The 63,718-nt window shown below is 45.3% G+C and overlaps 2 protein-coding genes across 2 annotated transcripts; one reads left to right on the forward strand and one right to left on the reverse strand.

The window, feature by feature from the left end:
• Positions 1-39,899: 39,899 nt before the first annotated feature.
• LOC119273544 (protein STRICTOSIDINE SYNTHASE-LIKE 10-like) lies at positions 39,900-40,838 on the forward strand. Its single transcript, XM_037554672.1, has one exon. It carries the CDS (start codon positions 39,900-39,902, stop codon positions 40,836-40,838), a length of 939 nt encoding a protein of 312 aa, XP_037410569.1.
• A 466-nt stretch (positions 40,839-41,304) lies between these two features.
• LOC119273159 (phospholipase D alpha 1-like) lies at positions 41,305-42,291 on the reverse strand. The gene is given in 4 exon segments (XM_037554426.1): positions 41,305-41,657; positions 41,660-41,692; positions 41,762-41,820; positions 41,822-42,291. Coding segments are annotated over 4 exon segments (915 nt in total).
• Positions 42,292-63,718: the final 21,427 nt, after the last annotated feature.

The following is a 63,718-nucleotide window of genomic DNA, read 5'->3' on the forward strand; positions in this document are numbered from 1 at the left end:
GCGCTACAACACCTCGTCATCTTGGATGCGTGTCGGAGCCAGGCGAGGCGACGACAGCTGGGACGAGCTTCTTTGCCATCCCCAATAAAGGAAGAGGGGCACCTCGGCAGCGCATTAAATGCGTTTGTCTGACGATGCTAGGGGATAGACTCAGCCCCTGTACACCTTTCCACCTCCTGTGTGCCACTGTGGCGACCCCTTTTTGTCTCGAAAAAGAGGCCCGAGGTGTACTGGAGGGGGATTCAGATCTTTTGGACTAGAGAGCCACCGCTGCTAGTTCAAGAACACAAGAACACATAAATATACATCAAAGCAGGACTAGGGTTTTACGCGTCTCCGCGGCCCGAACCTGGGTAAACGATCTGTGTGCTGACCGCCAGACCCGCTCTTTGCACAACCCCGCACCCGCCAACCGTAGAAGGGATCCCAGTGACCCCATAGGTGTCATTTCCCACCGACATAATCTGGCGCGCCAGGTAGGGGGTGCGCAGTTGTGAGAATCCAGTCTAGCAGTTAGTTTAGCATTTCTTCATCGCCATGGCTTCCAAGAAGAAGACGATCACAGCGATCGGTTCGTCGGGGGCCGAACGGCCCGTACCAGTACGGGCGAGTGTTGGGCGGTCACAGACGGAAGCCGAGGCGTGGCTCGCGAACACCCGCATCGCTCTGGCAGTCAAAGCCTGGCGAGCGGCGTCGTTCATGCGCGAGACGACGGAACATACGCCACCAAATCCAAAGACGGAGCCAGGCCCTCCGCAGGCGGCGCGGGGCCCTCCAGGGGCGGCGTCGTGCCACCCACGGGCGGCGCGGCGACTTCTGACGAGCCTACGCCGGCGCCCTCGACGTGCTCTTCCCAGGTTGTCGACGATGAGCAGCGTCACCACGCTGGTGACCCTGGGCACCGTCGTGGGAAGAGTCCCGTGCATCATTCGCGGGACGTAGAAGGCCAGCACGCACGCCGAGGCGCTGGCAAAAATGGCGTACAACCACCAGGCCGTGATAGAGCTCCTTCTAACGTGGTTAGAAGTCGGAGCGCGCCACGGTCCATGAAGCTTTCGCCACCACCCACGCCAGCAGAAGCCTTGGCACGCGCGTAGTTGCTCCTCGACTTTCCTCCCGCTGCGGAAAAACTCGATGAGTGGAGAGTGATACGTCTCCGTCGTATCTACTTTTCCAAACACTTTTGCCCTCGTTTTGGACTCTAACTTGCATGAATTGAATGGAACTAACTCGGACTAACGCTGTTTTCAGCAGAATTGCCATGGTGTTATTTTTGTGCAGAAATAAAAGTTCTCGTAATGACCTGAAAATCAATGGAGAATTATTTTGAAATATATAAAAAATACTGGAAGGAAGATCCACGTCCAGGGGGCCTCCACTGTCCACAAGGGTGGGGGCGCGCCCTACCCCCCAGGGCACGCCCCCTGCCTCGTGGGCCCCCTGACGCTCCACCGACCTCAACCTGGACTCCATATATTCACTTTCGGGGAGAAAAAAACTAAGGAAGAAGGATTCATCGCATTTTATGATACGAAGCCGCCGCCAAGCCTCGAACTCTCTCGGGAGGGCTGATCTTGAGTCTGTTTGGGGCTTCAGAGAGGGGAATCCGTCGCCATCGTCATCATCAACCATACTCCATCGCAAATTTCATGATGCTCACCGCCGTGCGTGAGTAATTCCATCGTAGGCTTGCTGGACGGTGATGGGTTGGATGAGATTTATCATGTAATCGAGTTAGTTTTGTTAGGGTTTGATCCCTAGTATCCACTATGTTCTGAAATTGATGTTGCTATGACTTTGCTATGCTTAATGCTTGTCACTAGGGCCCGAGTGCCATGATTTAATATCTGAACCTATTATGTTTTCATCAATATATGAGAGTTCTTGATCCTATCTTGCAAGTCTATAGTCACCTACTATGTGTTATGATCCGGCAACCCCGAAGTGACAATAATCAGGACCACTCCCGGTGATGACCGTAGTTTGAGGAGTTCATGTATTCACCATGTGTTAATGCTTTGGTCCGATACTCTATTAAAAGGAGGCCTTAATATCCCTTAGTTTCCAATAGGACCCCGCTGCCACGGGAGGATAGGACAAAATATGTCATGCAAGTTCTTTTCCATAAGCACGTATGACTATATTCGGAATACATGCCTACATTACATTCATGAACTGGATCTAGTTCTGTGTCACCCTATGTTATGACTGTTACATGATGAACCGCATCTGGCATAATTCTCCATCACCGATCCATTGCCTACGAGCTTTCCATATATTGTTCTTCACTTATTTACTTTTCCATTGCTATTGTTATCATCACTACAAAACACCAAAAATATTACTTTTGCTACCGTTACCACCACTATCATATTACTTTGCTACTAAATACCTTGCTGCACATACTAAGTTTCCAGGTGTGGTTGAATTGACAACTCAGCTGGTAATACTTGAGAATATTCTTTGGCTCCCCTTGTGTCGAATCAATAAATTTGGGTTGAGTACTCTACCCTCGAAAACTGTTGCGGTCCCCTATACTTGTGGGTTATCAAGACTATTTTCTGGCGCTATTGCCGGGGAGCATAGCTCTATTATTTGAGTCACTTGGGATTTATATCTGCTTATCATTATGAAGAACTTGAAAGATCCAAGAACCAAGATTTATCCCTCAACTACGAGGGGAGGTAAGGAATTGCCATCTAGCTCTGCACTTGATTCACCTTCTGTTTTGAGTAAGCTTGCGACACCTAAACCTTCTTCGGCTATTAATTCTGATATGTTGCATGTTATTGATGACGCCACTTCTGCTATGCATGATACTTATGATGAAACTACTTCTATGCTTGATACTACTGTGCCACTTGGTGAATTTCTTGATGAACAACTTGCTAGGGCTAGAGAGAATGAAATTATTGAAACTGATAATATTGATGAAAGTGATGATGAAGACTCTCCCCCTAGATATGAATTACCTGTTGTGCCTGAGGGCTATGTTATGGATGAAGAAACTGCTAGAGATTTTCTTGCTTGCAATGATAGGAGTGATCTTAAGAAATTATTAGCTAAGCTGAAACAAAAAACTCTGAATGCTAGAATGAAATATGATCCTGCTTATGCTACTTCACCTATCTTTGTTACTGATAAGGATTATGATTTCTCTGTTGATCCTGAGATAATTACTTTAGTTGAATCTGATCCTTTCTATGGCTATGAATCTGAAACTGTTGTGGCACATCTTAGTAAATTAAATGATATAGCTACCCTGTTCACTAATGATGAGAAAACTTGCTACTATTACATCCTTAAACTATTTCCGTTCTCATTGAAGGGTGATCCTAAGATATGGTTTAATTCTCTTGATCCTAGTTGTGTGCGTAGTCCCCAGGATATGATTTATTACTTCTCTGCTAAATATTTCCCTGCTCATAAGAAACAAGCTGCTTTAAGGGAAATATATAATTTTGTGCAAAATGAAGAAGAGAGTCTCCCACAAGCTTGGGGAGGCTTCTCCAATTACTTAATGCTTTGCCTAATCATCCTCTTACGAAAAATGAAATACTTGATATCTTTTATAATGGACTAACCGATACTTCCAGAGACCACCTGGATAGTTGTGCTGGTTGTGTTTTCAGGGAAAGAACACCAGATGAAGCTGAAATTCTATTGAATAATATGTTGACTAATGAAAATAATTGGACACTTCCTGATCCAATTCCTGAACCAACTCCGAAGAAAAGGGGTATTCTATTTCTCAGTCCTGAAGATATGCAAGAGGCAAAGAAATCTATGAAAGAAAAAGGTATTAAGGCTGAAGGTGTTAAGAATTTACCTCCTATTGAAGAAATACATGGTCTTAATTTACCTCCTGTTGAAGAAATACATGCTCTTAATAAGCCGATACAGGTAGTAAAGGTAAATTCTCTCTATAGATATGATAAAGTTGAAATCCCATTTACTAAGTTTGCTAGCCCATGCTTGGATGAGTTTGATAACTTTATGGTTAAGCAAGAAAACATCAATGCTTTATTTTGGTATGGAATTAAAATGCAATGCTGATATGCTTGAACACTTGGGTGATTATATGGCTAATATTAAAGGTGAACTAAAACTTATTATTAAACATGCTTCTATGGTTAGCACTCAAGTAGAACAAGTACTTAAAGCTCAGAATGATTTGTTCAATGAATTAAATACTAAGAAAAATGATAATCCTGTTAGAGTTATGACTAGAGGTGGTAAAATGACTCAGGAACCTTTGTATCCCGAGGGCCATCCTGAGAGAATTGAGCAAGATTCTCAGAGAACTAATATTGATGCACCTAGTCCTTCTAAAAGGAAGAAAAAGAAAAATGATAGGACTTTGCATGCTTCTAGTGAATCTGTTGACGACACACCGGAGAATCCCAATGATATTTCTATTTCTTTTGCTGAAACACAATCTGGTAATGAGCATGAACCTAGTGATAATGTTAATAATGATGTTCATGTTGATGCTCAACCTAGTAATGACAGTGAAGTAGAGACTGAACCTACTGTTGATCTTGATAACCGACAATCAAAGAATCAATGTTATGATAAGAGAGACTTTGTTGCTAGGAAGCACCGTAAAGAAAGAGAACCATGGGTTCAAAAACCCCTGCATTTTCCTCCTAAACCATCCAAGAAAAAGGATGATGAGGATTTTGAGTGCTTTGCTGAAATGATTAGACCTATCTTTTTGCGTATGCGTTTGACTGATATGCTCAAAATGAACCCTTATGCTAAGTACATGAAATAAATTGTTACTAATAAAAGAAAGATACTGGAAGCTGAAATTTCCACCATGCTTGCTAATTATACTTTTAAGGGTGGAATACCTAAGAAACTAGGAGATCCTGGAGTACCAACTATACCATGCTCCATTAAAAGAAACTATGTTAAAACTGCTTTATGTGATCTTGGAGCCGGTGTTAGTGTTATGCATCTCTCTTTATATCATAGACTTGATTTGAATAAGTTGACACCTACTGAAATATCTTTGCAAATGGCTGATAAATCAACTGCTATACCTGTCGGTATTTGTGAGGATGTGCCTGTTGTGGTTGCAAACGTTACTATTTTAACGGGCTTTGTTATTCTTGATATTCCCGAGGACGATAGTACGTCTATTATTCTTGGAAGACCCTTTTTGAATACTGCAGGGGCTGTTATTGATTGCACCAAAGGCAATGTCACTTTTCATGTTAATGATAATGAGCATACGGTACACTTTTCGAGGAAACAGCCTCAAGTCCACAGTATCAACTCTATTGGAAAAATTCCATCGATTATTTTTGGAGGTTTTGAATTTCCTCTTCCTACTGTCAAGAATAAATATGATATACTTATTGTTGGGGATGTGCACATCCCCGTTGAGGTAACCTAGTGTTATTCGAAAATTCTCCGGTTCCATGTTATTCGAAATGAGTTTGTTAACAAGACCTGATCAACCTTGTTAGTGGATTCCTTTTGATGAGCATGAGATGGATGAATTTAGAAAACACAATTCTCTGTACCCTCTTTTTACTTTCTGTTATTTATATTAAATAAAGCAAAAATAGTATATTCTGTCTGTTTTCTGAATTATCCGTGCAATAAAAATACCTCGAAAATAGAAGTTCTCCAAATGCCCTAAAAATTAAATATGATTTTTTTTCTAGAATATTTGAGAATATCTGGCACTGAGAACACAACAGGGGGAGCAAGCACCTGGCCACGAGGGTGGAGGGCGCGCCCTACCCCCCTAGGCGCGCCCCCTGCCTCGTGGGCCCACGGTGGCTCCCCTCCACTTATTGCAGCTACCACACACTCCTTCTTTCTCCCACAAAATCACCAACCAGCTCAAACCCGAGTCCAAGCTCATTTTGCTGCCATTTTCGATCTCCTTGCTCAAAGCTCCATTCAAAAAAACTGCTTTGGGGGATTGTTCCTTGGTATGTGACTCCTCCAATGGTCGAATTAGTTTTTGTACTAGTGCTTTATTCATTGCATATTTTTGCTGCTTAGGTGACCCTGTTCTTGAGCTTGCATGTCAAATTTATGTGGTCAAAAGTAGTTTTGATGCATGATATTGCCTCTAGGCACTTGTAGGAGTAGTTGCTATCAATTTTGTTGAGTTTGGTTCACTTTTATTTTGAAGTTACTAAAAATTTCAGAAATTTTCTAGAGGAAGAAATATGTTTAGGAAAATGTACCAAGGTGGTCCTTCAAGGAAGCAAGGACCCAGGCTCGCAATACGCGATGCCGATGAGGAACCACCGAGGGAAGCTCAGGTGCGGGCTTGTGAATGGCCGTCAGAGGACTTTATAGATCGAGAAGGAATCAAGGAAGAATTTAACGCGTATGTGCGTAATGCTGATCTGGAGAGCTTCAAGGCAGATAAGTGCCGCCAATACCATTATCTCACTGATTCATTTGTGAAGAGGTTTGAATTTTCATCATCACGCAATTCTCAAACTGTCCTATTTGATCTTTATGAAAATTCTTATACTATGGACTTCGAGAATTTTAATACTTCTTGCAAACTTCCACAATGAGGTAGTCCTAATGAACCTCGCAAATTTGAATTTAGAGATTTTCTTGCTAGTATAACTGTGGGGGAATCAAGAGACATAACACAAGCTACCATAGGGAGCATTCATTTTTCGCTATACATTATTTTGCTCTCTTCATAGGTAGGTGCATAAATGGTAAGGATGAAGCATGTCATATGTGTGTCCCTGACCTCAGTGTTCTCAGGATTGCAGTATTAGGAGATAAACATTATAATTTGGGCGCCATTGTTGCACGTAAGTTGCATAATAATAGATTTAATGGAGATTTCTTTGGTGGAATTTATGCAACCCGTCTAGCTAATTTTCTTGATATACCCATACATGGTATGATATTGAGTTGCCTCCTGTTTATTTAGATTATGAGGCCATGGTTCGCCATCAGTTTGTTGAGAGGAATGGTCAAGTCCTCCAGTGCCGACTAATCTTTGGCAGACGACGCACCTGCCATGTCGCTCTCCCTGCTCCTGCTTTCTTTGACTCTCAGGCAAAAGGGAGATATGTTATAACCAGGGAGGAGGCGGACGAGTATAAGAGGAGGACGGAGATGGCCCTTCTCCAAGTGGCAGCTCATGAGGCAATAGCTGCTGCATTTCAGTACGACCCCAGCTACAACTTTGGAAATCCGCCAGGCCAGTCGTGGCCATAGACCAACTTAGGACAAAAGCCTAAGCTTGAGGGAGTACGTATTTCTCACCGACATTACATTCATGTTCACACACTCATTGCTAGTTGTCAGTGCTCATACTTTTTCATTATATCATCCATGCTAGTTTATTTTCCTTTTTATGATTTCTTCTTGTGTGTTTGATAAACCTTAGGAAAAACAAAAAAAATAGTTGTAGATTTTAATTAGTTTACTTTCCATGCTTGTAGTAGTAATTAGAAAGAATACCCAGAAAGATTTCTCGTTCTTCTTTTTGCTTGTTGGGAGCTTTCCCGTGTAAATAGTTTTATTTCTTTTCTTGTTTTTTTGGGATCGAGAGGAGAAGACCATAATTAAAATGTTAAAGTGGCTCATATATGAATTATTGTTGATCTGACAAAACAGCCCATATTACCTTGTCTTCTCTCTTGAATTGAATGCTTGCAGATTCCAGCTTAGTCCAATGCACGTGCACTATTATTATTATCCACACTATTTAGTCGTGCAAGTGAAAGGCAATTATGATGATATATGATGGACCGATTGAGATGAGAGAAGCTGGTATGAACTCGACCTCTCTTGTTTTTGTAATATGATTAGTTCATCGTTCCTGATTCAGCCTATTATGAATAAACATGTTTGCAATGACAATTAGAGATTATAGTTGCTTATGCCATGATTAATTGGCTAGGAGCTTATAATGGTTTACCTTGCATGCCAACATGCTATTAAAATGGTTGTGATGTGGTATGATAGGGTGGTATCCTCTTTTGAACGATTCGAGTGGCTTGACTTGGCACATGTTCACGCATGTAGTTGAAACAAAATCAACATAGCCTCTACGATATTTATGTTCATGGTGCATTATATCCTACTCATGCTTGCATTCGGTGTTGATTAATTTTAATGCATGTTCATGATTGTTGTCGCTCTCTAGCTGGTCACTTCCCAGTCTTTGCTAGCCTTCACATGTACTAAGCGGGAATACTGCTTGTGCATCCAATTTCATAAACCCCAAAGTTATTCCATATGAGTCCACCATACCTACCTATATACGGTATCTACCTGCTGTTCCAAGTAAATTTGTATGTGCCAAACTATAAACCTTCAAATAAACATTCTGTTTTGTATGCTCGAAAGCTCATGTATCAACTAGGGATGTCCGTATCTTCCATCTTAGGCGGGTTATTCTCAAGAGGAGTGGACTCCGCTCCTCACTCACGAGAAAAAGACTGCTCACCGGGATGCCCAGTGCCATGCTTTATGCAAATCAAATGAAAATAACATCAAACAAAACTCCCCTGGGACTCTTGTTAGTTGGAGGCACTTGTTGTTTCGAGCAAGCCATGGATTGATGCTTGTTGGTGGAGGGGGAGTATAAACTTTACCATTCTGTTTGGGAACCGCCTATAATGTGTGTAGCATGGAATATATCGCCATCTCTTGGTTGTTATGTTGACAATGAAAGTATACCGCTCAAAATATTATTCATATCTATTTCAAAACCGAGCTCTGGCACCTCTACCAATCCCTGCTTCCCTCTACAAAGGGCCTATCTATTTACTTTTATGTTGAGTCATCATCCTCTTATTAAAAAGCACCAGTTGGAGAGCACTGCTGTCATTTGCATTCATTACTATTAGTTTACATTGAGTATGACTTGACTGGATCTCTTTTACCATGAATTACAATGTCCAGTCAATCCTTGATCTTTAAAGGTGTTCTGCATTTATGTTTTGCGGTCTCAGAAAGGGCTAGCGAGATACCATCCTGTTATATCATATTATGATTGTTTTGAGAAAGTGTTGTCATCCGAGATTTATTATTATTGCTCGCTAGTTGATTATGCCATTGATATGAGTAAACATGAGACCTAAATGTTATTGCGAATATGGTTAGTTCATAATCTTTGCTGAAAACTTGAATGCTGGATTTACATATTTACAACAACAAGAGCAAACAGAGTTTGTAAAAGTTTTTCCTTATCACTTTCAGTTTATCAACTGAATTGCTTGAGGACAAACAAAGGTTTAAGCTTGGGGGAGTTGATACGTCTCCGTCGTATCTACTTTTCCAAACACTTTTGCCCTTGTTTTGGACTCTAACTTGCATGAATTGAATGGAACTAACCCGGACTGACGATGTTTTCAGCAGAATTGCCATGGTGTTATTTTGTTGCAGAAATAAATGTTCTCGGAATGACCTGAAAATCAACAAAGAATTATTTTGGAATATATAAAAAATACTGGAAGGAAGATCCACGTCAGGGCGGGCCTCCACCTGTCCACGAGGGTGGGGGCGCGCCCTACCCCCTGGGTGCGCCCCCTGCCTCGTGGGCCCCCTGATGCTCCACCGACCTCAACCTTGACTCCATATATTCACTTCCGGGGAGAAAAAACCAGAGAGAAGGATTCATCGTGTTTTACGATATGGAGCCGCCGCCAAGCCCTAAACTCTCTCGGGAGGGCTGATCTGGAGTCCGTTCGGGGCTCCGGAGAGGGGAATCCGTCGCCATCGTCATCATCAACCATCCTCCATCACCAATTTCATGATGCTCACCGCCATGCGTGAGTAATTTCATCGTAGGCTTGCTGGACGGTGATGGGTTGGATGAGATTTATCATGTAATCGAGTTAGTTTTGTTAGGGTTTGATCCCTAGTATCCACTATGTTCTGAAATTGATGTTGCTATGACTTTGCTATGCTTAATGCTTGTCACTAGGGCCCGAGTGCCATGATTTCAGATCTGAACCTATTATGTTTTCATCAATATATGAGAGTTCTTGATCCTATATTGCAAGTCTATAGTCACCTACTATGTGTTATGATCCGGCAACCCCGAAGTGACAATAATCGGGACCACTCCCGGTGATGACCGTAGTTTGAGAAGCTCATGTATTCACTATGTGTTAATGCTTTGGTCCGGTACTCTATTAAAAGGATGCCTTTAATATACCTTAGTTTCCAATAGGACTCCGCTGCCACGGGAGGGTAGGACAAAAGATGTCATGCAAGTTATTTTCCATAAGCACGTATGACTATATTCGGAATACATGCCTACATTACATTGATGAACTGGAGCTAGTTCTATGTCACCCTAGATTATGACGGTTACATGATGAACCACATCCGGCATAATTCTCCGTCACCGATCCATTGCCTACAAGCTTTCCATATATTGTTCTTCACTTATTTACTTTTCCGTTGCTATTGTTATCATCACTACAAAACACCAAAAATATTACTTTTGCTACCGTTACCACCACTATCATATTACTTTGCTACTAAATACCTTGCTGCGCATACTAAGTTTCCAGGTGTGGTTGAATTGACAACTCAGCTGCTAATACTTGAGAATATTCTTTGGCTCCCCTTGTGTCAAATCCATAAATTTGGGTTGAATACTCTACCCTCGAAAATTGTTGCGATCCCCTATACTTGTCGGTTATCAGAGAGCCACCATCCAAGGCCTCATCGGCGTTGCCAACAAAGATGAGCCACGACTGGCGGGGCCCTCTGGCCGGCGCTCCGTCGGGCCGCCGCATGCCAGTGGTGGAAGGATCGGGGGCGCTGCGGCCACGGTGCACTCTCCTCCTTCACACCAGCCACGGCGGGTGTCGATCCATCGTGACGACGCTTGTGATAACATTTCCATAGCATTGTCCGACCCACGGACCCACCGCGATCAGTGCCAAGTTCTTCGGGAGCGAGCCCGTGAAGACGCTCGAACCACCATCGAGCGCCGACACGATGCACGCCACCAGTCAGATAGGCGGGCAGGGCCCACTATGGACCACCCAGCACCGGGGGGCTCTAGCGACCTTCCCTACGAGGTGGGTGGCCCGGCCTTTACCCGCTAGCTATGGAAGTTCCAGTGGCCCTCCCACCGCATGTTCAAGCCAGACGTTGGCGAGAAGTACAACGGCAAGAACCACCCGTCAGAGTTCCTCAGCATCTACACCATCGCGATGCAATCTGCTGGAGCTCGCGACAACAAGGTGCTTGCCAATTACTTCCCGCTGGCACTCGAACCCAATGTCATGTCATGGCTGATGCACTTGCCGGCGGACTCCATTTCTTCTTGGTCGGACTTGTGCCATGAGTTCGTGGCGCCTTTACCGGAGGCCACCAAGCTCATGGCCAGGCGAGCGATTTGCATATCATCCCCCAAAAGGAAGGTGAAACCCTGCACAAGTACATATAGTGGTTTAGCCGGGTGCAACACAACATCCCAGATGTTCATCCCGCCGCCCTGATCAGCGCATTCCATCAGAATGTGCGCAACCGCAAGACGCGTGAAGAGCTGGTGATGAATAAGGTCAAAGATGTGGCCGAACTTTATGTTCTGGCCGATAGGTGCGCTCGGGCTGAAGAGAGGAGGAAGTACCTCGGCGAGGATGCCGGCGTGGAAACCGACTCCACTGACGAAGACACAGCCAGCTCGACAAAGAAGGGCCGGCGCCGCAATAGGAAGCGCAAGGGCAAGACCGTGCTTGCTGTTGAGGGATCCGAGGACACCGACACTTCCAAGAAGGCCAAGGCAGACGACCCCAGCAAAGAAATTGCCGGGTGCGCCGCTTGCCGGGCCTTGGCGGCTGCCGACAAGCCAGGAGGCTCCGACAAGCAATATTGCAAGATCCACCGCACCAAGGGCCACGACCTCTAGAACTGTCGGCAAGTCGAGCTGCTTGCTGAGAAGCAAAAACTGAGTATGAGAGGCGGGACAAATAGAAGGGCTAGGATGGTGCCCAGGGGTCTGGCAAGAAGCGTGGCAGCCAAGGAGGCCGCCGCAGAAAGGATAATCAGCAAGAGAGGCCCGCTTGGGTCCGCGACAAGAAGCAAGGACATGATGACCATGACGAAGATGACGAGTTCCAGAAGGCTACGGAGGCCATGTGCGTCGACGGTGGTGCCTCACTGCACACTTCTCACCGCCAGCTCAAGTAGTGGGCGCGTGAGATCACAGCAACGGAACCATCACTCGATGCTCAGAGGCCAGTGAAATGGTCCAGCAGGCCTATCATTTTCAACGTCGAGGACCACCCTGATCGCACGACTGTGGTCGGGTGTTTTCCATGGTTGGTCTCCCCAACAATACGCAACCTCAAGGTGACGAAGATGTTAGTTGACGGCAGGGCCGGTCTGAACTTGATCTCGCCCGTCGTGATCAAAAGGTTGCAGATTCCTGATGGAGACCTCGAAAAGACGGGCACGTTTCAAGGGGTCAACCCGGGGAGGAGTCAGCCGAAGGGTAAGGTCACGCTGCCTGTGACGTTTGGAGGCGAGTTAAACTACAGGACGAAGAGGATTGTTTTCGATGTAGCCGAGATCCCCTTGCCCTACAACGGGATTCTCCGCCGCCCGGCACTAGCCAAGTTCATGGCGGCGTCGCATTACGCCTACAACACGCTAAAGATGCCGGGGCCATTGACCATCATCACCGTCCCCTCCGACAAGAAGGATGCACTGATTTGCGCCGACCAACTCTACCAGGAAGCAGTTACGGCGACTGCCGCCAAGGCACTCGCTCCTGCCGCTAGAGCCCCAGCAGGGAAGAAGACCGACACAACCTCTCACACCCACTCCGGCAAGCGCACCTCTTCGGAGTGTTGTTCTCCCATCGAGGAGGTGCCAGAGATCTCCACCGGCAAGAGCAAGAAATCCAGAGCTGCGCAACCAGAGACCAAGAGGGTGTCCGTTGAGGAGGATGGCACGGGAGGGGCTTTCACCATAAGCTCCACCCTAGACAGCAAATAGGAAAGCACGCTCATCACCTTCCTGCGGGCGAATGTCGACGTGTTTGCATGGCAAGCATCCGACATCCCCGGTGTTCCTAGGGAGGTGATTGAGGACCATCTTGTTGTCTGTCCTCATGCGCGACCTGTCAAGCAGAAGGTCAGGAAGCAAGCTTTGGAACGACAGGAGTTCATTGCGGAGGAGATCAGGAAGTTGGAAGCAGCAGGCTTGGTGAGAGGAGTACTCCATCCGACGTGGTTGGCCAATCCGGTGGTGGTGCGCAAGGCGAATGGGAAGTGGAGGCTGTGTATTAACTACACAGATATCAATAAGGCTTGTCCCAAGGACCCTTTCCCGTTGCCGCGCATTGACCAGATTGTTGACTCCACGGCCGGATGTGACTTGTTATCATTCCTTGACGCCTACTCAAGGTACCACCAAAACTTCATGGTGAGAGAAGATGAAGAGAAGACATCGTTCATCACCCCATGTGGCACGTATTGCTTTTTACGGATGCCTTTCGGGTTGAAGAGTGTTGGCTCGACGTTTGCGAGGGCAGTCCAGATTGGTTTTGAGCCCCAACTACATAGAAATATGGAAGCTTATATGGATGACATAGTGGTCAAAACCAAAGACAGGGCGACACTTGTACAAGATTTGGAAGAGACGTTTGCGAATCTGCACAAGATCAACCTTAAGTTAAACCCCGAGAAGTGTGTCTTCGGCGTTCCGTCCGGCAAACTTCTCGGGTTCTTTGTGTCACAGCGTGGGATCGAGGCGAATCCAGACAAGATCAAGGCTATTGAGCAGATTAGGGCACCCAAGTGGATCAAGGACGTGCGTCGGCTCATCGGTTGCGTTGCCGCCATGAGCAGATTCATCTCCAGGTCCGCTGAGTGTGCCCTTCCCTTTTTCAAAATCTTGAAAAAGGGAGGCCCAATGGAATGGACCCCAGAAGCCGAAGCAGTGCTGCAGGATTTGAAGAAATACCTCTCCTCTACATCAATACTGGTTGCGCCCAAACCACAAGAACCGTTGCTGCTATACCTGGCGGCAACGAATCAAGTGGTCAGTGCCGCACTAGTGGCGCAGAGGGAGGTCGGCGAAGAGGCAAGGCCCCCGGCAGGGTCTGAAGCCGGCGGGGCAGGGCCTGCGCAACCAGACGAAGTGCTGCAAAAGAAGAAAATGATGTAGCACCCGGTTTACTTTGTGAGCTCCCTCTTGCAAGGGGCTAGGTCAAGGTACTCCGGTGTGTAGAAATTGCTCTTCGGCATCCTTATGGCCTCGAGGAAGCTGCATCATTACTTCCACACGAGATCACCGTCGTCACCCGCCTCCCATTGCAACGGATATTGCATAACCCAGACGCAACCGGGAGGATTGTGGAGTGGGTCGTGGAGCTGTTGAGCTTTGGTTTGAAGTTTGAAAGTACTTCGACAATCCAGAGCAGAGTATTGGCAGAGTTCATTGCCGAGTGGACCTCAACGCCAGACGAAGAGATCCAGGAGACCACCCTCCGTAGCAAGGAGGCAAATCACAACTGGATTATCTACTTTGATGGGGCTTTCTCGCTGCAAGGCGCTGGTGCTGGTGTGTTGCTCGTCGCTCCCACCGGACAACACCTCAAGTATGTAATCCAGATGCACTTTCCCAGGGAGATGTCCACAAACAACACTGCTGAATACGAGGGGTTGCTCGCCGGTCCCAGGATCGCGGCAGACCTCGGGATCAAGAAGCTCATCGTCAGGGGTGATTCGGAGCTTGTTGTCAGGCAAGTCAATAAAGATTATCAAAGCCCGTTGATAGAGGCCTACGTAGATGAGGTGAGGAAGCTGGAGGAGCGCTTTGACGGTATACAGGCGGAGCATGTTCCCCGAGTGGAGAACGACATCGCGGACTACCTGTCGAAGCGCGCCACCTTCAAACTACCTATGAAACCAGGTAATTTTGTGCTTCAGCTGACTCAACCATCCGTTGAACCATCAACAGAGCAGAACAAGCGAAGGAAATCAGGCCCCGGCAAGTACTTTCCCGCCGAGCTCCCAGGAGCCGCCGGCAAGGATGTTGCCGTGGACACTGAGCCAGCCATGGGGCAACCGACTCCGGCGGGACGTCAAGTCCTAGCTGTAGAGACAGCTGCTCCCACGGCAGAGGAAGTGCCTTTAGTCTTTGCCATCGAGCCTCAGGCTCCGGCATGGGCACAACATACCGTCCGATTCCTCCAAACAGGGGAACTCCCTGAGGAGCAGGAAGAAGCGAAGAAAGTAGCCCGTCGGTCTGCCATGTATCAGTTCGTCGACGACGTCCTGTACAGAAAAAGACCAAACGGTGTGAAATTGAAGTGCTTTCCCCGGGAGGAAGGACTGGAGTTGTTGGCAGAGATACATGGAGGCATATGTGGCTCCCACATAGGGTCAAGGGCCCTTGACGGCAAGGCATTCCGGCAAGGTTTCTTCTGGCCCACTGCCCTCTAGGATTCAACGGCACTAGTAACCAAGTGAGAAGCGTGTCAGTTCCATTCGAAGAAGCTTCATCAACCAGCTCAAGTGCTCCAAACAATCCTGCTCTCCTGGCCATTCTCGGCCTGAGGGCTCGACAAACTGGGCCCCTTTCCCCATGCTTTCGGGGGCTTTGAGTACTTGTACGTTGCAATCGACAAGTTCACAAAGTGGTCGGAGGTGGAGACAGTGAGAAAGGTGACATCACAATTAGCCGTCAAATTCTTCAAGGGGCTAGTCTGCCGTTTCGGTGTGCCAAATAGAGTCATCACCGACAACGGCACACCGTTCACAAGCCACGCCTTCATGCAGTACATCAAGGACCTCGGCAGCAACGTCTGTTTTGCTTCTGTTGCACGTCCATGGAGCAACGGCCAGGCTGAGAGGGCAAATGCTAAAGTGTTGTGAGGCCTCCGGACAAGGACTTTTGACAGGCTACGCAGGTGCGGACGACGCTGGATTGATGAATTACCAGCGGTTCTTTGGTCAATCAGAACGACGCCAAATCGAGCCACCGGTCAGACACCCTTCTCCCTCGTTTACGGGGCAGAAGCGGTTCTCACGGAACTCACATACGGGTCACCTCAAGTGCTCGCTTATGATGTGCTTGAGCAAGAGCAGTTGCGGCAAGATGACGCAATGCTCCTTGAGGAAGATCGTCTTCAGGCGGCTGTACGAGCAGCGCGCTACCAGCAAGCCTTGCGCCGCTACCATAGCCGCAAGGTTCATGCGCGAAGCTTTGAGGAAGGCGACCTTGTTCTTCGGCACATTCAGTCAGCCAAGAATTCCGAAAAGTTGACGCCGAAGTGGGAAGGCCCTTATCGGGTAATACGAGTCACCAGGCCTGGCGTAGTCCACCTGGAGACCGAACATAGCGTTCTAGTGAGCAACTCCTGGAACATCGAACATCTTCGCAAGTTTTACCCATAAGGCGCGGTTGCCGCCCCCCCCCCCGGCAAACCACCTGTTGTACAAAGCCAGGCGCAGACCCTAAGCATAAATAAATGAAGCGCTGGCGCCCTAAGTTTTAGCATACATGCTAGGTTAAGTCTCTCCCTCGGTTACGGTTGATACTGCTTAGCGGCGGCTAACACCTAGCATAGAGGTCGAGTGTGCGTCACTCTGTTCCTTTCCACCTTCTTTGGTTCACAAGGTACATGGACATTTCTGCTGAGCTATTGGGAGGAAAAAGAACGGGCCGGCGCTCCGGCCCCGGCAAACCAAGGTTGCCGGGGGCTGCAAACACAAGGATCTAACCGCGGCAGGCCAAGGTTGCCGGGGGATGCAACGTCAGATAAGTTTTTCTCCCCCCACTCCGTGCGCCCGTATGAACCTTGAACGTATAAGGCTTTGCTCACTCTCATACCATCTTGCCCCCTCCGTCCCATGTCCTAAAACTCTAGTTTGGACCGGAACTTGGTTGTAGTGCGATGGGAAGAGGGCAAGCGAAAGGCCTAATCCAGCTCGGCCCCTACATCCACCAAGAGCGTGAGCGTAGTCGGGCCATAGAGCAGGAGGACGGCAAGGCCTGTTGCCGGGGTACCATGTTTATCTTAAGATAACGAAGATGTGTTCCTCGGTGTGGTGCTCGCCCACGCACAAACGAAGCCCGGCAAACACCCTTCCTTTCATTAATACGTTGCAAACAAGTACAATTCATACAGAATGGGTACACGAGCAAGGGGATTATAAATTTTAAAATCTAACGAATGCCCGCAGGCTTACAAACTAGAAAAGATAAGCGCCCCATGATTCCCGTTCTTGCCCTTTTCCTCCCAGATGCGGAAGGTGAAGGCAAAAAGTAGGAGACGGGGAACGCGCCGATGGAGAGCTTGACGAGGAAGGCCCTCGGCAGAGCGCGCGGCTGGAGGGAGGGGCGACGCGGTCTGTCGGAGACAAGGTCGACGTGGTCGCTGTCGCTGTCCTCCTCATCACTCCCGCTTGAGGAGGAGTCTTCATTGTCCGAGGAGCTCTCCACGCAGCACTTCAGGCGAGTTCCAGAGTCTCCAAAGACCTTGACGGAGAGCAGGACGTTCTCCATTAATTTGAAATAGAGAACGAGTCCCGCCGTCAGGCTATGGATACGAGCGAAGGTCTTCCACCCGCGGCGAAGATACATGACCTGAGGGGCGGGAAAGTCAACATCGACCCGCGTGCCGCCGTTCCCACAGCCCCTCATATGCAACCTCAGGGTCTGGGGCGGATCGAGCTCCATCTCCTGAGCGAATGGCACAGGGAGACAAAGGCGACAGCGCGGTGGCCAGCGCAGCCTGATGAAGAACTGACGAGGCTGGTCCCCGATGTGGCCCTCCATTGGAGGAGGCATCACTGGCGGACGCAAGGCCGGTGCGCCGCCCCATCACCCTCTTCCCCGAACGCGGCCTTGGCCTCGCCCCTCCCCTTCCTCTCATGGCCGGCTCCGCCGCCGCGGGCTCTTGGGAAGGAGGGATGTGCTGTCGAGCAGAGACCCTCGCCGCCACCGTCGAAGGACCGGCGCCCCCTCTCGCCATGGCAGATGAAAGAGTGGGGCCGAGGTGGAAGGAGAGGGATTATGAAAGATTGTGGGGTGCCATCCCCTCCCCCTTTTTATAAAGGGGCGGGGTCGGGACTCGGTCGCCCCACTCAGCCAATCTGACCATCGGGGGCGCAGAGAATCGATGCCGACCCGCTGCCCCAATAAGTAGCGAACCGTTTCCCCGCCTCGCCATTCAAGGCCCGCACCCACCACCTACCATCTTCGGAGCACGGGGGACACGTGGCGGGCGAGCAGAAATCGAGGGGACGGACGAGATGGCCGTTCACTGCCCCGCGGTCGTGGGGTGCAGGCGCCTTGAAGACCACGACCCGAGCCCACTCAGTAAATGAGCCGTACCTTTGCGTTTTCCTCTTTTTATGGGGAAGGCGTGAGCCGCCTCTTTACCACGATGTGACACATGCGTGCGGAAACCACCCCACGCATGACCCCCCACGTCGCGCGTTCAACGCGGGTCATGGGGAAGCGCAGCGAACGGAGAGTTACTGCGGTAAAAATCCGCCCACCTGCCCGCGCACCGTTCTGGGTCTAGCCCAACAATGCGTCGCGCTGATGTGTGGCCCAGGCCCCCGGGCTCCTGTCGGTGTACAAAAGTAGGGGCTCTCCTTTTGCACCCCTTTACTTGTGCACGGGCAGTCAGAGTTGTGCCCACGGCCACACTAAGCAGGGTAGAGGAGGGAAGCGGAGCACAAGACGGCCAAAGCAACGCCAAGGCCAGAGGCGCAAAGAGAGCAAGAGGGCGAGGTGGACTCCCCCCGGCAAGACCCTTGTCGGGGTGGCTTCCGCAGCCTCGGCAAGATCCTTGCCGGGGCAACTTGCCTGATGCCAGCAGAGCGCGCCACGCCCTTGAGCCCAAGGGGTTCCAACACCATCAACCATACTGGAACCAAGGCTCGGGAGGCACCTCCATGGTGGCATGCAGATCTTTGTAGAGATCATAGATACACAAGGAAAGATGGGAACCAGAAGAAGACGATCCTTGGGAAGACCCTTGCCAAGGAAATCCATGAGACCCTCGGCAAGATCCTTGCCGGGAACGACCGTATGCCGCAGCGAGACCCTTGCCGGGCCCTCGGTAAGATCCTTGTCGAGGACACCTGCGGGGCCGCAGCCAGCCGCGTCTGCCAAAGACTCCACTGCCACTCCCATACAGCTGCCAGCTTGACCAGCTGGGCAGGCATCTGCGTGGCAGCGCGCGGCCTCTACACCAACTCAGCAAGCATTTGTGTGGTGGCATGCAGATCTTCGTGAAGGCTCCACCACCGCGCCAACCCAGCAGCCAGCCAACGTGGTGCTACAACGCCTCGTCAGCTTGGACGCGCGTCGGAGCCAGGCGAGGCGACGACAGCTGGGACGAGCTTCTTTGCCGTCCCCAATAAAGCAAGAGGGGTACGGCGGCAGCGCATTAAATGCGTTTGTTCGACGATGCCAGGGGATAGACTCAGCCCCCGTACATCTTTCCACCTCCTGTGTGCCACTGTGAAGATCCCTTTTGTCTATAAAAAGATGCCCGAGGTGTACTGGAAGGGGATTCGGATCTTTTGGACTAGAGAGCCACCGCTGCTAGTTCAAGAACACAAGAACACCTAAATATACATCAAAGCAGGACTAGGGTTTTACGCGTCTCCGCGGCCCGAACCTGGGTAAACGATCTGTGTGCTGACCGCCAGACCCGCTCTTTGCACAACCCGGCACCTGCCAACCGTAGAAGGGATCCCAGTGACCCCATAGGTGTCGTTTCCCACCGACAATGTTCTTTATAGTTCTTTGTTTTTCATTTATACAAATCACCTCAGGTTATGTTTATTCAGGTTATCTTTACAAATCACTTAGATCACATTGATACAACATCTAGGAAATCAGTACCGTGAACTTTGCACATTAAGGAGCAATCTATAGTCAGGTTACTATAACAAATACTACACATACTATACGTTTTCCAATAAATATGCTTGAGCTAACTTGCTGTTTGGTTTTGTATATTGGGCTTGAAATGCTTGCTTGCAGTTTTGATCTGGCACTGATCTTACTATCAGGGCCTTCATGATTTCCTTCTTGGAATTGCTTGCTTCTAATTTCTTTGAAAGATATCATGATGCAATTTTGTTTTTCTATCTTGTGTATTCTGCTGCTGATTCTTTCTTGTAGTATGGGTTATTGTTTGACCGGTTACAGTGTGATAACAAATTTTGCATTTGTGATTTGTCCCCTTCCCAAGGAACCTTCTATATAAAAGATCTCAAAATGCAGGAGCTTAAGAAAATGCTATATAAAAGATGTCAACTACTATATCAGCTATCTAAAAGATATCACCTGTGCCTGAAAGTATTATCAGCTTCTTCATCAAGTATCAATTAACTGCAGCTAGGCTTAACCATTGTTTTTTATTTTCTCTGTCGACAGAGAGGCAAGTTCGAGATTCAATTGGATGGACCTTCATGTTGTTTACTGAGTTTCTCATCAGCCATGGTCTTTCTTAAGTGGTTATAATGTCAAAGTAGTACATTGCAAACATGTGTATAAACTGTATAATAACTGGACGCGAACCTAGACGTGTTCGGTTGCTGATCCTGGAAGCGGTGGCGGCGGAACCTTGAAGTGATCGGCGGCGGATCCTGAAAGTGATTGAGGGCGGATCCGGGAAGGGATCGTCGTGCGACTCCACAAGTAGGGTGGCGGCTTTGAACTGGGAGGGCACCGGCGAAGGGATGCAGCGGCGGGGGCGAAGTGCTTGAGCAGCGACGACGCAGGGACGGATGACAGTGGCGAACTTCTCGTGCGTGCGAGTGATTCAAGGGCTTATATATGATCAGAACAATACCTGCTTTCAGGTTTGCGCTGACTCTGCAAATTCAAAATATGCCAAAAGACATTTTAGATAGATATTGTTCTTTGCATGCCAACATATTCAGGAAAGAACAGTTCTAGTTCCATCAGCCTGCCTTATGCGATCAACATTTAATTACTGGATTTGAACTTTTAAAAAATCCTCTGGAGATCATTTGCTAGCTATAAAGGGAATGGAAATTGAAAATGTAAACTTAGTCAATCGAACAAAGTTGGTGTATTACATATTTACATGCAGGCGTTGGGCACAAACTGAAAAATGACTCGATGATAAGATAACATAAACCTGTTGTCTGAGGATGAAGCTATCTTACTTGGATTGCCCTAGCTTCAAGTATCCCTGCAATGCAAGCTCCCATAAACCACTCGAAATCTTTTGGTCAAAATCCTAGTTCACAAGTGCTCTGCATATAAAATAAGTGCTGCAAACTTTATACAGTGATGTGAGGTTGGGTTGGATGAAGTCAACTGTTTTGGGTAACTAAACAGATTCGGTCTTTCCAAATCCTCTATAAAAAACTGCATAATTTTGACTTGGACTCCAAACATAATGTGGAGATCAATCGCAAAAAAAAGGAGAGATACGTCCATGCTTTCTATAGACTATCTATTTGCAGTATTTTGATGTACGGTTTAAAAATAGCAGTCCAATTTAGTTTCACAGTCCAAAAATTAATCTTTCTGTGATTCTGTGTACAGTAACCTTGTATGCGGACTTAGACCATGTTACTCTTCGAATTAAACTAGGCGTTCAACATGAAAGTTGTAGATATCTTTAGTGGTATCTTTTGATATGTTTAGGTGAGTAGAACTAAATAAACAAAATTAACAGTGATGAAAGTAGAAGTTGAGCAACTAAAAGTGCATGGACAGACTCACTAAATATTAAAGAGACCAGTCAGGCTAGTTTTCCCTAGGTTCTGAAACTGCCGCACGCACTCTAACCGTCTGCAGGTTTGGCTCTTGTGCAGATTACAGTTAGCTTCTATACTGAAAAAAATTAACAAATCAATACGTTTCCTAAATAGGACATAGAGCTAACCAATATCACCGTCAAATCATCAGTGCCCTGCCTAAAGCTCCTATTTGCTGAAGGTGTAACACCAGAGTTGTCTGACCTTCCACTGGGCAATGTGTAGACAACCCTAAGCTTCATTACCTCAATCACCTTATCAGCATCCTTATTGAACTGAACAATACACAAAGATGGAATATAGTTGGTGGAATGCTAATCATTTTATTGTGATGACAACACAACATTAAATCATAGAAACCAACATGGACATAAATATTTTAAAGAAAGATTCATAAATGATTCACCATATATATGTATGATCCTCCTAGATTGTAAGAACAAACACACTGGAGCGGATCCAGACCCCCGCATCAATTCATGTGGATGTCTGATAAACATTTTGTACAACATCTAGTAAACAAAGAAAAACAAATACACAGAATGTTTACTTGTATGGATTGAAAAGGGAAATATTGCAGTGGAAAAAGGTCTACTGGAAACTGCTCCTATCTTTGCTGATTTGAGGACACAACAAGTTCTATAGGACCCTGAAAAATTACAACATGATGATTATCAACAGGACTTCGTGATCATCATCTCGCTTATCAGACCAATACTATGCTAATGCTCTACTAAATTAACCACTGGCTAAAAGGAGAAAATACAGTTTCTTTTAATCAAACAAAAATGAAAATTCTCATAAGCATATACGTGTAATCTATTTTTTGTGGCAAAACTGGACCACCGGCTAAAAGGAGAAAATACAGTCTTATAGCACACGAAATTAACACTACAAAGCATACAACAAGAAAGCATTATTTTTTGTGGCAAAACTGGACCAGGTAGTACCTTCAATCGGCCAGAAGAGGAACATTTGAATCTCCTTGAAAATTTACAGTCGACCAGAGGACAACCTGCAGCAAACTGACGGGGTGAGGGTAATTGGGAGAGAGATGCAGAGTTGGGGCTCAGGCAGAGGAGGTTGGCCTCCATTGGAATGGCAAGAGGGATATATGCGGGAGACGTGGAGGTGTCAGGTGGGCGGCGCCGAGCAGCCCACCATGGACGCCAATTTGCGGGGCGGCGATGTAGAGCCGTGCATGCTCGGGCGGACAGGGAGGGGAAGGGGTAAGTGGAGGATGCAGAAGGAGAGGAGGAGAGGAGGCAGCGGGGAGGGAGGAAGAGGAGCGTACCAATGGCTCTGTACGTCGGATAAGAGGCCTGTGAAGTGGATCGGCGTCGGATCCTGGACGTGATCGGCGGCGGCTCCTCAACGGGATCGGCGGCGTCTTGTAAAGTGGATCGTCCAGGTAGCGAGACGATCAATTGCTCCCGTCAAGGTAGCACAGGGATCGGCGGCGGCTTGATGTGAGAGGGCGGCGGCGAAGGGATTTGGAGTGCGAGTCTGCGTGCGAGTGGTTCTCGCTCGAGGGCATGAGGCCTCGCTCGGTCGTGCGTGCGATTTGTTTGGCGTTTTTTTTTCATTGGTTAGTTTTCGTAGGAACATAAAATAGCAAGTAAAAGGAATCTAAAAGAAGTATATGTTTTCACATTAGACAAGAATGTGAATATCATGGCCTATTGGCTCGACTATACATATTGTTGGAATACTTTATCTCAATATAACAACTTTCAAAACATCTTTACCAATGGAAGGATGCATTGATCAAATGCTGATGAACATATAACTTTTTCACTAACCTTTCCTATAATTGGTTCATCTGAAGAATCTTGAGAATGAAACGTTTTTGGGCGAGCCCATCATCCTCGATATGCATGACCGGGGCACCGAAAATGGGTGTGTTTACAATGCATAAGAACGATAGGATCCAACAACCTTCGGATGTCCACCCTCTCTAGATGAAGTGATGTGTTGTTTCCTTGAGGAGAAAGGAGGAACAACTTGTGGGGCGGGAAGCCATTTATAGAGCAGAGCCTGCAACAACTATTGAGCAAGAAATGCATGGAGGTTTCGGATGTGAGGCCAATCAGTGTGAGGCGCATGAGAGAAGGTGTTATCCAAATGATCAAAGCGGGTTGGGTCACACGCGGAACCTGCGACACCAAGGTGGAATGGAGTAATAGAGGAGGAGGTGGTGTGCGTAAGGGGCAGAGCGATGGTAGTAATGTTGCATTGCTTTTGGGGAGAATTGATGGTTTGGAGGAGAAAGACGATGGAGTCAAAGGAACGAGATTGATTCAGTCGGCTGGAATTGGACTAGAATTCGTACGAAGTTTGGAGGATAGAGATGTCATGTAGACATCGCATCCATCCAAAGGGTATCTTGAGGCTGACTAGGTTTACTCCAATTTCTTTGATCGTGTTAGCTACTTAAAAGCAAGAAGATTTTGACATATCTGACTACAATTCGTATGACATTACAACACGGTTCCACCTGATTTTCTGATATTTCACAAGATTTTACTAGATTATGCAAGGTGTGGTAATTGTTTGACAAGTTTGCACTAGATTTTGCACCACTTTACAGTGTGAGATGAAACAAGCATCCGCTATTAATGTAGTTATGTATCAGATGGACATTTTTTTTGTAAGGCATATGAACATTTTCTTTCTTTTCTGCAAGGTAGATGAACAGATTGTTAGTGAGAACGGTTTATGAGATATAGCATCTTCACCTTCGCTACTCCCTCCACTCCAATGTTCCACATTCAACAACCTAACGAAGCCGAGATGAGGAAGGGGACGAAGAATAAAAAACAACGATCTAAGTGGGACTTCAGAGAGAGAGAGAGAGAGAGAGACTGAGAGAGAGAGAGATAATAAGGGAGAGAGAGAGAGAGAGAGAGATGATGCATGCACATGCACATGTTGAATCCTTCATTCCACGAGGGTTGTGTCAAAAAGCCGCCTCAAACAGCATAACTATATGTAGAATCAATCTAGAGATATGATCGCCTTCATGATTACAACTTCAGTGTGATTATATAAGTAAGGAACAATAGGCATCTAGAGAAAATATATGGCCCAGTTTGACATGGAAGAGAAAAGAGTTTTGCTTCCGTACCCCATCCCCTAATTTTGAGGGCATTCTCATACATTCACGACCAACTTTCTAGTACCAATTCTCCCAATCAAAAAAGAGGTCAGAACAATCTAATATTTTAATTGAAGGGCTATATTCTAATCTACACCTTTAAAACTGCATCAATGTCTGTAAACTTGTCTAAGCGGGGTTGTACCGAAGCAAAACTCATTAAGAAAAAAATATAACGTCTGTAGCAATTGTTATGTTATTTTGTTTTCTCTCTTAAACTCGAAAATCCTTGTGGAATATAAGAAGTGAATCGCATGCATACCTAGTATGCCAATATGATGGACACCAAAGGGATCACATTTTTCTTATTAGCACCTACAACTTGTTGAAAAATGGATGCTGAATCTACTTACTACATTAATTTATAAATATTATATCTAGGTACAAAATAAGTAAATAGAACAAAAAATATAGAAGAATTTACAATATTATTTTCAGATAGAACATATATGCATGCACACTACTAGGTAATTAAAAATAGAACATGTGACTAAGGAAAACATCATCAAGGAGATTGACCACGAGAAGATCTTATATGCATATACAATACATGCAGTAATATATCGCCAGATGGATCCATGAGATGAAATTTGAGCATTAGAAATTGAAAATTTTAAAACGGTGAAACTGCTGAGGCACTACACTACTCTGCATTCTTTCAGAAGTACTTATACATCATAGATGAGAGGTTAATGTCTCTTAGTAAAGCTAGCTATCGTGTACTCCACCTGACCATTTTTTGTAACACTAGGTTGAGGTTATAAGCTGATGCTTTGACCTGCTCTGCGGTAATTTACTGTTTTGTTTCAATTTTTGGGTCACTGCCCTTGATTTTTCAAAGTTTAAAATAAGAAAACATTGCAGAATGGGTACTGGAGGGAGTGCATTGGACACTTTTGTGGCCTCTTTGATTAGTTTTATTTTGAAAACACAATATCTTGTAGGACATAATAAACTATTGAACGGACAAAACATCAAGTTTCTAGAATTGGAAAATATGTCAATAATAAAAATGTTCAAGGCAAAATTACAAAAGTAAAGTTTTACAGGAATTGAAATAACTGACAGCAAATTGTTCAAAAGCAAACTGATATAAGGAAACAGCTATGTCTTGACACTTGGCGTCTTGGAACATATTGCTGGAACATTAGGCAATGGGTGTCTTGACACTTGGCGTCTTGGAACATATTGCTGGAACATTAGGCAATGGGTGTCTTGACACTTGACGACATGTGCGAGGGAGCTGGGAACAAACTACAGACTTATGACCGCCGGTCTCAAGTGTAAACATGTATGGGGCGATCATCGCCATCGGCCAAGTTCTGTTGCCGCACAAGGGTAAGGCTCCCCTCTGTGACGTCCACCCAGAACACCTCGACATCCATGTCTACCTGTTCGCTAGGGAACACGATGAGGATGTCATGCACGAGCTGCATTCTCATCATCCCGTCACGGTGGCGGGCCAATCGCAGGAAGGATCTGATGACCGAGTTGTTAGTACTGCGCCTGTGGCGAGCGTGCTGCCTAGCCACGCACACGAAGTGAGGCTGCGGCCAGAGCGCATATCTGAGCACGTCCCCTTCGAGGGTTGGCAGGTAGAACTGGCCGCGCACGGAGAGGCCCGCCGGACTCTGACAGCGCCGGCCAAGTATCCACGATCTGCCACCTGGCGTCGCCGGGCTTGGCGTGCATAATCACTTCCCTAGGCGCCCCCACCGTCACATAGAGCACCACGATGGGATCAGCCTCGCCGTCGTTGTAGACCAGTCCTGCCGCGTTCCACTCGATCGGCCAGGGAGGGTTCTCGAGGAAGACGTTGGGCAGGTCGGCGACGCCCCCGGTCACCGGGTTGAACAGACGCATCTCCCACCCCAAGGCTAAGAGCACCAGGAGGCCCTCGGCGCTGGCGACGACGTCCCCGTATTCCGGAGGGATGTTGAGCTCGATGGAGGCGCCCGTGAGATTGTTTACGAATCTGGCCTTCTCGTTGATGCGCACATGATCCCCTTTGGCCATCTCCCAGTGTCGCGGGAAGAAGCGCGGGTCCATGCCCATCAGCCTCGGCGCCATGTAGTCTTTCACGTCGGAGAGCAACACCAGGTCCGCCACCTTGGGTAGCAGGTCGGCGAAGATGATTTCCCAGTCCAGGCTGTCCAGCTCATCCGTAGAGGTCCATACGCTGCAAATAAAGAGATTGGAGTAAATCTAGCAAATCAAGAAATACTCCACTAGAGATTACAGATTCAGTTCACCGATGCATGCTTTAAATACTTGAAAATTAAGAGATTAGAGATTCATTTCATCCACTGATATGCTTTTGAACTTGGAAATTAATCTAGCAATAAGAAATATATAAACTAGATCTAATCCGTAAGAGATATAGCTATATGCATGCGTATAGTGTACCCACTATTTGTGGCCGGCATCGTCGGGGCCGGCAATGAACGGCCGGTCAATCTCCGGCGCGGCTGCAGGGGCTATGGTGGCGGCGGATGCAACAGGGAGCTGTGATTCCATTTTGTGGCTAGGGTTGTTGGGAGGGTAGGATAGCTTGCGGAGGCCAGGATGGGTTGGCTTTAAATGGCAGCCGGGCAGCTACAAGTCGAAGGGAACGCTGTGTGGATCGAACGAAAATGGAAGGTAGTAGAGAGACAAAAAGTCACAGCTAGGCGACGAGAGTAATTATACGACCAGCTTGTGTACTTTTTCGTCATAAAGTAATAGGCTTCGATCCTGTGCTGTTGGATGCCAATCAAACGGCGCTCATTTGGAGACCGTTAGCTGTTCACGTGATTATATCAGAGGAAGAAGGGAGTTGCACGTGCATACTATATGCAGTGCAATTCAACCGTACTCCCTCCGTTTCTTTTTACTCTGGGTACAAGATTTGTTTGAAGTTGAAGTACATAAAGTTTGATAAATTTTATTTTTAAAAATATAAACATATAAAATAGTAAATTTGTGTAGCATGAAAATTAATTTAATGACGTATCTAATGATATTGATTTCATATTAAGAATGTTGATATTTGTTCCGATAAATTTGATCAAACTTTACAAAGTTTGACTTCAGATAAATTTTATATGCAGACTAAAAAGAAACGGAAGAAGTACAAATGAACACAAAATGGATACAGTTTAGCATATATAGACAAATTCATCGAAGAATACGACAATTTGTGGTCTGCACACAAAAAATATTATGTGAACAGCACATGAAACAATTTACTTATAATATCGTCTATTTTGCATACTTAAGAAGAGCTTATATTTTAAAGGAAATTTTGTAGGGAACAAGATACAACATAACCTATGCCAACATAACCTATTTTTAATAGATACAAAAAACAAACCTATGGCAATTATTTGATTCTAGGCGGTTCCTGCTGTAGAATTTTATAACCACATATATGCGGTGCCATTCACACATACACATATGCCCTGAAAGTTTTTGTATGCTAAGACACTATACTAGTTTTGACCAAACACAAAAGCTTATGTCTCAATGCATTCATAATATGAGAGAACAAGTATTTTTACAAGCCTAGTGATAGGCCAACACCCCCAAAGTACAATGCTACACTTCTAAGTAGCAACCATTGCAAGGAGTGTGGTTAGAGACACTGCCACAACCTTCACCCACAACCAAGCCTCGGACTTGATCTTGTCGAGCAAACTAGTGATGATCATTATCAAAGAAAAGGTCATTATGATGCTTCCAATCCCACCAAGCCATGAGCATAATCAGTGAGGAGGTGCCCTTGCACATGGCAAACGTGGTGGAATGGTAGGTTTGTTGCCACCAATCAAGAAAGTGATCAAACGGCGATGGGTGGCCCAGCTATGGATCAGATGCAAGATAGAAATTCATGCCACGAGGTCCATGAGAAAGCATAACTAGTGTGAAGGCGAGCCATGGAATCCATCATCTAGTAATAGAGCATGCACCACAAATAGTGTTGTGACCTTATTACTGGAAGGAACTATCTCTTAGGAGTAGTTGTTGGGCCTTTAAGTGCAGATGTTTGCAGCAAGTGGTAACATTCCTCCGAGAAACTATGGTACCAACTCGTAGAGACCACACCACGAGTTACTCTTACGAAACACTACAACCCAAATAAGAACCAGCTTATGTCCTAGACAGTTATAGCGAGGCTGTCAATCTCACTACTGCTACTTGGAACAAGTTAGAACAAGTAATGCGGGATAACATATTTTTATGTTCTCAGATTGATTAGTAACTGAAAAAAAGAGCATGTGAATGAGTTTTGGAGAGTTTTCTTATGAAGAAAATTGGACCGGAGTTGACGAGTTCACTAGTAGCATCTCCCATCATAGTGAAGACACATAAATAAAAGCATATTAACTATAGGACTAGGTGTAATTTTTTGTGAAAATTTACTAGGCTTTGATCCTTTACCATTGGATGCTAATCGTACAACGCATATTTTGAAACTAGATAATATTGTAAGTTATTCTGGTGATTAAAGCAGAGGAAGAAACAGTTGCACATGCATACACACAGTTCAATCCAAATGCACACATACAATGCATTGACAAACTCATTGATATAATTTAGGATACATTGTGTTGACACAATTTTTCATCCAAAAATATGGCAATTCCTCGCCGGCAAAAAAAAGTGAATAACACATGATACTATTCACACATTTCTTCTCTATTTATTCATAGTTAAAAGTTGTGAAAAAATATGTTAATTAAGTTATTGTTTTGGGAAGCTTCTTGGGGTTCATGATGATTCTACTAGACAAGTGTGATAGGCTTCTGAGATCTGGCTAAAAAAGCTTCTGTGCTGCACACGAGCACTTTGTGTGACCAATTTTTGCGATGCTATATACCTGGTTCATGCAAGAGAGAAGATTTGTGAAGCAAGAAATGATGTCAAGGTGGACTCTGATCCTTTGAACAACTTTAGATGCTTTGATATTTCTCATTTCCTGAAGAAAGCTAAGCTTTCAAGCGGTACGCCAGGAAATGCAGTATACACTTCTATCATTTGAGGCTTCATGCTTAGGTATTTGACGTGCAACTTAGCTATTCTTGATTCTGTGCAATCAACCTTTGATCAACTGGATTCAGTGCCAAGTAACTTATATAGGTCTATACAGATGCTATCGACAATGTCACCGTGATATCATGTAGTTTTACTGTTTGGTTTCGATGCCATTCACCAAAACAATTAGGATTATGCACTGCAGTGTCATACTCAGTTGACACAACCTAGAAGCCTCCAGGGTCGCTCCCAAGCGACCCCGGAGGCACAGCCGCTACCGCCCAAACTTCTACCCTAGCCACCAAACCATACTGCCGCCATTGGAGTAGGTCGACTCTCAGCACACGGCGTCGGTGAGGCGCCCCCGCTGGTCCCTCTCTCCCATTCTTGCACCTCTACTTCAAACCCCACCCCTCCTCCATCACTCATCGACTAATCGACCTAGGGTCATCAGCTGCTGTCCAGTCAAGCTCTGGTGGACGCTCGCACAACTGCCTGATGCACCACACAACATGTGACCTCCAGCATGCATCTCTCTATCGAGGCGCCAGATGTAGAGGCCGATTGTCTGCTCCATGTGCCTAGCAGCGTCAAGCTCGGATGAGTTCACAACGACATACAAGGTGATGGCCTTTGCCCATGCGGTGGCGGGCCAATAGACCTACGGTCTATGGATTAGTGGTGGTTAGCTAGATTCGATCGACCGGATGGTGCTCACTACAAACTGTATTGTAGCAACTTCCTACGGCGCCACGATGGTGGTAGTCATCGAAAGGTCATCGGGAGGGTTCATCTCTCTTGATTCGGTAGTTGATTTCGGCGGTGAGATGAAATTATGGACAATGGCTTAATGCAGAGGGATGTTAGTTGTGTAATGGCGGCATTCTTGTAGCGACCCGACCCAAATGGAACGGTGTCTCTGTGCTTAAGTGCCACCCCTGGATCGGTATGCTAGCACAGACAGTACACGATGAAATATTACAGAGTTCAATCACACACCCTATTACATCGGGATCCTCAAAAGAATATTTATTACATAAATATGGCTAAAGGCCATCTAAAATAAATAATTGCGGAAGCATCGTAGATAAATGGGTCCATCCAACTCCACGGCAAATGTTGAGTGCGGACAATGACCTACCACACCATATTCCTCGCGGGAAAACTTTGCAACATGAGACGTTGCAGCCGTGTAGGTCAACACATGAAATATGCTAGCAATGTCACACCATAGAATAATAACGAAATTTCTACCTCTATATACAATATGGCTGGTGGAGGCTCTAAGTTTAATTTTTCCATAAAGCTAATTTTGTCCTACATCAAGTTAATTAAATTATTACTACAAAGTTCATGCCATTAGTGAGATGGTTATATAGCTGCAGGGATCGCGAAAAAGTGGCGGCTACAACACATGAGTGACTTCAATGGCGGTGCTACCCGAGCACCCCATCTCGAGCTCTGGCGTGAAAGCATAGGTCACATCCGAGTGGGTATACATAGCAATGACGATGGTTTTCATGCGTCGTTACCTTGTTGAAGGTGTTACTCGGATATATTCGGAAAGATTGTTCAGGGTGAAAAACTAGATTTTGGCCTTGTGGTTGGATCCGTTGATAGCGGTGCTTGAGTGTCGCTCCTTTCCTAAAGAAAAGGTTGGATCCTTTTTTTTCGAATTATTTACAGACATGATAAACCACATGCAATCGCCACATTTCCAAGAACAAGAAGGAATTCAAGCTCTAAAAATCATCAAACACATGCTAACAAGCTCCAAAAGAACACTTGAAGAGTAACGAGATGGTACGAAGAAGATATCAATGGGTAATTGCCTAATCTACCGCTCGCTCGCTCTCTACTCTCTAGAGCTGATGCAAATGGCGTCTTACGGAAGTACGTCTGCTGCCTGCAGGGGCAGCACATGGTGTACCAACGAGTCTGGATATATTTAAAGCCTAATAATCCAAGCTGAATAAGGATAACTAACGAATGGTTGCGAATTAGCAACCATTGAATTCGCGCTTGTCCCGCTCGTCGCACCCCCTTGCGAACAGACGAAACGTCCCTTGTACTTGTATGTATTGTTGGAATTATGTGTCCTGCAACTATATTCAAATTACTTGTAATTGTTAATATTCGGAATACCTCATTATGGAATTATACATGTATTTATACATGGAATTGCTTTACATGTTTATCATGGAATTGTTACTTGCTGGAATGTACTTAAGTAACATATGCTTAAGGAAGCTGGTTGATTATCAGTGGAATACAATATAGTAGTTATATTGGAAAGACTACCCGGGTACACTGATGATTGGAAGGAGCTAGATCGTATAGTTAGATTACAACCCTAATGTTGATCTACATAATTAGAAGAATTTACACTCTATTATGGCGCGTTGCTCACAAGCGCGTGCTCCAGGGACATAACAGGTAGAATCCGTTAACAGACAAATATGATCGTGGTTGGTAATTTGATCTGGACTCTATCCCGGAAACTAGTGGAAAAGACTAGGAATCGTATATCTGTATAAGAGGTGGACTTTTTGGAAAACAATATAAGAAGGTCCCTACCCCTAGCCTCAGATATGCGAATTGTGAGCGGCACCACGGATAAGCGCAGAGGAATAGGGGGTAGACCGCAAACCCTAAATTTCTAACATTGGTATCTTGAGCAAGGTTCGGCCGCCGACGCTTGAACCCAAATCCGCTGCCTACTCTGCCGCCGGTTGTCGCCGCAACCATCTGGTTTGCGTTTTTCCCCAAGTCGCCGCCTGGTTGGTCAACTTCATGGACTACGCAGCGTCTTTGCCTACGTGCTGCAGCCTATGCGTCAATCGAGGAGGAAAATCAAGCTGCAAAGCACGTCCACATGCGTAGTCTGATCTTGCTTCTTGCAAGTGGATCAATCTCACCCGTGGCTCAAGGAAGGAGCCATGATGGATTCTTCACGTGAAGGGAGCTCTCCATGCCTCTCTGATTCACGCACGGAGATCGAAGTTGTAGCTTGTCCGTGACCACGAGTTCGATCTGCCGGAAGTACAAATCCTGCCGGCTCACCGGGTCCAACCCCGCGCCCGTCGCCGTCTCTCAACATGTACGAATCCTGCCGGCTCACTGTGTCCAACTTCGCTCCGTATCGCGCCCGTCGCCGTCTCTCAAAACCGTGAGGTCTGCTGTCTTGGGAGTTTGGAAGTCATCTGCTTCCCCGAGTCATTGAGTCCGCTGTTACGCGGGTCCAGATCCGTTTCTAGTGCTCACGGAAAGGTGCTGCCTACTCGCCGAGTCTGATGCAGCCATACAAGGATTTCAAGGTTGATTGCTGCAATTAAGGAGGAAATCATTCTATTTTTAAGAAAGGAATTAGAAACAATCTGAGGAAGGCACGCCCACGCCAAGGAAGAGTGGAAGTATAATACTTGGATTGCGACAAGAAGATAGATAGCTACTGATGTTTGGTGGAAACTGAAAAGCAATCGAGGAATCTAGAAATAGTTGGGTTTTCTTTATCATTGGAAAACTAGCTAGAACTGGTTGTAACAGGAACACTCGATGGCATACTCTCGAAATAGTGAGAACACACGTTGCAATGGTCGGGAACGGATGTCGTACGCCGGAAGGAGTGCACAGCAAAAGGATCTTGCTAGAATACCATGGAACCCACCGGAATACTACAGATTTTTGGACAACATACAAATGCCGAGCATTGTTGGCGCCCCGTGGAGTTTTTCATATTATCGTCGACATTGAATAATTTCATTGGTGCATTGCGACACGCTAAAGGAATCATTTTTAGTGGAATCATTTATTTTCAGTCTAATCAGTGCAAAATTATTGTTGGAGAAAATTGATATCTTGCGGATAATTATGCATAACCTGAAAAGGGATTTCAGGGAAGTGTTTTTATTGAGCATCATTTATTCAAAGAGGAAGCTGTGGGTCACTCCAGGAAATTTGCTCTTAATTTATCGGTATGTCTGATGTTAATGTTTGCACTATATTTTTATTTGTGGCTATTTCTTTTAAAAATAGACGGAGTATGGTGTTTGTTTGTATACATCATATATATTGGAGTACAATAGCAATCTTATTGGCATGCAACAATTCCGAAGGGAAAACTAATGTACTTAGGAATTAATTGTGAATTTGATATACTTTGGATTGGAAATTATGCCATCAAACTCCTTTTGTGGAGGAAAACTATTATTGTTATAGGACAGGCTATTCAACTTCAGTGAGAAGGGATTTAATTTATTGCTCCATCTTGGAACCTATTGATTATGACATACTATTTGGAAAAGGGAGAGTGGAAATATTGCTCAATGGTTAAATTAGTGCATTATGATTTTCACACAATGGTCCATCTTTCTTGATGTCCATTGGAAGTTGGTAGACCAACTTTTTTATATCGGGCAAAGATTACTCCATATGGAGGAATATCGACAATGGGAACACATGCTTGGAATCTTATTATCTAAATCATCAACGACTTGGTCACATATCTTGGAACTGGATCAAGAGGCTTATTGATCCTGGAATTTTAAACTTTAGTGGGAGGACTAATGGTACATGTGAAGCATATATGTGTTTTTTAATACACCTTGTTTATTAAGGTGGAAGGAGATGAAAGGGCTTCGCATCGTTTCTTTTTTATATACTTACGGTATTTCTTTGGACATCCCCACTAGAGGTCACATTGTTTATTTCATCTCACTCTTCCATGATTACACTTTTACATGGTTATGCTTATATTTTATTATACAAGTCGGAAGGTTTTATTGTGCTGGTCACATGTTATACTGAAGTGGAAAATCAGTTGATTAAATAATATCATAGTTTTAACAACCGATTGGTGGGGGAAGTACACTTCAGGAATATATCATTTGTATGTAAAGAGCATGGAATTATTCACCATTGTTATATACCGTACACTCCACAATTGAATGGAGGAATTGACTGTCTTGTATACTCCCTTGTTTGTTTGGAAAGAAGCATTGTGTACTGTCATTTGTTGTATCTTTCTCCATCTACTACAGTCACTTGGCTGGAAGGAAATCTTCTATTTTGGCATGAAATTCACAGTTATTACAAAGCGCACACCAGGAATTTTTCATGGTTTTTCTAGTGGATCAAAGGGTGTTTCCTTAGTTATCTGGAAAATGAATACTGGTGGAAAGTAGGAACACAATCATTTTTATGATCAAGGGTGGAATTATTGACAATCATACTGGAATATAATCTTAACCCCAAGGAAACTACAAGTGACACTCCCAACATGACATGCTTAGGATAAGTGGGAGGAATTAACTTGGAACGTAATCTATGGATAATTGTTATGTGATTTTTGGGGGAAGTCACTCTAAATAGTAGAGGAAGACTCCTAAGAAGGCTTGAAACTTTTCATCATTGTCAACTATGGGTGGAAGAAATGCGGGCAGGAATAAACTCAATGAATTCTATAGTTTGGGAACTTATTATCACACCAAATAACCGCAAGCCCATTGTTTGTAAGTGTTTTTATTTATTTGTAAGGAAATTTGTCTCGTTGGAATATTATAATGTCACTCTTGCCATTCAGTTCTTTGCACAAAGGGAAATATATTTTGTGGAAACTCTCTCTCGTGGAATTTTGGGAAAGAGGAACTAAAGACATGATTTGCGAATTGAATATATTAATGTATTGTCTTATAACAAGCTTCATATCAATGGAATAGCAGGTCATATGGTTTTCTAAATGAAGCCCGGCGGTCATCTACAAATGTAAGTGTAAAATAGTTTACAATATTATTGTATACATAAACATTCTTTGGTTGTTTGTGCATTGATAAGTCACATTGATGGAAGTGTAAGCTTGGTCGATTTCTAACTTTCATATGAAAGGAATTTGTGGAGCTTCCAATGTTTCGGGAGTGGAAATACATAGAAAATATCTTGAAGTGTTTCTCTATGAAAATTTGCAAATCTGTTAAAATACCTTTGATAAAGGGAATCATACTCGGTGAGGAACTATATTTGAACCCCTGAGAAAAAAATGGAATAATAAATGGTACTAGAATTAGTATGTATCTTCATTATATTATCATACCTTAGCTACTTGAATTTATGTTGCATTCAAGCAATGGAAGGAAAGATGAGTGGCTAAGGGAATCTCACACATTATATAAGACTGTGGAAAGTGCATCACAACCTGTCACTTGTTCTGTAATTTATATTGAAGATAAAAGCATTGAGGAAGCTATTACTGTATCTACGAGATGAGAAATAAGTCCAGGTACACATATTCATTTTTTTGTGAAATACTAATATGGCGCAGGTTCACTGATCGAAGTCAGGAATTTGTTTCAAAACATGGTTACTTATGGAGCTTCATTTACTGATTGGATTTAATATTTATGTGGTTTTGAAACTTTTATTCAACATAGTTATCATCTATTTGACTCGATGTGGAATTAATCATATTACTTATATATGTGATGGAAAACAATTGATGCGGAATTTTACTTGAGGAAGCAAAATACTCAAGGTGCCTATAAAGGTGGAATTACACTCGAGGAAAGAATACTCGAGGCGCCAAGGACAGCTATGCTGGAATAATTAGGCGGAAACTAAAGGTCTTTAGTGATCTTAAGTGTCACAGTAAGGAAACATACTGAGGGAAGGTATCACTATATATTCCTTTGGATTTTCAACATAGTTTTAACCTGGTTGCTGACCCCTTGACTAAGCATATTAGTCATGAGGTATTTGGTAAGCATGTTAAGGCTATGGGTTTACGAATATTTGAATGATTGTTTTGGACAAGTGGGAGATGTTGGAATTATGTGTCCTGCAACTATATTCAAATTACTTGTAATTGTTAATATTCGGAATACCTCATTATGGAATTATACATGTATTTATACATGGAATTGCTTTATATGTTTATCATGGAATTGTTACTTGCTGGAATGTACTTAAGTAACATATACTTAAGGAAGCTGGTTGATTATCAGTGGAATACAATATAGTAGTTATATTGGAAAGACTACCCGGGTACACTGATGATTGGAAGGAGCTAGATTGTATAGTTAGATTACAGCCCTAATGTTGATCTACATAATTAGAGAAATTTACACTCTATTATGGCGCGTTGCTCACAAGCGCGTGCTCCGGGGACATAACAGGTAGAATCCGTTAACAGACAAATATGATCGTGGTTGGTAATTTGATCTGGACTCTATTCCGGAAACTAATGAAAAAGACTAGGAATCTTATATCTGTATAAGAGGTGGACTCTTTGGAAAAACAATATAAGAAGGTCCCTACCCCTAGCCTCAGATATGCGAATTGTGAGCGGCACCAAGGATAAGCGCAGAGGAATAGGGGTAGACCGCAAACCCTAAATTTCTAACATGTATAGCCGAGATCATCAATAAAGGAACACACACTTGATTCATTTGTTGCTTCTCTATTTCTCTTGATCTCTATTCTTAACGTAACGGAGGAGCGATGACTCCTGGGAACAACGGAGATGGAGAGCACAAGGCCACGGAAGACGACGAGTGCCAATATAATCAATGTGGATAGGGGCGGGGCGGGCGGGGGCTGTAAAGATTGGAGCGCGGGGAGGGTTGGTGGGCTCGGTGTACGGGAGGGTATGAATGTGCGGGGAATCAGAGATACGTCCAGTGCTTGGCCGGAAAATTGACAGCGGCCATGCAAGCATGAATGTTGTTTGAAAAGGAGGATGAGAGGACCTTGGATGGTGTGTATTCGTTGCAGCGTGGACGTGGGCAGAGAGTTTTAGAGGAATGCGTTGCCCGGAGCAGGAGATGTTGATGCGTGCATGCCGTCCGGAGGTGGGGACAGAGTTTTGGATTTTGGCCGGAAAAATGAAATTCTAACGAAATCCGTCTGTTCGTTCAGGCCTGGTAGATTTGCTTACCGGCCAAAAATTTTGGCCCAGTTTGAATTTTTGGCCCAGCTCCGCACCTGGTCCGATCTGCGTTGCTCTTTTTAGGATATAAAAGGACGAAACTGAGCTACGAACCCTAAAAAAATGTCGAATTCCTTAACTCTCCTATAAGCGGCGGTGCCGTCCTCGCGGCAGATGTGCTCGCGCCAGCTCCTTATTCTGGAGCCCATTGTCCTTGCGAATGACGTGCTTGCTTCTTCCGTGGCGTGGCGCGCTAGCTGAACTGCACCATCTGGCCCTAACGGGTGCTGAAATTTGAGATGGGCTCTAGGCCCATATAGCAATTTCTGAAAAATCTCTAAGGGCCCATGTGGGTTATATGGCACTAGGTGTAGTGGGAAGTTTAGTCCCACACCGCTAGTGGAAGGAGAGTTGGAGTGGTTTATAAGGGCTTCTCTTCTACATGCTATTGGAGCTTGAAAAGAGAAGATGCCCTCGCACACTCCTCCTCCGCCGCTCGTCACACCTACGCGCTTATTTTTGCCAGTCACTAACGGAGAGTTCTCTGCCAGATGGGCCACGATCTGAGACATCGGATCGTGGGCTGTCACGGTCTCGTACGTGGGTCGAGCCCACGTCTCTCCACGCGGCTGCGTCTATAGAAGTGTGCGGTGTCTCCTAACCCTAGCCGCCACGAACAGATCACATCTGCTCCACGCACGCCCACCGTCGTTCCCTTGCTGCTGACGTCGCCGGTGACTCCATCCCATCCGCCGCGTACACGGTCGATGGGAGAGCAGGTCTCCGAAACCACGCCCTTCTGGTTCCTGTACGGGGTGAGGGGCGAATAGGTTTTTGGGCAGCGATTACGCGACTGCTCGCTTCCGATCGTCTACTTCCTCTACGTCCGCGTCGCCTTCATCATCACCATGTCCACCGACGCCGAATGTGCCGCCGCCGAGAAAGCTGAAGCCGACAAGAAGGCCGCCGAGGACGCCGCTGCCGCCACCAAAGCCGCGGCCTCTGCATGGCCTACTGAAGGGTATAACTCGTTTATCCCGCTCCTACTGTTTTCTGTTTTAGCCATGCTAGCGTTATACGTAGATCTTTCTGCAATTAGCGTAGTATGTGCTAGCTTGACTGAATACCAATATGTGTTTATTTATGTTAATGCCGTGTTAGTGATTTACTCGTGGATTAATTTAATCAAGAAATTACCTATTTACTCAACAACGGGATGGTGCAGCAGGTGCCCCCGCGTGGGCAGCGCGAGACTTGGCCAGTATTTGATTTACGTGTGTATAAGCAGTTCATGTATCGTTGTTGTTCAGCTTGGTTCTGCTGTGTTCTAGTTGCTGCAGATATTAATTTTTTTGTGTTTATTTTTGTTCAAAATCCGCTCATTTTTTGTTCAAGAATACAAAATTTGGATGGTGGTTTTCGTCCGGAAAAGCCGAATTTCGCCAATTTCATTCTGGGCGGCGGTAATATTTTCCGAAATTCAAAACTTTGGGCGGGGAAGACGGCGGTGTTGCTCCTTAATGGAGTAATTTTTTTTTAAAATTCTTTTAGTTAATGAAGTATGGATGGCGTACGTGCTCCTCTCCTGTAAAAACAAGGAAAGGGAGGGGTTTCGGTCGGAACGGCTGTTGGCCCAGTGCCGACGGCGAGACGACGACGATGGAGTGCTTTCCGATGGAACAAGCTGTACGAGCTCCGAAGCAAGCAGGCTAGCAGGTGGATCGATTCTTCTGCTCCCGTACACAATACACGTGAACCTGGCTTGTACGATCACGCACGTACACCAGCCACCTTTTTTTTTGCTCTTCCTTGTTTGGTTTGGTTCCGTCCGTTACGTAGCAGAAACGGTTTTCCTACAAAAAGAAAAACGTAGGATCGAAACCCACTCGGCGTCATCTCTCTCGTACCACACGCCGACTCGGACAGCTTGTTCTCGATGGATCCTATATAAGAGCAGCCTCCAGCTTGGATCTCTCCATCAATCAAACCAAGCCATCCAGCGCAGGTGCTTATTAACCAAGAGTCCAGTCCAAGAGCTAACGAGAGAAGCTAGCAGATCGACAACAACATGGGGTGCAGCATGAGCCGCCTCCTCAAGACCACCGTCACGCTTATCATCCTCGTCCTTCTCCTCATGCCCGGGGCCTTAGCCGCCACTAGCTTCGATGCCTCACGAAGCCAACAGCTGCCGCTGCCGCGTGGGACGGTTCACGGGCCGGAGAGCGTCGCCTTCGACGGTCAGGGCCAGGGCCCCTACAGCGGCGTCTCTGACGGCCGGATCCTAAAGTGGAACGGCGAAAAGCTAGGATGGACTACCTATGCATATGGACCCGGCTATGATAGCAGGACGTGCACGCCCTCCAAGTTCAGCCCGGAGACTGAGGCTGCCAGGGAGAGCCGTTGCGGCCGCCCGCTTGGCCTACGGTTCAACCAGAAATCGGGCGACCTCTACGTGGCCGATGCGTACAAGGGGCTGATGCGGGTTGCGCCGGGCGGCGGGGAGGCCACCGTGTTGGTCAACCAGGTTGACGGTTTTCCTCTGCGCTTCACCAACGGTGTTGATGTCGATCAAGTTACGGGTCAAGTCTACTTCACTGACAGCTCGATGAACTATCAAAGGTCACAACATGAGATGGTGACTCGCACTGGGGACTCGACGGGCCGCCTCATGCGCTACGACCCACGGACATCGGATGTCACAGTGCTCCAAGCGGGCATGACGTACCCCAACGGAGTCGCGCTCAGCGCCGACCGCACCCACCTCGTGGTTGCATCTACTGGCCCATGTAAGCTACTAAGGCATTGGATCAAAGGGGTCAATGCAGGCACATCGGAGCCTTTTGCCGACCTTCCCGGCTATCCAGATAACGTGAGGCCCGACACCAAAGGAGGCTATTGGGTGGCGTTGCACCGTGAGAAGAATGAGTTGCCCTTTGGTCGTGATAGTCATCGTCTCGCTGTCAGGGTTGGTAACGATGGAAAGATAGTCGAGGGTCAAAGAAGGTGAGGCCCACCGAGATTATGGAGAGAAGCAATGGCAAAATCTACTTGGGTTCCGTAGAGCTTCCTTATGTCGATGTTGTTAAGCGCAAGTAGAGAACTATAGTAGTAGATGCATATGATGCCTTTTTGTTTCTTGTTCTTAGCACCTAATGTAATTTTCCATTTGTTTGTTTTTTCGTCGGAGGGACTATTGTAATCCACATTTTCTATCAGCAAATTACTATTCGTTCTTTCCTCCATATTAACGTGTATAAAAGCTAAATTCAATCTATAGAAGTTGTACTTGTTAAGAGCCAGCCTACATGTTATTGCTAGCGATAGAGCAGGGAAGCACGCAAAGTCCATGTTTCAAACATGTACGTGCTTCAAACACATGAAGTCCATGTTTGGAATATGTACATGCGGTTGTTCCCAGCGCACAAATTAAGTGCGCGCCGCACGTCCATGCATGTGCTCAGCGGCCAAGCCCTTCAAACCAAAAACCGTCTTCCTCTCTTTCTTTGTTTTGACCAACGTACCACCGGGGAGGTCGCGCTGACGCTGACAGGGTAGGTGAGGAGGTGGCCGGGGAGGTCGCGCTCGGGGCCGTCGCCGGCGTAGAGGTCCCAGTACCTTTCGGCCATGGCGTTCACCTTGTGCACGCACTCGAGGCTCTTCGGCCGCTGGAATGCCTCGTCCATCATGCCGAGGTGCTCGTACCACAGCGCCATCCTGAACCCGTGCACCTGCCCCCTCGCCGACCGGCTTGTCGCCAGGTGGCCCGGCTGGTACCCGCCCATGGCGATCTCCGAGTCGCGCGCCCCGTCCATGGACCTCTGGTTGTGTACGCGGACACCACGATGCTGTACTCGTCGTCCACTGACAATCAAACACACAAACCATCAAGAACAGCCCAAATGTGTCTACCAACATGCAGTACGTACGTACCGATCATCATCTTGGTGTGGACGTAGATCATGAACCGGCGGTTCTGCTGCGCCTTGAGGGCTGTCGGGCACGGCCTGCTCCGACGGCTGGTACTCGCCGGACTTCTTGGCCTCCCGGTTGCCGAGGCAGAAGAAGGTGAGGTAGTCCTTGGGTTTGGCGTCGATCCCCTTGGCCTGGATGGCCTGCGCGATGTCGCTGTACATCATCTCCTGCATCCCACCAACATCAACATGCATGCAGTGCAATGCACCCCACCAACATGTCCTGCATGCTTCGATCGGCGAGTTCCGCGCTCCAGCTCCCCGCCCACCTTCACGTGCATAAGGATCTTCCTCGTCGTCATCTCGGACCAACATGCACGGCCCCTGTGGACTTCCCAGCCAAGCACCATCCGTACATACTATGTATCTCCCATTCCACGCACCCATACCGTCCGTACCCTTCCTACACCGCCCACACCCGGCCCTCCCCACGCTCGATCCAGCCTTCACAGTGTCGTCCGCCCGTATAGACATTATATTGGCTCTCATCGTCGTTCATTCGTTCCCCCCCTCCCCCTGCGAGAAGAGAGCGACCTCCCTTCCCCTAGGAAACTCGTGTGCCCTCTGTCGTCGGCGCTCGCCGGTATCCTGCTCCGTTCATCACAACCGTCGGAGAAATGAATGTAACTAGACTTACTAGTAGAACGCCCGTGCGTTGCTACGAGCATCAATGCATACAAATGGATTAAATCAGTGATTAAGGTCGTGTTAAGATCAAAACTCATTTCTCACTCATACGTCTATATGTGTTCGTACATCAAACGGGCGCCTAGAGGGCTCCCCAAAATTCAACCGTCTCGACAATCTAGGTTTCCACAAATCCCAACCATATATGAGAAAGAAATGTGTTTGTCTGGACTATCCATCATGTTATCTCCGACACATGGTCCCTACACAAAAACCCCACCCCACGATGTACCCTTCCCTTTTCCTATAGGACCCTCCCCTTCCCACTGTAACGAGACATTTCTCACAGGAGCCCGCGTTGTATATAAAGTGGTATGTTGATATGTAGATATGTAGACATTCCTCAAAAGTCATTCACGTCCACCTGTTTACGTCCGGTTTCATGTCCGGTTGTAACTGTTGGACCAAGAACGGATAAAGAGGGGTTATAATGGAAGAGAATGAAGAAGAGGATGACAGCTATACTGGTCATGGGTTTCCTGAATACGATGGTACTATAATGAGAAAGAAGATGAAGAAGAGGCATCAAATGAGCCCGCTGATGATCTTGGTTGGACCATTGCTAATGTAAAGAGAAATTGTATAAGTGAAAAGGAGATGGCAATTTGAACATTAGAAAATTGAAATTTTAATTATAAGAAGAAGAAACTGCTGAGGGACTACACTATGCATTCTCTCAGAAGTAGGTATGCATCATAGGTGAGGGGTTGATGTCTGTTAGTAAAGTTAGCTTTCGTTATACCCCACTTGACTATTTGATGTAACACTAGGTGTTGAGGTTATAAGCTGATGCCTTCACATGTGCTCTGCGTTAATTTTATTGTCTGTTTTTAAGTTCAATTTTTGTGTCCCTCCACTTGATTTTTCGAAGTTTGAAATAACAAAACATATTGCAGAGTGTCATGTGTATAGAGGTACATTGAGCATTTTTTTGGCCTCTTTAAATCATTTTATTTTGAAAGTGCAAGAATATATAGATAAAAAATTGGAAAAATAAAAATGCTCGAGACAAAATTACAAACTAAAAGTTGTAAACAAATTGGAATAACCGAGAGCAAGTCGTTCAACAGCAAACAGATAAAAGGTTACAGCAATGTCTTAGATATGGCCAGAACCTTTGACTGATTACTAGTCCTGCATGTGAGGGAGAGCTGAGAACAAACTAGTCATGAGACTCGATGCCGAGGGACAACCACGGGCAGGGATAGTCGGCCAAGTCCTGTTGCTGGACAAGGGTAAGGCTGTTCTCTACGACGTTCACCCAGAACACCTCGACGTCCGTGTCCATATCCAGGCCCCCACCAGAATATCATCGATCATGAAGTCGCCGCCGAGGATCTCACGCACGAGCTGCATCCGGATCCGGTCACGGGCCAGCAGTAGGAAGGACCTCATGATGAAGTTACGGCGCCTGTGGCCAGCCTGCTGCCTAGCCACGTAACTGAAGTGAGGCAGCGACCGGAGCCGATAGCTGAGCACGTCCCCTTCAGGGGTGGACAGGTAAAACCGGCCACGCAAGGAGAGCCCGCACTCGGACAGCGGCTCCCCGGGCTGACTGACTCGCCACACAGCGTCCCCGGGCCTGGCGCTCAAGATCCTTTGGACGCGGCCGACCTTAAGGTAGAGCGCCATGGCGGGATCAGCTGTGACGCCCCGAGACCGATGTGCCAGGTGTTTTCTAGTTATTCGCTGACGTTGTCATGTCATTTGCTTGCGTGTTGCATCTTATCATGTCATCATGTGCATTGCATCATCATGTTTTCCAAACTTGCATCCGTCCCGGTCTCCCCGTTCCTTCCGTTGTCCGTTCTGAGCCCAGACACACTTGCACGCTCCCGCGACATGTCCGAAATATTATTTTTTTTAGTGGCCAAAAATGTTCTCAGAATGGGTTGAAAGTTGGCATGCAGTGTTGTTATGTTGTCAGTAGGCCGCCTGCCAAGTTTCATCGCATTCAGAGTTCGTTTGACGCCCCAACGGATAACTATAGCGGCAATATAGACGGACGTTTTCGGTCTCCGGAAACCTTGCTGGGCTGCATTTCCGTCTCTCTCTTCTCAGCCTAAGACCTCTCCTACACAGCCTAGGCCCAGCCTACCACTCTTTGCACAGAGCATCGACCCCTCGCGCGTGTCCGAAACTGCCCCGAACCCGTACCGCTCAGTCATCATCGTTGCGTTCAGATCATCCCCTAACATCCCTAAAACATCTCCGTTTCTTACTTAGATTTTTCTAGCCTATCTATTTCTCGACCGACGGATTTTGATCGGATGATCCAACTCCCGTCTTTTCCCATATATATAGTCTTCTCCTTGCCTATTTTTGCACAAACCCTAAAATCTAGGGACATTGTCCCATCCACTTGTCACCGCCGCCACTCCATCGAATCCCCCTCGGGATCTCCCCTCCACTCCCGATGCATCCATCCCATCGCAGCGCTGCCACCCCACCAAACTCCACTCGACTTTCGTGCCCAACCAATCCAGAGCATAACTCCTCCCTGCCTCGATCTGGATCGAGGAGCCCGAGCCCCTGCAGCCACCCGAGGCCTCCACGGCCTGCCCCTCCTGCCTCCTCGCCGCTCCGGTCGGACCTCGCCGGACTCCTCCCGCAGCAGTACTACACCAAGCCTCGCGTCTCAGCCTCCTTCTCGTCGTGCCCGTGCATGAGCGGGCGAGCTCGAGCTCCCTCCTCTCGATCCATGGCGCCTCTGCCTCGAGCCACTGAAGAGCTCGCCCACGCCCGAGACCAGGCCACCGTCCCATGCCCGAGAGTCCATACCCGAGGGGCTCCCTCGTTCCCCAGGCCGCCTCAATCTCTGGCCACACCTCCGATAGTGGCCATCGTCGACCTGCAGGCCAGCACTTTGCCTCCTCCTCCCGTCCTCTTCTTCATTTTCCCTCTCTCTCTCTAATCCCTCTCCCTCCTAGATACTCCGTCGCCATGGATGCCCACCGTTGCTTCGTCCGGGAATGAATCCTCGTCGCCCCGAGCTCGCGCATGCTGCCATGCCCCGGCACATCTCCTTCGCCCTTGCCTCCAGGCGACTACATCGCCATGCCTCATCATCGCCGCTGCAAGTCCCATCTCCAACATCGCCGGCGAGCGCCACTGCCGGAGCTGCGCCTGAGCTCCTCCTTGCCTCATCCGCACTGGAGGTGGCCTCCCATGCTCCAGCAGGACCCCACGGCCCGTCCGCCCTCTCCTCGAGCCAGCCGCAAGCAGCGCCGCCAACAGGAGATCGCCGTCATGGACGCTCGACCTCGCTGCCGTCCTTGAAACTCTGCCTCGCCCTTGCTGACTTCGCCGCCTAGCCGTCATTTTTCTGCAGGAGCCGAGGCCGTCGCCTCCTTAGTACATCGCCGTCCACCTCCGGATCCGGCCGCTGAGACACGAGCCGTGCCGGATCCTCGTCGTGACTCCCGCCGGCCCTCCTCCTTGCCTTGTTCGTCTGCTGCTGTCCTGCCGATGCCCCCGGCGTCGTCAGCCACCGCCTCCTCCTCTGCTTCGACCAGGAGGACGAGATGCGCCCGATCCGCCTCGTTCTCTCGTCAACGCCCGCTCGTCCCAGCCGGGTTGACCGAGTCCTATCTCTCTCGCGCCAAGGCCGAGCGCGCCAGCCTCCCTGTCAGTTTCGCCATCTCCACCCACTGGGCCGTGGCCCATGGTGAGCAGCGCTCCCATACCCCCTCCTTCTCTGGTGGGCCATCTAGATACGGCCCGAGGTGTTTTTTCCCTGCTGCGAATTTGTCTAATTTTCTAGAGAGCCCTGTTTTGCAAAAAAACCCTTCTAGTTCATGCATTTAATAACTCTCAAACCGTGCATCCAAATTAAACAAACCTTATATGAAAAATGACTAGAATTTCATCTAGTTTCATAATATGCAAATTTCATCCATGTTTAAAATTCTTATGATGTTGTTTGACTAAGTTTTTCTCATATGCCATGTTAAGATGCTTTAATTCATAAATTAATAACCGTAGCTCGGTTTTTATTAAACTTTATATGGAAATGGGGTAGAATTTTGCCTAGTTTAATATGGTGGCATCACTTTGCATGTTTAACAACTATAAAATTTGGTTTAGGGCAGAACAGTACCAAACCTAATATATGCATATGGGGATTTACCGGAATTGTTGTTCGTTGCTTCCGGCCTCATTTAAACTTGACTAGATATGTAGTTTTACTTTGATGCACCCTCTTGCCATGCTAACAACATTTAATCTTGTTGGGTACATAAACGAGATCAAAATAAATAACTTGAATGTGGTGTTCCATCAATACGCAACTCGTTGCATATTGAGCTCCACTTAACTTGTAGAGTTGTTTGTGCACTTTGTCATGCCATGCATATTTAAACCGGACATGCATCATACTTGGTTGTGCATCATGCCATGTTTATGTGGTGGTTGTTTACTATATTGTATGCTTCTTTCCGTTGTTGCTTCTTCGGGTTGGTTCTGATAACGTCGCGTTTGTGAGGACCCGTTCGACTACGTCCGTTTGTCTTCTTCATGGACTTGTTCTTCTTCCTTGCGGGATCTCGGGCAAGATAACCATACCCTCGAAATCACTTCTATCTTTGCTTGCTAGATGCTCGCTCTTTTGCTATTCCTATGCTGCGATACCCACCACTTGATTATCATGCCTCCCATATTGTTAAGCCAAGCCTCTAACCCACCTTGTCCTAATAAACTGTTGTTTGGCTATGTTACCGCTTTGCTCAGCCCCTCTTATAGCGTTGTTAGTTGCATGTGAAGATTGGAGTTTGTTCCTTGTTGGAACATGGATATTTTGTTGGGATATGACAATATCTCTTATTTAATTAATGCATCTATATACTTGGTAAAGGGTGGAAGGCTCGGCCTTATGCCTGGTGTTTTGTTCCACTCTTGCCGCCCTAGTTTCCGTCATATCGGTGTTATGTTCCCGGATTTTGCGTTTCTTACACGGTTGGGTTATAATGGGAACCCCTTGACAGTTCACCTTGAATAAAACTCCTCCAGCAAGGTCCAACATTGGTTTTACCATTCGCCACCTAGCCTTTTCTTTCCCTTGGGTTCTGCAGACTCAAGGGTCATCTTTATTTAAACCCCCGGGCTAGTGCTCCTCTGAGTGTTGGTCCAACCTGTCAGCTGCTGGTGGCCACCAGGGGCAACTCTGGGCTGGCCTACTGAAACCTTGGACAATCCGGTGTGCCCTGAGAACGAGATATGTGCAGCTCCTATCGGGATTTGTCGGCACATTCGGGTGGCTTTGCTGGACTTGTTTTACTATTGTCGAGGATGTCTTGTAACCGGGATGCCGAGTCTGATCGGATTGTCTTGGGAGAAGGAATATCCTTCGTTGACCGTGAGAGCTTGTGATGGGCTAAGTTGGGACACCCCTGCAGGGATTTGATCTTTCGAAAGCCGTGCCCGCGGTTATGGGAAGATGGGAATTTGTTAATGTCCGGTTGTAGAAAACCTGAAGTTGATCTTAACTAAAATACATCAACCGCGTGTGTAACCGTGATGGTCTCTTCTCGGCGGGGTCCGGGAAGTGAACACGGTGTTGGAGTTATGCTTGACGTAGGTTGTTCTAGGATCACTTCTTGATCATAGTTGTTCGACCGTGCTTTTGCCTTCTCTTCTCGCTCTCATTTGCGTATGTTAGCCACCATATATGCTAGTCGCTTGCAGCAGCTCCACCTCATACCTTTTACCTTACCCATAAGCTTAAATAGTCTTGATCGCGAGGATGCGAGATTGCTGAGTCCCCGTGACTCACAGATACTTCCAAAACCAGCTTGCAGGTGCCGATGATACCGTGCAGGTGACGCAACCAAGATCAAGGAGGAGCTCGATGAAGATCTTGTCCTTTGTGTTGTTTCGTTCTAGTTGATCAGTAGTGGAGCCCAATTGGGGTCGATCGGGGATCTGTGTAGCATTTGGGGCAGTCTTCTTTTATTTTGGTTCCGTAGTCGGACCTTGATTGTATCTGGATGATCTAATGCTTTATTCATGTAATTGTGTGAAATGGCAATTGTAAGCCAACTATGTATCTCTTTCCCTTATGTATTACATGGGTTGTCTGAAGATTACCTCACTTGCGACATTGCTTTCAATGCGGTTATACCTCTAAGTCGTGCTTCGACACGTGGGAGATATAGCCGCATCGAGCGCGTTACATCAGCTTCAGCCTCGCCGTCGTCGTAGACCATTCCGGCCGCTTTCCATTCGATCGTTACATGTGGGTTCTCTAGGAAGATGCTGGGCAGGTCAGCCACGGCCCTGGACCATAGTACGTGTACATCATAGGTGAGGGGTTGATGTCTCTTAGTAAAGCTAGCTTTCGTTATACCCCACCTCACTATTTCTTGTAACATTAGGTGTTGAGGTTATAAGCTGATGCCTTCACCTGTGCTCTGCGTTAATTTTATTGTCTTTTTTAAGTTCAATTTTTGGGTCCCCCCATTTGATTTTTCGAAGTTTGAAATAAGAAAACATATTGCAGTGTCATGTGTATAGAGGTACATTGAGCATTTTTGTGGCCTCTTTACATCGTTTTATTTTGAAAGTAGAATCATCTCTTGTCGGTGTAATCGATCTTTGAAACTTCCAATATTAGTTCCTTTAAATCTGAGCCGTTTAATTTTTATACGCCTAATCCAAGCCGTTATTTTTCTTATGTTAATAATAGATAGATGTCATATAAATATATACCTCAGAAATCAAGAGTATGTTGGTAATTTGGACCATTGTCTGACTTAGATACCTGCGATACAAAAATCATAAATATGGTTTCTAAGATAAATTGTATGCAAAACTCCAGATGGTAAAATTTACAGGAACCATACCTACGGTCAAGATCATTTCTCATGAAAAATGAGCCGCCATTATTAGTCACATATATTCATGTATGAAGGCTATAATCGATCTGTTACTATATCAAGTAGCTCTGAGCCTCTGACACGGGAACTAAGCTAAATCAAGGTACATAATGAAAATACACTCCTACTACTACTTGAACTATGCAGGCCATAATTGAAATACATTAGATTGACGAATATAGATCTACAAATAGTAAAACAAAACTGTTGGTTCACTTAGCATTTGTTTATTATGGATAAATACAAAAAATGTCCCGATTTTATGAACTAAATTTGGTTAAGTGAGGCCCACCCAACTATGGATCGGATCCAAGATAGGACTTCATGCCACGAGGTCAACGAGAAAAAGCAACTAGGGTGAAGCTGAGCGATGGACTCCATCATCTAGTCATAGAACATCACTGTAGATGGTACTGTGGGCTCGCTACTGTAAGGAACTATTTCTAGGGAGTAGTTGTTGGGCCTCCAAGTGCAGATATTTGCAACGAATGATAACTTTCCTCCCAGTAGAGATACCAATATATCAATCCATCATAGAAGAAGCTATATATGCAACACAAATAAGATCCCACTTATGTCCATAACAGTTATAGTAAAGTAGTCAAGCTCGCTATCGCTAGTTCCAACAAGTTATGAACTAAAAACGCGGAATTAAGTATTGTATTTTCGAATTAATTAATTAAAAACTGAAAATGAAAGAGCGTATGAATGAGTTTTGGGGAGTTTTCTTATGAAGGAAATGGTACTTTGGTTGATAGGTTCGCTAGTAGCATCTCCCGTCACAGCAATGACAGATAAATAAAACCATAGATAGGTGTAATGAGCAATCAAACATTCATGACAAAACAAAACTTATGTTGGTATCATCTTATGTGAGAGAGAGGGAGGGAGGGAGAGGGAGACTTGATGGATGCACATGTTGAATCCTTCATGCCCCTAGGGTTGTGTACAAAAAGTTGTATCAACTAGCATGGCTATATGTAGAATCAATCAAGAGATATGAGCTCCTCCATGATTACAACTCCAGTTTGATTAGACAAGCTGGGAACAGCCGGCATCTAGAAAAATCATATGACACAATTAGATATGAAATAGAAAAGGATAACATCCGAATGAATATAAGTAGTGAATGGCTATAAGATAACAGCCGCCATTGTCATGCTATTTTGTTTTCCGTTTCCAACACGAAATTCCTTGTGGAATATAAGTAGTGAATGGCGTGCATACCAAGTATGCCAGGATGATGAACATCAAAGTATTCATATCTTCTTTTTTATTAGCATCTGCAACCTGTTGAAAAATGGATGCTAAATTTACTTACATTACTTGATGAATATTAGGAGGCGATGCTAGAAGCTTGCTTGTGTGCTAGCTGCTGTTGTGATTCGAAGGAATTTGCAAGTTCACTGAATGGAAAAAAGAGTGACTATGGTGAGAGATGACTAAATCTATAGTTTCGAATCCCTTTACAATCAATAGTTTAAATAGCAACCAGAATTTCTTTTCATGAGCCAGTGATTAATCAGTCAAAAGCTGTTCTGCATATTAGTAAAATGTTCTATTTTAACTAGAAAGTATAATTTCTTTGCTGAACCATGGATCGATCAATGTTGAATTAGCTCCGAATATTTTGTGGAGGTTCGTTGAATCACTTGTCTGAATCTTTATACCAACTATGAGTGTTCCATAATTGTGGGAATTTTTTATCACCTTTCCAGTACATGGAAATCTCCTAGGATGACAAACAAGAAGTAAACCAAAATATCCGGCAGCAGCTGGTTCCCATGTCTGGTTGTTGGTTCTATAAAATGCACATCTGATTGCTCCATATTCATTTGTTCATGCCTACTTTAATGAGCAGTTGAGCACTACTTGAGGCAGAGTATTTACATCCTAAATTTCATTGTTTACTGTTTGTAGGTGTACTTGCTCTTCTCTTGCTGTTGTTGCTTCTAGATATGCAATCTATGCTTGCTTTGCAGAAGTGGAGATGGAAAGGAAGTTGTCATTAGTCAAGTCATGTGAGCTAGGAAGGGACCAGAAAAGAGAACATCTTGTTTGGAGTGGAGAAGACTATGATTAAATCATACAATATAGTATTCTTGGTGACTAAAGTCCATATAGGTAAGGTTACTGACACACTAAGCTTCAATCTTCATAGATAAAATATATTGTAAAATTTTCCATGGAGAGCCTACATATTTAGCCAAGAAAAGGGACTCCACGGAGCTTTAGATTCTTGTTTTGCTGTGATTTTGCAAGGTTTTTGCAGATATTTATTGCTCAATCAAAAAGACATGTTTTACTCAACCTTAGTATGATTGTTCAGAACTATTTAACTTAGGCAAAGAAATAGTGCACACACTTACACTTTAATAATGGGATGTCTCTCAATTTTGCCAATCATGTAGGAAATATAAGGTGCAAACATACAGGAGCCCATTGTGAGCAGCATATTCTTTTTGGTTTTAGGAATTCTAAGGTGGAGCGTGTTATATATTTCCATAAGTCTTTACCGCTTACCTATTTCTCAGTGCCATGGATTTTAAATGTAGTAACTTGTCATTATTCTTTACAGTCAGGCGCTGAGTTGTGCCCTCGGTAAGGCAACACGGAGGATACTATTCATCGTACTTTGCCTGATGAATCAGTTGAACTAATTGTAAAGGATTGCCAAATGTGATTATCTGAAGGTTGCAGTCTGGCTTAGGGTGAGCTTATCCTATATGTTTATACACACAAATGCTTATTTGGCTTCACCTATGACAGAATGTATTTCTCTTCCCTCTGCTTTTTGCTACAGTACCTTGTTGCTTGCATTCTTGTGTCTTTCAGCAAGGAGAAAATTACCGTAGACTGATGAAAGCACACGTGATAGGGTGCTGCATGTAGTCTTAGGAGCCAAATAAACATGTTTTTCATTTTTCTTATCCTAAATTTTATCCAATTGACAGGTCTGGTTTCGTGTTAATGAACTATTGCTCTTGAGTTACAGAAGAGTTTAACTGGTGGGGCTTCAACAGCCATTTCTATGTGCTTGTAGGACGATGGTGAGGTTTTCTTCTTGCTTTAGTTTTAAAGCAGCCTTATAGTGCAGATCATTTTAGATGGATAGATAGCGACAGGTCAATGATTACACTATGAATAAACGGTAGACCTCATCTCTCTCTTCTTCCTTAAACTGCATCTTGATTTTCTGAATTGTTTGTAATTTTGACTTTGAGTTGTCCATGAAGGACGCTTAAATGGTCTAATGGCCTGATCTTGCCAGAAGAATCCCCTGGGTATTACCACCCAAAGGTACTTTTTTGAGATAATGACCTAAATGTGTTTATGAGGCATGCATTCGTATATGAATTGGAAGAACATCAATCACCAAGTATTTATAGTGGATGTCTCCTAGATGAGATAATTTTCTGCAAACCATGTCTGATCCATTATTGCTCTAGGTAGCAACATCATGGAACCGTAGTGTTATTTTTATGCCCTACATTCTATCACTGATACACTTGGATTTGCATATTTTGAGTCCTGCTTCTACTAATTTGACTTATGATGTCCATGGTTTAGGACGAATGCTCGCAGCTCATCTTCTATCCTAAGGTGTATGTTGTCTTCCTCTCGGTTGTAGTTACTTCCACATTATTATACGATTTAAGGCACACATGATATATTGAACGTCATGAAGTAAGATTTATTTCCATTTCTTCAGTTTGTAATAATTTGTGCAAAGTTCCGTCCAGTAATTGGAATGATTATTCCATGGCCACCATGTTGCCATCGACTTTCACCCTCCTTGACAGATCAATCGAGCGGGCATCACTGAGCTGCATGGCTTCCCTATCTCCCACCTATCAGAGGATGTCATGTAACCTTTAAGAATATATTTTCTAAGTGTGTTGATTTTGCACATCTCTATCTTAAAGTTTTACATACTTGAGCGTACCAGTAGTAAATATGCATGTATTTTGAGTGTGATGGAATAATACACCCTGGTACAAACAAGAAATTGGAAAGTGCGCTTCCCAACCTGGCACCGCCCCAACTTCGTCTCAGGCGGCGCCACCGGGTGGCGCCCCAACAACTAGTAAGTAGTGAATGGCGTGCATACCCAGTATGCCAGGATGATGAACATCAAATTATTCATATCTTCTTTTTTATTAGCATCTGCAACCTGTTGAAAAGTGGATGCTAAATTTACTTACATTACTTGATGAATATTGTAGCTAGGTACACAAGAAGTAAATAGAACAGAAAAATGTATACATTTTACAATATTATTTTCAGATAGAACATATATGTTGGTACGTACACTTGGTAATTAAAAATAGAACATGTGATTGGGGAAAACATCTTCAAGGAGATTGACTACGAGAAGCTCTTATATGCATATATAATAGATACAATAACATATCGCTAGATGGAAAACATCATCAAGGAGATTGATAATGAGATGACGATTTGAACATTGGAAAATTGAAAATTTAAATATAATAAGATGAAAATGCTGAGGGACTACACTCTGCATTCTCTCAGGAGTACGTATACATCATAGGTGAGGGGTTGAAGTCTCTTAGTAAAGCTAGCTTTCGTTATAGTCCACTGGGCTATTTCTTGTAACACTAGGTGTTGAGGTTATAAGCTGATGCCTTCATCTGTGCTCTGCGTTAATTTTATTGTCTTCTTTAAGTTCAATTTTTGGGTCCCCACTTGATTTTTCGAAGTTTGAAATAAGAAAACTTATTGCAGAGTGTCATGTGTATAGAGGTACATTGAGCATTTTTGTGGCCTCTTTAAATCGTTTTATTTTGAAAGTATAAGAATATATAGATAAAAAATCGGAAAAATAAAATGCTCGAGACAAAATTACAAACTAAAAGTTTTAAACAAATTGGACCTGAGAGCAAATTGTTCGACAGCAAACAGATAAAGGTTACAGCAATGTCTTACATATGGCCGGGACCTCTGACTCATTACTAGTCATGCATGTGACGGAGATCTGAGAACAAACTAGTCATTAGACTCGATCATGCATCACTGCCGATGCCGAGTGTCAACCACGGGCGGGGATACTCGGCCAAGTCCTGTTGCTGGACAAGGGTAAGGCTGTTCTCTACGACGTTCACCCAGAACACCTCGACATCCGTGTCCATATCCAGGTCCTCCACCAGGATATCATCGACCGCGAAGTCGCCGCCGACGATCTCGCGCACGAGCTGCATCCGGATCCCGTCGCGGGCCAGCAGTAGGAAGGATCTGATGATGAAGTTACGGCGCCTGTGGCCAGCCTGCTGCCTAGCCACGTAATTGAAGTGAGGCAGCGGCCAGAGCCGATATCTGACCACGTCCCCTCGAGGGGTCGGCAGGTAAAACCGGCCGCGCAAGGAGAGCCCGCACTCGGACAGCTGCTCCCCGGGCTGACTGACTCGCCACACGGCGTCCCCAGGCCTGGCGCTCAAGATCCTTTGGACGCGACCGACCTTGACGTAGAGCACCACGGCGGGATCACCTTCGCCGTCGTCGTAGACCATTCCAGCCGATTTCCATTCGATCGGCACAGGTAGGTTCTCTAGGAAGACGCTGGGCAGGTCAGCCACGGCCCTAGTCACCGGGTTGAACAACCGCATCTCCCGCCCTGAGGCTACCAGCACCAGCAGGCCCTCGGCGGTGGCCACGACGTCCCCGTACTCCCGAGGGATCTTGAGCGTGATGGAGCCGCCGGTGAGATGGTTTACGAATCTGGCCTTCTCACCGGTGCGCGCGCCCTCTTCCGCCATCTCCCAGTGCCGCGGGAAGAAGCGCGGGTCCATGCCCATCAGCTTCGGGTCGGTGGCGGCGGCCCTCCATGGCTTGCACACGGCTCTCAGCGCGACATAGTCCTTGACGTCCGAGAGCAACACCATGTCCGCCACCTTGGGTAGCAGGTCGGCGAAGAGCCTTTCCCAGTCCTGCTCTTCCGTATAGGTGCGTACGCTGCAAATCAAGAGATTAATTAGAGATTCGTGCCATCGATGATCAATGCCATGCTTAGCTTTAGAAACCTGGAACTTCGAACCGCATCTGGTTAATCTAGATACTGGAAAATCTATAAAAATACATCTAATCCGGAAGAGATAGGTATATGCATGTGTACCGACCGTTTATGGCCGCCGGCGTCAGCGCCGGCGATGAAGACGAAGAACGGCTGGGCAACGGCCACTGCAGAGGCGTTGGTGACTGCGGCGGCCACAGGGAGCTGCGGTTCCATTTTGCGGCTAGCGTTGTTGGGAGGGTAGGCTGGCTTGGAAAGGCCGGGATGGATTAGATTTAATGGCGGCCGGGCAGCTACAATTGGAAAGAAACGCTCCGTCGAACGGAAATGGAAAGGTGGTAAACGACGACAGCGAGATTAATTATACGGCGCTCATTTGGAGATCCATTAGCTAGCTGTTCACGTGATTCAGTCAAAGGAAGAAAGGAGTTGCACTTGCGCGTACATACATGCAGTGCAATTCAAACGTACAAATACAGTGTATTTTGTTTAAAAAATAGACTGCATTTAAAAAATGTGAACCGACACTTGGGATATAGTTTTGGATACATCTTGAGATTCTAAAAAATACAGTGCATTTAAAAAAAAGATGGGGCTCATCCGCGCGAGAGCTGCACACCCCCTCCATTCTCCCTCAGCAAAATGTTAAGTGAGGAAGGTTCAAGGCTGTTAGGCTGTTAGGCTGCCCCTTCTCCCAGTGCACGCCGAAAGGAGGGATGGAGAAGACTTGCTTGGCGACGCAATGATCTGGAACGGTGGTGCGAAACCATACGATACGGCGACCGCTAGGGAAGACGTCTGCCTGACTATATATTGCGGGCTGGGTAGGTCGTGGGAGTAAACCCGACATCCTAGTCGCGATCCAAAAGAATCGGAAACGGTTCAGTAATTAACGCTTCCGTTAATTATTAATTAATGACTCATTAATTTTTCCCGAGCAGCAACAATATAGACAGCGTGCATAGCTCTGTCCTCGGCTTGGCTCATTCCCTCAACCCGCAGCGCATCGTGACGAGGCGTGGCGTGGCGAGGCGAGGAGGAGGAGCGCGCGTATAGGTCTCCTGTTCTCATGCTCACAAAAGTGGTAGAAGAGCTCACTTTATAAAGAAGTGCAAGTCTCACTCAACTTCTGTGGTGGGACTAAACTTTAGTCTCACTCAATCCACTCACATGCGTGCATGAATAGGCCAAGAGAATTTCCGAATTTTAGTTGGGTTTTGGGAGACTGTAAAGTTGAACTTTCACTCAGAGATTTATACTACACTAGATCACAACTTGAATAATGGACTATGCCTTGAACTACAAGTTTTCTGCGAGACTAGTTTCACACAAATTCTTGACCGATACTGGGCTGCCGCAAGGCTTCCCCGTAGGTGGGGCGTATACGTCATACTCCAGGGCCTTTCATGAATTTATTAGAAAGCACCCAATTCTCACAGACTGCGATGTTAATAGTCAAATTCATATAGGTGTGTTTCTCAGGAGATGCTCTGCGGGACAACATCTCTGCTTACCCGAATAAGCCACTTGGAACACATTAAGATAAGTATCAACCTGCTATGCAGATCAGGAGAGTATTGCATCTTCATGGAGTGGCATAATTAATATAGGGATACTCTCCTCCCAGCTGACCAACAGCTCGTCTCCCACTTCTATTTCACGGGATCTCCGATCACATAGAGTCAGTTACCACTATGGACAACTCATGCGGTGGGTCGCAGGCCCATCTCCATCGATGCATTATCTATCACATTACGTGATATACCCTTTGTGAAGGGATCTGCCAAGTTTTTTGACGTTTGGATATAATACAACGTAATAACTCCGGAGTTCCTCAATTTTCTGACAGGTTTTAGTCTCCTCTTCACGTGCCGTGAGGACTTCATGTTATCCTTAGAACTGTTTATCTTGACAATCACAGTTTGATTATCACAGTTCATCAGGATCGATGGCATTGGGTTTCCAACCGTAGGTAAGTATATCAAGAGCTCACGAAGCCACTCTGCTTGAACAGTGACATTGTCTAATGCTGTGAGTTCTGCTTCCATAGTTGACCTTGTTAAGATGGTCTTCTTGCAAGACTTCCAGGAAACCGCGCCAGCACCAAGTGTAAAAACATAATTACTTGTGGCCTTAATCTCATCAGCATCAATATCAAGTTTGAGTCACTATAACCCTCCTGTATCCTTAGATACCTGGTGTAGTGAATCACATAGCTCGCAGTGCCTTTCAAGTAGCACATAACTCTCTCAAGCGCATGACAATGATCATCTTCCGGTTTTGACACAAATCGACTCAGCTGCTCATAGCAAAAGAGATGTCAGGCCTCGTGGCACTCGCCAAATACATAAGCGAGCCAATTATCTCTCAGTTGATCTCTAGCAATCCATGGATTCTTTCGAAGCAACACACTAGCATCATATGGAGTTGGAGAATGCATGCAATCGCTATACCCAAAACGACTCAAGATCTTTTCTACATTGTCGGAGTAAATAGCCATGGGTAGCCTAGCTGGCTTCCCCTGGCCCTTCTGAAAAAGTTACGAGCCCGCCCGGCTCTCAAGAATCCAAGACATAGGGCCGCCTTCCCCTAGCTGGCTGCAACCCAGGACGGCTTTCGGAATGCGGTCCGACTTTAGCCCTCATGAGAAGAACTACAAATCTGACACCCTCACTTTGGAGAATTATCATATTAATGTTTATATTCTTATGCCGGGAGATCCAAAACATTGTCAGAACCGTGTCAATTCAACAGACAAAGAACTACATCTAACGGAACATATGGCAAAGTCAGACTATATCATGTGTGTTGTTCTTATACAATAAATCATCCATCAGTATCACACACCATAGCCCATACAAATTTTACGAAGAGATACAGAAGTACATGATACGGGAAATAACTTATGGTTGATTTCCCCCAAAAACCCTCTCATATACTTTGATCTGACGCGCTACCTGCGTGGAGACACCTCTCAACCTTTAAATCCCTTTGTTGCCGAGGCTGAGGCTCGACAACCGGCTGGTGGTCACCATGATCAAACACGATCAAAGTAGTACACTGGTCCATACAAAGCCATTGATAACGCAAAAACACTTGTATATCTGATTGGAAACTGTGAGCCTTGCGCGAGGTGAGGATGGCTTGTCTAGCATTAGAGCGTAGTTAAGGGATCCCTGGCATCATCGCATTGGATGCGTGCAATACTTGGGTGGCTGCTGCCTGCGAGGCATACAAGCGACGCGAAACTGACAAATCACCGTGAGTAATACACAGCTTCTCTCCATGACGATAGGGACAGGAGTGCCCGCCGGCTGCTAGTAATTAGGTTAAATCACATGCAGCTGCCTCAGGACAAATCAACATTCATGAGAATGACCTAATATGTTTGAAGAAGATACATTTAAGGCTTTAGATCGTATATCATATTTCTAGGATAAAAATGAGTGAGACGTTGTTTTGGAAAGCGACACATTGTGTAGACTACAAACATACTTGAATAGAAGTCCTCGCCTCTTTATTTCTGTATTTGATCCTACCCATAGAATTTAGATCTAAAGATTATGTTTAGGTAGATATCTAGAATTAACATGAAGCCTCTTATCCTGCTATGCCCTGCACTTCCATTTGAGTGCATCACTTCCTCTCCAGTTTTCTCTTCCCTGTTTCCTTTACATCCTGACAAAGTACACATTGTCTAATTACACCCCATTCGCCAAACTGGTAATTAAACAATCAGATTGTAGCTTAATCAACATGCATGCATGTGATAGGAATTTTCCTTCGCAATGTTTGAATTTCATGGACATTTTCTACCTGCAGCATACAGCAAAGGAACTTTCCCGCTTGCTTTAGAGTTCAAAGAACTCTAACTTACTAGCAATGTGCCCATGCGTTGCAACGGATCCAAAGTAAAACAATACATGTTCACAAACTTGAAAGAAAAACACTCTAGTTTATGAGGACACTTTTTCATTCTGGGAGTATGTACTCACACTCCTCATATACCACATATATGATACCGCTATACCTCATTATTATTTTTAATATACCTTATTAATTATTACTAGATACCTCAAAGTGAGTTTTTGTAACAAAATCCATTTGGATACATGTACTTTATTTTGTACGCACATAAACTGTTATTTTGTACGTACAAATGGTATATTACATAAATTATGGGCCTTGATGGTATTTTTTTCATAAAATTTGTATTGAGGTATCTTAGAATTATCAATGAAGTATATTAAGAATGAAAAAGTGGTATAAAATATTTGATTATGAGGTATATTGAATATATATATATATATATATATATATATATATATATATATATATATATATATGGTCGCGCTATTCGTCACCCAGGGTGATGAATTGTTATTCCTCACCCTAGCCAGATGGTGCGCTACCGCAAACCAACCAGCCTCCCGTAATCACTTACACGAGACGTAAGATTACCTCCCCACTAGCTAGCTAACGTATTACCTCCCCACTAGCTAACGTAGAAACAGTGCATGAGTTGTAAGATTACCTCACCAATCCCCACCACTCTAGCCAACGTAAGATTACAGAGGCATTTTTGCAAAACTTGAGCGTACAGGAATTCCAATGTTTTGTTTTTTCAGATTGCCAATCTTTTCTAGTTTGCTGATAATTACATGTAATAAATGGCATAAACAGTACCACCATAGTTTTTTTCTCATGTATCATAGTCATGGACTAATGTAGTGGTAATGCGTAGATTCCTTCCTATATATTATTACAAAACATTTGTAGTAATAGAAGAACTGCATGCTTGCTTGATAAATTCAGTGTAATACTCCCTCTGTACCACAATACTCCCTCCATCCCAAAATAAGTGACTCAAATTTGTACTAACTTTAGGACGGAGGAAATACTTGTTGCTGAGGAACTTGTACTGGTTTTCCCCAACGACAATTATTTCGGTACAGAGGTAGTATACGGCTTTGCCTTTTCTCTACTAAGAGACATATACAAGTTGCTCTTTTAAGAAAGATCCAGAACTAAAACAATGTCATTGGTTGCAAAGAAAGGGAAGAGCATATAACAAAGGCAACAATAAGTATAGTCATTGACAGTATATCAAATGACACTTATAGGTGTACTTATACAATTATACCTACCAGGTTTAATAGTATATCAAGGGAACTTGCAAAAATGTCTCCACAGGACCAGATGATTCAGAATTCGTCAATCAGATAATTTACAGGCGTCAAGCACAGCCTTTATTACTTCCGAGACTACTTTTGATCTGTTGTACGATGAATGAAAGGCAAAACGGTGTTGCATAACAAAACATCATACGAAACCAGCGCCTGGCACTCACTGTCTTTTTGAGACGACTGCCACCACCAATTCCTAAAAGCGCAAGATTAATAGAAATAAATCTGGAGCCCATAAACTGTCTTCGTAAACGACGGGCTATCAATAGCAGACTGGATAATCATTTAATGGACAAGCACACAAATAATCACTAAAATAGTAAATCACCTGAGGAATACACATCTTACAAGTAATTAATCATATTTTAAAGGGTAGCTCTGAGAGACATGTAAATAGGTTAAAGATGAACAAGATCAATGCCTTACAGCAATAATAATCTGAAGCAAAAAAGATGACATGGACCTTCCCTATGGGAATTAATTGTTATGCGGTAAACATAAGTCATGGTTTTTTATGTTTGTTTACAGAATGTGCCAAAAGAGGTGCTAAATATTCAAGCTCCAATATAGAGTAGGAACCCGCAAATCTGATTGCTTATATTAGTAATAAATGCCACAAAGCAGGATTCTGGAAAAACTACGGTCAGGGACTATTTTCACAACTAACTAGCGAATGAAATTTTGTGCCTGCACCTGCCTTTATCCCAGATTTCTCCAAGAGTGTATCACTGTTGTTGCAGCAATTCCCACTCAGGCATTAACACAAACACCCAGCATGGAAGAAATACCAAGTGCCGAGACAGAATGAATGAGATCCAAAGGTATGCCAAAATACATGCTAAGTCTGCAAGCTAAGACAGATAGAATTTTTGTTCCAGTAAATGTGCCAAATTTTATGTACTATTATATTTTGGTAGCAACAATGAGCATGATAAGAAAAGAAAAATTTAGAATTCATCACATGATGGATAAGAAATTATTCCTTGGCAACACACAGAAGGTGAGCCAATTTTTTTGCATATCAATTTTGTACTTTCCATAGTATTTATTGAAGTACATAGTACTTGTATACAGAGCATACAAGATAAAATATCCATGCACCTATTTAGTCAATAAGTGCAAGATCAATTAGGATGGAGAAAAAATTAAAAAAATGGTTAATACATGACTGCTGGTAAATAGAAACGAACAGTCAAACCATGGTTACGGCTATAATGAACTAGCATAGAATATATGGCATGTAAACCCAGGAAAGTACATAAACGACTGTGCATACCATGAGAACAAGTTATGGACTCCAATTGCAACAGTTGGCATCCCCTTGGAAATGTAGCTTCCCCTTGCTTCTCCTTCTCGTGGTGATACCTTCAAAAATAATATATGAGACAGTCAACTGAAATCAAAATAAACAACTAGGCATCTGATTAAACAAGTAGGATTTTAGTAACAATTTCATAATTCTTGAAGAAGAAAAGGCAGCATTGATAGCAATAGCAAATAAAGCAAGCCCGTAGTATGTATGGATGACTAGCAGGCCTTTCTGCGATGAAAAACAGTACTAGACCACAAAACCTGAAACAAAAATTTGTAGCACAACCAACTAAAAAAAAGATCGCTGGACTCAGGATCATCCCCATGCGTCAAGCACATGAAGACAAAGAGAACTACCTCCCTCACACACAATGATGAGAAAAAGCTAGTAGGAAAAAGTTGAATGGGGGAATGAACCCCGGACCATTTGTCATGAGTATGTGTTGTAAAAACGCATGGGCAGCCTACTTTGAAAGCAAACAAGACCAGCATTATAAGAATATAATTAATGTGTACTCTTCTTGTTGCCTGCAATATGAAGCCTCCACTTTTATTTTCATAATACCATCACATAAATAAGATTTTGATTGATACAACCAAGAACAAAAACTTGAGCTCCTGCAACGGAATCTACCTACATCAGATCATTCACATTGAGTTTAAGTCCATCACAGAATCATACAATCTAACCCGTATTAATCCACCATAACAAAAATTGGACTGGTTCAGACAATTCGATGCAAGAAAGAAAAAATAGACGCAATTGGGGATATTCACAATCGAGACTGCTTACAGTCACAAAGATGGGTCACAATTCTCTATGTATTTTAAAAACAGGGTCACATGTTGAGGAAATTGGACCGAAATCAAAATCTCTCTAACCTTGGGAGGCATATGAGGTTCAGGTAACTTGGATCTGGAGATAGGGGATCTCGTTGCAGGTGGCTGATGGTACTCACGTACGAGTGGCAATCATCAAGTACTAGCAGCCTTCTGGTGGAGAGTGAGATGGGGAAGCGATGGCCCTACTCGATTCCTGCTGGAGACGAGGTTGCAGGTGTGCGAGCCGTTCCTCTCCCTCCGCCCGCCGTGTAGCCTACCGTTGACCAGGTCACCAAGTGTTGCACGCCGCCAAGGCCACCCACCACGCCGCGAATCCTCCCACAGCCGAATCAACTCGCCGTGAAACCGTCGCGATGATGATCGGAGCAGCCGCTCGCATCCACCCAATGGGAGAGAGAAGGTTCTCCGAGGAAGATCGGGGCGAGAGTTGTGGGATGTGGGAATTAGGAACGAAGCATCGGTGTGATTTTATTTTGACTGAAAATAAAAATTACGTTGGACAGGCACGGAAGTGTGTACGTGGCTTGCCTTTCGGCAGGGGGAGGAGTAAACTCGGGTGGGGCGTGGCATGGTTCGTCCGGACCGGGGTGAGGAATTACTAATTCTTCACCCTGGGTCCCAAATAGACTTTCTATTCTATTTATCACCCAGGGTGCAGAATAAGTTATTCTTCACCCGAGGTAATCTTACGATCATTTCATAATTAAATTACGTTTCGAATTTAAATAGTTACATTCCTATTAATTCACTGCGTAAAATTTGACATAAGAAAATAAAAATATAGGTCATAAGACAAGAAATATATATATGGAAAATACATCCTACTGTCGGGTGTAGTTACACACATATCTCTCATACTACCATGTGGTAGTATATACACTACTTTATTATTTTTACTATGTTCATATACTATATCTAAGATACTCCAAAGTGAGTTATATGAAAAGAAATTACAAGTGATCCCAAAGTGAGTTCTATATCACTAA

This window comes from Triticum dicoccoides, chromosome 3A (genome assembly GCF_002162155.2).
Source record: "Triticum dicoccoides isolate Atlit2015 ecotype Zavitan chromosome 3A, WEW_v2.0, whole genome shotgun sequence".
Taxonomy (NCBI): Eukaryota; Viridiplantae; Streptophyta; class Magnoliopsida; order Poales; family Poaceae; genus Triticum; species Triticum dicoccoides.

Coding starts and splice junctions, on each gene's coding strand:
- LOC119273544 (XM_037554672.1), top strand. CDS start 39,900: ATGGGGTGCAGCATGAGCCGCCTCCTCAAGACCACCGTCACGCTTATC.